General features: G+C 47.2%; 3 protein-coding genes and 4 long non-coding RNA genes across 9 annotated transcripts; all 7 read right to left on the reverse strand.

Annotated features, from left to right (window-relative positions):
- Positions 1–841: 841 nt before the first annotated feature.
- LOC148382111 (uncharacterized) lies at positions 842–7,294 on the reverse strand. 3 transcript variants are annotated; one of them, XR_015854137.1, is made up of 6 exons: positions 7,072–7,294; positions 6,848–6,894; positions 6,647–6,724; positions 2,976–3,146; positions 2,775–2,852; positions 842–930 (listed from the first exon to the last, which is right to left on the reverse strand). It is a non-coding gene; the product is annotated as an uncharacterized LOC148382111 (long non-coding RNA). The 3 variants fall into 3 exon arrangements; XR_015854139.1 differs by lacking the exons at positions 6,647–6,724; positions 6,848–6,894; positions 7,072–7,294 and adding an exon at positions 4,711–4,789; XR_015854138.1 differs by lacking the exons at positions 842–930; positions 2,775–2,852; positions 2,976–3,146 and adding an exon at positions 4,916–5,082.
- Positions 7,295–8,561: 1,267 nt separating this feature from the next.
- LOC148382112 (janus kinase and microtubule-interacting protein 3-like) lies at positions 8,562–10,027 on the reverse strand. The gene is made up of 5 exons (XM_088360440.1): positions 9,706–10,027; positions 9,520–9,585; positions 9,390–9,458; positions 8,946–9,313; positions 8,562–8,866 (listed from the first exon to the last, which is right to left on the reverse strand). Exons 1-4 carry the CDS (start codon positions 9,958–9,960, stop codon positions 9,086–9,088), a joined length of 618 nt encoding a protein of 205 aa, XP_088216566.1. The 5' UTR covers positions 9,961–10,027; the 3' UTR covers positions 8,562–8,866; positions 8,946–9,085.
- LOC148382113 (uncharacterized) lies at positions 10,024–11,231 on the reverse strand. The gene is made up of 4 exons (XR_015854102.1): positions 11,186–11,231; positions 10,489–11,049; positions 10,214–10,276; positions 10,024–10,127 (listed from the first exon to the last, which is right to left on the reverse strand). It is a non-coding gene; the product is annotated as an uncharacterized LOC148382113 (long non-coding RNA).
- Positions 11,232–26,539: 15,308 nt separating this feature from the next.
- On the reverse strand, positions 26,540–30,486 carry LOC148382114 (uncharacterized). The gene is made up of 4 exons (XR_015854247.1): positions 30,408–30,486; positions 28,673–28,843; positions 28,472–28,549; positions 26,540–26,628 (listed from the first exon to the last, which is right to left on the reverse strand). It is a non-coding gene; the product is annotated as an uncharacterized LOC148382114 (long non-coding RNA).
- A 2,036-nt stretch (positions 30,487–32,522) lies between these two features.
- On the reverse strand, positions 32,523–33,921 carry LOC148382115 (janus kinase and microtubule-interacting protein 3-like). Its single transcript, XM_088360858.1, has 5 exons — positions 33,667–33,921; positions 33,481–33,546; positions 33,351–33,419; positions 32,907–33,274; positions 32,523–32,827 (listed from the first exon to the last, which is right to left on the reverse strand). Exons 1-4 carry the CDS (start codon positions 33,919–33,921, stop codon positions 33,047–33,049), a joined length of 618 nt encoding a protein of 205 aa, XP_088216984.1. The 3' UTR covers positions 32,523–32,827; positions 32,907–33,046.
- A 14,755-nt stretch (positions 33,922–48,676) lies between these two features.
- On the reverse strand, positions 48,677–54,560 carry LOC148382116 (uncharacterized). The gene is made up of 6 exons (XR_015854135.1): positions 54,482–54,560; positions 52,747–52,917; positions 52,546–52,623; positions 50,811–50,981; positions 50,610–50,687; positions 48,677–48,767 (listed from the first exon to the last, which is right to left on the reverse strand). It is a non-coding gene; the product is annotated as an uncharacterized LOC148382116 (long non-coding RNA).
- A 2,142-nt stretch (positions 54,561–56,702) lies between these two features.
- Positions 56,703–57,699, reverse strand: LOC148382117 (janus kinase and microtubule-interacting protein 3-like). The gene is made up of 4 exons (XM_088360964.1): positions 57,562–57,699; positions 57,432–57,500; positions 56,988–57,355; positions 56,703–56,908 (listed from the first exon to the last, which is right to left on the reverse strand). Exons 3-4 carry the CDS (start codon positions 57,198–57,200, stop codon positions 56,792–56,794), a joined length of 330 nt encoding a protein of 109 aa, XP_088217090.1. The 5' UTR covers positions 57,201–57,355; positions 57,432–57,500; positions 57,562–57,699; the 3' UTR covers positions 56,703–56,791.
- Positions 57,700–69,213: the final 11,514 nt, after the last annotated feature.

Raw genomic sequence — 69,213 nt, forward strand, 5'->3', positions numbered from 1 at the left:
TGCGGCATGGTGTTGTTCAGTGCGGCATGGTGTTGTTCAGTGCGGCATAATGTTGTTCAGTGCGGCATAATGTTGTTCAGTGCGGCATGGTGTTGTTCAGTGCGGGATGGTGTTGTTCAGTGCGGGATGGTGTTGTTCAGTGCGGCATGGTGTTCAATGCGGAATGGTGTTGTTCAGTGCAGGATGGTGTTGTTCAGTGCGGCATGGTGTTGTTCAGTGCGGCATAATGTTGTTCAGTGCGGCATGGTGTTGTTCAGTGCGGCATGGTGTTGTTCAGTGCGGCATGGTGTTGTTCAGTGCGGCATAATGTTGTTCAGTGCGGCATGGTGTTGTTCAGTGCGGCATGGTGTTGTTCAGTGCGGCATAATGTTCAGTGCGGCATAATGTTGTTCAGTGCGGCATGGTGTTGTTCAGTGCGGGATGGTGTTGTTCAGTGCAGGATGGTGTTGTTCAGTGCGGCATGGTGTTCAGTGCGGGATGGTGTCTTTCAGTGCGGCATGGTGTCGTTCAGTGCGGCATGGTGTCTTTCAGTGCGGCATGGTGTCGTTCAGTGAGGCATGGTGTTGTTCAGTGCGGCATGGTGTTGTTTAGTGTGGCATGGTGTTGTTCACTGCGGGATGGTGTTGTTCAGTGTGGCATGGTGTTCAGTGCGGCATGGTGTTGTTCAGTGCGGTATCGTGTTGTTCAGTGCGGTATCGTGTTTCTCAGTGCGGTATCGTGTTGTTCAGTGCAGTATCGTTGTGTTGTTCGTATTGTGTTTAACACTTAGCCTCTAACACTTAGCCTCTAACACTTAGCCTCTAGCATCTAGAAGGTAAATAAATAGGAAGGAAGGACTCACCGGTGACGTCTTCGCCCACGTCCAAGCGTTGTACTTTGTATTTTCATCCTTCTGACAGTGGAAAACATAGCCAACAAACACCGTGGAACCTAAACGAATGAAAGAAAACTATCATTTGGCCACAACCAACATTCACAGATACAACACAATGTGACGTGCGGGGTTGAGGTTAAAGGTTGAGTGAAGGGCCCTCGTTTTAAACTACTTTTTTGAAAAGGATTGGGAACAAGTAAGACGTATTTAATTTATTTAATGGGAAGTAGTAAGAGCTATTGAATTTAATCTATGTATTATATTCTATTGTATTGTATTCTGTTGTATTCTTTTGGATTGTATTCACACTAACCCCACTAAAACTTCAGCCCACAAAAACTCGCCTCTGGCGCCTAGCCTCTGGCACTTAGCCTCTAACACTTAGCCTTTAACACTTAGCCTTTAACACTTAGCCTTTAACACTTAGCCTAGAAGGTGAATAAATAGGGTTAAAGGTTGAGTGAAGGGACCTCGTTTTAAACTACTTTTTTGTAAAGGAGTGGGAACAAGTAAGACGTATTTAATTTATTTAATGGGAAGTAGTAAGACTTATTAAATTTATTTAATCTACTTTTCTTCCCAGGCAAAATTTGATGTGCTGCAATTCCAAATTTCCAAAGTGAATGAAGGAATGAAGTCCTTTAAATTATGATTTTGTATAAATACTAGGCATTAACACAAAATCGACGGCACAAAATGGGCAGACTTTACTTGTTTGAAAAGGACTGGTTACAAGACAGACTTTTTTAATTTATTTAATGGGAAGAAGACTTATTTAGTTTAATTGATCTATTTTTGTTCCCTGGCAAAATTCGATTTGCTGCAATTCCAAATTTCCAAAGTGAATGAAGGAAAGAAGTCGTTTAAATTATGATTTTGTTTAAATACTAGGCATAGACACAAAATCTACGGCACAAAATGGGCAGACTTTACTTGTTTGAAGAGGACTGGTTACAAGACAGACTTTTCTGATTTATTTAATGGGAAGAAGACTTATTTAGTTTATTTAATCTATTTTTGTTCCCTGGCAAAATTGGATTTGCTGAAATTGTATTTTGCCAAATCTTGCCTTGAGACCTGATAGGAAGTATTAAACGCTTAGTTAAATCAATACAAGTTGGTAATAAGAGCGAGTAATGTTGGTTGAACCGATGAATGAAGGTTGAAAGCAATTTAAATTATGACTTTGTATAAATACTAGATATTAACAGAACATCTACTGCGCGAAATGGGCAGAGTTTACTTGTTTGAGAAGGAGTGGCTTATTCAAAACTAAGATTTATTTAATCTGTTTGTTCCCAGGCAAAATTGGATGTGATGCAATTCCAAATTTCACCACATGATGGTGCCCAATTTTGACTTCATAGGACATATTAAACACTTAGCTTGTTATTATGTTCAAGGTAATCAGATTTGTTTATTATTCTAATGGCCTCTTCAAAACTATTCTGGATTACTACTTTGGATCTATTCTACATTACTTGGCAACAACATACTCTGTAACAGATTAGGCAGTATAATCATATCTGTTAACTTGAGAGTGCCCACACTCAATCTACTTATCGTGATGTGTTAAATCAATTACTGTTAGACATTATTTGTCTGATAATCTACCAAATCTTTGAATTGAAGAATTTGTGATTTAATTAATAGCTTGTTGTTATGTTAAGGGTAATCAGACTTGTATATAATTCTAATGGCCTTCTTTTGAAAACTATTCTGAATTACAACTTTGGATCTTATATTACTTTGCAACAATCTACTCCGTGACAGATTAGGCAGTATAATCACATATGTTAACTTCAGTGCCCACACTGTATTTATTTATGGTTATTTGTTAAATCAAGTACTGTTAGACATGAAATAGGAAGTGTTTAACATAAATGTTATGGCTACTCACCATTGTAGCTCGCTCCTGGTCAATGATACGAGCCTCTTCTTGCAGTGGAAAACTTGCAGCCAACAAACACCGTGGAACCTAAAGGAATGAAATTAAACATTAACATTTCGCCTCGACCAATTTTCACACGTACAACGCAACGCGGCTACACTTCTGCTATTACAAACGTAAATCTCCTTAAACACAATGAGTGTTACTTACCGTGTACGCTCTAGACGGTCCAGTTGCAAGCAGAAAATAAAGATATTTCTGTTGATAATCGTCGCTGCTCAGTGGCTCACGGCCATCGCGCCAACAGATTTGAATTTTGGCGGAGGTTCGGGCAATTACGTCATATCCACGGCACATGACTGCGACGTAATACCCGCTTATCTGAAACGGCAGTTAAAAGTAGAGTTACATCAAGTTTTCTTGGAACCTAAACGAATGAAAGAAAACTATCATTTGGCCACAACCAACATTCACAGATACAACACAACGTGCGGGGTTGGGGTTAAAGATTGAGTGAAGGGCCCTCGTTTTAAACTACTGTTTTGAAAAGGAGTGGGAACAAGTAAGACGTATTTAATTTATTTAATGGGAAGTAGTAAGACTTATTAAATTTATTTAATCTACTTTTCTTCCCAGGCAAAATTTGATGTGCTGCAATTCCAAATTTCCAAAGTGAATGAAGGAATGAAGTCCTTTAAATTATGATTTTGTATAAATACTAGGCATTAACACAAAATCGACGGCACAAAATGGGCAGACTTTACTTGTTTGAAAAGGACTGGTTACAAGACAGACTTTTTTAATTTATTTAATGGGAAGAAGACTTATTTAGTTTAATTGATCTATTTTTGTTCCCTGCCAAAATTCGATTTGCTGCAATTCCAAATTTCCAAAGTGAATGAAGGAAAGAAGTCGTTTAAATTATGATTTTGTTTAAATACTAGGCATAGACACAAAATCTACGGCACAAAATGGGCAGACTTTACTTGTTTGAAGAGGACTGGTTACAAGACAGACTTTTCTGATTTATTTAATGGGAAGAGGACTTATTTAGTTTATTTAATCTATTTTTGTTCCCTGGCAAAATTGGATTTGCTGAAATTGTATTTTGCCAAATCTCGATTTGAGACCTGATAGGAAGTATTAAACGCTTAGTTAAATCAATACAAGTTGGTAATAAGAGCGAGTAATGTTGGTTGAACCGATGAATGAAGGTTGAAAGCAATTTAAATTATGACTTTGTATAAATACTAGATATTAACAGAACATCTACTGCGCAAAATGGGCAGAGTTTACTTGTTTGAGAAGGAGTGGCTTATTCAAAACTAAGATTTATGTAATCTGTTTGTTCCCAGGCAAAATTGGATGTGATGCAATTCCAAATTTCACCACATGATGGTGCCCAATTTTGACTTCATAGGACATATTAAACACTTAGCTTGTTATTATGTTCAAGGTAATCAGATTTGTTTATCATTCTAATGGCCTCTTCAAAACTATTCTGGATTACTACTTTGGATCTATTCTACATTACTTGGCAACAACATACTCTGTAACAGATTAGGCAGTATAATCACATATGTTAACTTGAGAGTGCCCACACTCAATCTACTTATCGTGATGTGTTAAATCAATTACTGTTAGACATTATTTGTCTGATAATCTACCAAATCTTTGAATTGAAGAATTTGTGATTTAATTAATAGCTTGTTCAGGGTAATCAGACTTGTATATAATTCTAATGGCCTTCTTTTGAAAACTATTCTGAATTACAACTTTGGATCTTATATTACTTTGCAACAATCTACTCCGTGACAGATTAGGCAGTATAATCACATATGTTAACTTCAGTGCCCACACTGTATTTATTTATGGTTATTTGTTAAATCAAGTACTGTTAGACATGAAATAGGAAGTGTTTAACATAAATGTTATGGCTACTCACCATTGTAGCTCGCTCCTGGTCAATGATACGAGCCTCTTCTTGCAGTGGAAAACTTGCAGCCAACAAACACCGTGGAACCTAAAGGAATGAAATTAAACATTAACATTTCGCCTCGACCAATTTTCACACGTACAACGCAACGCGGCTACACTTCTGCTATTACAAACGTAAATCTCCTTAAACACAATGAGTGTTACTTACCGTGTACGCTCTAGACGGTCCAGTTGCAAGCAGAAAATAAAGATATTTCTGTTGATAATCGTCGCTGCTCAGTGGCTCACGGCCATCGCGCCAACAGATTTGAATTTTGGCGGAGGTTCGGGCAATTACGTCATATCCGCGGCATTTGACTGCGACGTAATACCCGCTTATCTGAAACGGCAGTTAAAAGTAGAGTTACATCAAGTTTTCTTGGAACCTAAACGAATGAAAGAAAACTATCATTTGGCCACAACCAACATTCACAGATACAACACAACGTGCGGGGTTGAGGTTAAAGATTGAGTGAAGGGCCCTCGTTTTAAACTACTGTTTTGAAAAGGAGTGGGAACAAGTAAGACGTATTTAATTTATTTAATGGGAAGTAGTAAGACTTATTAAATTTATTTAATCTACTTTTCTTCCCAGGCAAAATTTGATGTGCTGCAATTCCAAATTTCCAAAGTGAATGAAGGAATGAAGTCCTTTAAATTATGATTTTGTATAAATACTAGGCATTAACACAAAATCGACGGCACAAAATGGGCAGACTTTACTTGTTTGAAAAGGACTGGTTACAAGACAGACTTTTTTAATTTATTTAATGGGAAGAAGACTTATTTAGTTTAATTGATCTATTTTTGTTCCCTGCCAAAATTCGATTTGCTGCAATTCCAAATTTCCAAAGTGAATGAAGGAAAGAAGTCGTTTAAATTATGATTTTGTTTAAATACTAGGCATAGACACAAAATCTACGGCACAAAATGGGCAGACTTTACTTGTTTGAAGAGGACTGGTTACAAGACAGACTTTTCTGATTTATTTAATGGGAAGAGGACTTATTTAGTTTATTTAATCTATTTTTGTTCCCTGGCAAAATTGGATTTGCTGAAATTGTATTTTGCCAAATCTCGATTTGAGACCTGATAGGAAGTATTAAACGCTTAGTTAAATCAATACAAGTTGGTAATAAGAGCGAGTAATGTTGGTTGAACCGATGAATGAAGGTTGAAAGCAATTTAAATTATGACTTTGTATAAATACTAGATATTAACAGAACATCTACTGCGCAAAATGGGCAGAGTTTACTTGTTTGAGAAGGAGTGGCTTATTCAAAACTAAGATTTATGTAATCTGTTTGTTCCCAGGCAAAATTGGATGTGATGCAATTCCAAATTTCACCACATGATAGTGCCCAATTTTGACTTCATAGGACATATTAAACACTTAGCTTGTTATTATGTTCAAGGTAATCAGATTTGTTTATCATTCTAATGGCCTCTTCAAAACTATTCTGGATTACTACTTTGGATCTATTCTACATTACTTGGCAACAACATACTCTGTAACAGATTAGGCAGTATAATCACATATGTTAACTTGAGAGTGCCCACACTCAATTTACTTATCGTGATGTGTTAAATCAATTACTGTTAGACATTATTTGTCTGATAATCTACCAAATCTTTGAATTGAAGAATTTGTGATTTAATTAATAGCTTGTTCAGGGTAATCAGACTTGTATATAATTCTAATGGCCTTCTTTTGAAAACTATTCTGAATTACAACTTTGGATCTTATATTACTTTGCAACAATCTACTCGGTGACAGATTAGGCAGTATAATCACATATGTTAACTTCAGTGCCCACACTGTATTTATTTATGGTTATTTGTTAAATCAAGTACTGTTAGACATGAAATAGGAAGTGTTTAACATAAATGTTATGGCTACTCACCATTGTAGCTCGCTCCTGGTCAATGATATGAGCCTCTTCTTGCAGTGGAAAACTTGCAGCCAACAAACACCGTGGAACCTAAAGGAATGAAATTAAACATTAACATTTCGCCCGGACCAACATTCACACGTACAACGCAACGCGGCTACACTTCTGCTATTACAAACGTAAATCTCCTTAAACACAACGAGTGTTACTTACCGTGTACACTCTAGGCAAAATTGGATGTGATGCAATTCCAAATCTATCTGAAACGGCAGTTAAAAGTAGAGTTACATCAAGTTTTCTTTTTTAATCAACACAATCATTTACAACCGTTGACCAGAAAGAATCGTCGAAATTCGACGTCCCCCACAAACGCCACGCTCACTCGCTTTTCAGGGCAACAAAAGTACTTCTTTTTAAAAACGATGAGTTGTACTTACCGTGTACGCTCTGGACGGTCCAGTTGCAAGCAGAAAATAAAAATATTTCTCTTGTTAGTCGTATGTTACCATCCGCTGTGTCTTTGTCAACATCGCCGCCATTTTCCTACTTCCTGCTGCGAGCCACGCCCACGGATTTAAATTTGGGCGGAAGCTCTTTCCATTGGCGTCGTTTTCGCGTATAGCAAATCCGATTGGTTGGGAAGGGGGCACGGTTATGCAGCCGAGGAGTCCTGTGATCGGTGGGATGTAAAGTAGGCGTCGACGTCACGTCCGCGTCACGTGACCACGACGTGGCAGACGTCAAATAGCAACCGCTGTTTTGTTTAGTAGACTTACAGTTGTTATGCATTGACATAATGGCGCACACACCAAATAGATTTAAATAAATTAAATAATTCTTCTGCCCACTCCCTTTTAAACAAGTTAACTCTGCCCACGTCCATTGACGTCTTGTCTGCGTCACGTGACCACGACGTAGCGACGTCATATAGTAACCGCTGTTTTGACCAGTAGACTTAGTTATTATGCGTTGACATAATGGCGCACTGGTTAGCATGGCCACCTCTTAAGCATGATGATGCGGGTTCGACGCCTGATCAATGTTAGCATGGAGTGAGCTGAAGTGCATGGCGCTGAAGATTTGAATCTTTGAAATGCGCTGAGGTCTGACATATCAGGCAGAATGGTTTGCCATCACGTTCAACAAAAAATAGAAACTTTCCCACTCTGATTAAAACGTCCTGTGTTCATCTACGTATTTTCGTTTTGCTGTGCATCTTTTCCCTGCCATTTCGAGAGCCCAATTGACACTCATAGTTTAAAGAAATGTGTTTGCCCATCCTACTTTGTGGAATTTCACCACATGCGCTTTTGACCAAAATACCAAATTGAACTCAAGTGAAGCCAACACGCACAACCCCCCCCCCCCCCCCCCCACACACACACACACACACACACACAAATGGTGATATGAACATAAAAGAGCCGCATGCGGTTCGGGAGTTGCGGCTTGGCCAAACCTGTACTATACAACTTTATTTGTATAAAATTTTCACAACAGCTGTCACACAAACAAAGCGGGAAAAACCGAAGACGTGCGTGTTCCGCCCACGCTGGATTTATTTGCACCTTTGAAAAGACACCGTATTGCCGCAGATGTGGCAAAGAGTACTTTTGGGCATCTGAGACGGAAGGATGTCCAAAGCATCACGTCACCTGCTCTGGTAGGCATGGTGGTGGGACGTTGAGGTCAACCGCTTTGGGGTTGGCTGACTCTTTGATCGCAGGATGCCACACACTTGAAGACAGAAGCAGAAAAGCAGAGCTAAATGCAAAATGTACTCACCGGTGACTCCAATTTTTTTCCCCCCTGAAGAAACAGCTGGACGGGTGGCCCCGGCTGGCCAGTGGGACTCTTGTTATTCTGACCCTTTTTAGTGCGCGTTTGGGGCAACAACCGTTTTTTGTGGCGCTCTCTTCTGGTTCAAAAGTGCCCTGCATGTGAATTTGCTTTTCCTGCCTTCTGATTGGATGAGCGCCGGTGTGACGCGGTGCCTCTGTCACCGTGGCGGGGGGTATACGTTGGCATCGGAGCGTCTGCCAACGTCTGAGACCGGCTGGCAGTGTATCGGAGGTGTCGAGTGCGGTGCCGCTGGAGCTCACTCACCAGCTGGTGTTAGGGCCACAGAATGAAGGCCAAGGAGAAGAATAGAAAGAGAAACAGAAACTTCTCCTCCAATTGTTTGATTTGTCTCTTCTGAGCTTCGATGAATTCTTTCAGCTCTTTGTTCCTCTAGGACGGACAAATGGAAAGTGGCATTCAAAAGCCAGTAAGCGTGCAAGTAAGTGCCGGGCTGGCTTTGGGCCCTTACCTGTTGCGCGCTGTGCAGCAGATCCATTCTCTCTTGGAGGATGCAAGCGTCGCGCTCCCTCAACTCGCACATCAGGGCTCGCTTCCATTGGTCCACGGCGCTCCTAAGCTCTTCTCTCTGATCCGCCGTCAGCACGTCATTCACGCCAGCGTGGCTGGCTTTTTCGCCGTCCGTGGCGGGGCAGTCCCGCTGCGGTAGCGCCTCGTACAACATGGCCTCCAGCTCCAGGATCCTCTGGGCCGCAATCCTCGTCCATCAGTGGTCCGGCGGGAGATTTGAGGACGGCTTACCTTATGAGCCTGGTCCATGGAACACTTCCTGAAGTCCAACTCTTCATCCAGGTAGCCCTTCTGCTTGCAGAACATATCCTAGCACAGCTCAAGGTCAGAATTGTTGGGGCACATTGCCGGAGTTCCCCTTGGCTGATGTCGCGTGTCTGTCTACCTTCTCACTTTCAATGTCCAACATCTTCTGTTGAAGTGCTGACTTGGTCACTTTGATGTATTCTAACCACTGAGGAAAGGCTGCTGTCACATAAGCAGAATGCGAGAGCGTGCGTGGACGTGCGCGTTACCTTCTCGGCTAGGGTGAGAAGGGTCCTGGCGTGAATCACGACCACCTGCTCCTCGTTGGTGAGATTCTGCAAGAGCCCAAAGGCACAGCGTCAACAAGCTTCTTTCAGCGCAAAGCCTTCCAAAAGTCACATTTGAGCCGCCGAGTCTCGTGGAGTGCGAACATAAGGAGTTCGACATACACTTACGGCGTTATAGCCCAGGATGTCCAGCTTCTTCATCAGATCACTGATGACGATGTCCGGGGGAAAGGCGCAAGGAGCAATGTAAGGTGTTCTGGGACCTCGGGTTAAGGTTAGGGTTGCGAGGGACGCCTTACGTACGCTCACGCCCTCGGCCTCGCAGTAGATCTGCAAAGGGCTGAGGCCGTCTGGGAAACGGACTTGCAGAAACTTCAAGACGGGGGAGCGCCACTCCCTCTCCTGAAAGGCAGAGGCATGCATCCGTCCGTCCGTCCGTCCGTCCGTCCGTCACATCTCTGGCCTCAACACGCTTGTGCGAGTCTTCCCACCTCCAGCTCCAGGATGCGGAACTCAAGCAGTTCGTTTTGGTCTCGGATATCCTGGATGTGCTCTTTCAGACGCGCTTCTTCCGCCTCCATCCGCCTGACCTGAAAAGACAGTCAGACCTCATCTGCGGGGCTTCCCGACAGGTGTGACGCCAAGCGACTCCGCCCAGCGCCTTTCTTTCCGTCACCTTTTCGGCCAACTGCTGATTGCTCTGACGCAGCAGCTGCTTCTCCTCCACCCACTTGACATTCTAGAAGAGACAAACGCGTGGACAGCTTTGGAATGTTGTGTCATTTTCATCCACAAATTCTTTGGTTGACTGGAAAATGACATTTGCTTTTCTCCGCATTTTCCCAGCCACGTTCGGGGGGGGGGGGTTGGTCCAGTAATGCCAGACGGATGAGTGACTGAAGAATGTAGCTATTTTGTCTGAGAAAAAGGTGTGCTCATTGATGAGCTTACCTGTCCTTGTTGCTTCAGCGCTGACTCCAGATCTGCTACTCTGCTTTGATAGTGACACATTTCTACCATCAGCTTTTCTCTGGTCTGAAAGGAGGAGGAGGGAGGCTCCTCCTCCTCCTTTCAGACCAGAGAACACCCGAGGCTGGGTGAGAACGGGGAGGCTGCGACCCGGCCGGGGGTTGCGGGAAGGGGCGCCACCTTGATCTCCTTCTCGGCGTCGTAGTCCCCTTTCGCTGGTCTGGGCTAGCAGAGCGTAGGCTCGTTGCAGCGCTTGATATTCTTGCGTCAGCTGGCGGTAGCGAAGCTCCGCCTCTTCATGCACACACCAATGCAACACAGCACTAGTACCAGAATCAGTCAGACCGGCGACAAAGCACCCGCGACGCAAAGACGAGTCCGATTCCAGGCTGAAGAGGAATGTTTGGTGCCAATACGCTGGCAGAAATGGCTGGCTACCTCTTCGGGTTCCGTGTCGGGGGTTCTGTCGGTGTGAAAAGACAAGGACGATCCGTCCGAGTCCACCAACACGTCTTCGTCGTAGCCGTAAAATGTTTCGATGACCTGCGGGCGCGGAAGCAAACATCTCTCTGAACAAACTGAAGCGACACCTCACGATGAATCGACGAGAGGAACGATAGCGAGAAAAAGGCCATTTCATCTTGCGCAACACCAAGCAGCCGCAAACAAACAGACTCACCTTGCAGGACCTCACGCTTTGTTCCTCCTCAGAGATTCTCGACGTCGGTATCGTAGCAGCAAATCTCTCTCCTGTCGACACAAATAATCCGCCTTTGAGATTCTTTGGATGCAAAGGGAACGAACGGCTCCGGCGCAGAAACAAACGCGACTCACAATGACATTTCTGACATGAGCTCCTGTCTCCAGAGCCTGAAAAACACGTCACCGGCGATGATTGGAGGGACGCTCGTCTTTTCCAAAAGTGACAACTACAGGGTGTGTCAGGGTTTTCCAGATTATCTTTATCGTATCATTGTGTTGCTTTGACTTTGACTGCGACCTGTAATAAATAATATTATTTATCCCTTATTTATCCCTATCGCTTATCCCTTCCTACACAAAGTCGTAAAACACCCCTTGCTATGTTTTGACTAGAGGTCAAGGGCTTCCTCTATTCAATCCACTCTTACACCCACCCTGTTTCTCTTAATTAAAATGCTCGTGCAGGAGCCGAGAGTCAGACTTCATTCGTACAACGGATGGACTCTCCACCTGCAGGTGTCCAAAAGAACTTACTTGTCTCCCGTGTGGTTCTTGCAAAATAAGTTGGAGCGAGCGCAACTCTAACAGGGTGCATTTTGCCACTAGCTGCCTACGGACAATGACGTCGCGCTCGCGGCTCATGGTTGACGGGCTGAGCAGCCGGGCAAGTCCGTCGTTTTCAGCGCACAGCGAGTGGCAAAGGCGCTGACAAAACGGGAGCTTTGAGCTGCTGAAAACGGCAAAACAAGTCTAAAGCGTGTTCAAACGCGTGCGCACAATGCTCCTGCTTGAAAGGTCGGAATTTAAGGGGCCAATTTTTTGGATGGCGGCCGCCGGCCAAGCTTTGGACGGAAAAGGTTTCCTGGCGACAGCGAGCGAGCGCGGCGCTGCCGTACGTGCACCGAGTCGCCTGCCTGAAGACCTTGGACAAGTCGTCGATGATGTGCCGCTGCTCCACAACTTGAAGGAACTCCATTTCACCGTCCTGCTGGCCGCAACCGCGGTCCAGGTCATTGAGCGAACTAGGCCTTCTCTGTGGAACACAAATGCAGTGGACTCTGTTGGCACGCCGCCGTTGTCCGCGTCGACTTACCAAGCTTGCCATCTCCTCGTTCTCCTGGGTGACAAAGCGCACTTTGTTTTCAAGGCGACACAGCACCAGCGAGAGTTCTTCATTCTTCCTGCTCAGGCATTTGTTTTTGTACAGGAGTGGCAGAAACTGGCTTTCTGTTTCTCTCAGTCGCTTTAGCTGCAAGCATGAAGTGCGGGATGTGAAAGACGCACAACACGCGGGCCAGAACGTATCCATTCCTTTTGCATCGGTTTGAACGGAATCGTGGCTTTGGCTCCCAATAAAAGACATCTACCAGGCAACCGACTCGCCGCGCCGCTCAACTAATAAGCAAGCGCAATGGGTGCCTCGCTGGATGGCGCGCATCAAACGTAGCGCAAACCTTCAAGCGTGCCGTCAATAAATTACCAGTTCATTGCGCTCTTCAGAAAGCAGGGCGTTTCGATCCTCCAGTTTCCTGATGACTGCGCTGAGCTCAGCGATTTTCAGATGAAACCGTCGCGTGTCCCGATCCTCCTGAGACTGAAAACGCCCCGCAACACACACACACAAGCACTCGTTCAAAGTTCAAAACTGTTTTTGTGCTACCTTCCTCCAGCAACGAACTAAGTCATGCGTACTGCAAGTGTGTGATGAGGTGGCTTACGCAATGAAGAGGATTGCTAGTAGCGGCGTTGACCCCACTTCCAGGGTAGTTTAGGCCCGCCCTTTGGGAATCCCTCAGGGCAGCGATCTGCTGCTCGGCAGCCTGAGTCTGCAGCTGAAGGCGGTGGACGTGGCCGGCCCCAGGGCTTCATCCAAAACACTAACCGCTCTGTCTTTCAGCTTGATCTCATCCGTCTGGATGTACAAACGGGGAGCGCTCAGGCAGGCGGGCAAACTCATTTGCCAGAATTGTGACAAAAACAAAGAGAGCAACCGGCCAATTTTTTTCTGGAATCGACTAGAACACCTTTGCTGTGACAAAAGCGAAGCGAGCAACCGGACATTTTCTTCTTGTGAAATAGAATAGAATAGAATGCCTTAGGTGTCATTGCACTGCAGGTATACAACGAAATTGGGAACATAGCCACGCACCGCGCATCTGATCAGTCCTACCAGTCGGCGGATCTCCCTCTCGCAGTCTCTCTTGGTTCGGCTCAGCTCCTCCCGATGCTGGTGATGAGCCGATCGGAGCTCGGCCGCTCGGGACTGCCAGGCCTGCTGGGCCGCTGCCAGGGCTTCTTCCGCGCTCCTGGTGGAGGCGACACCGCTCGGTCTCCCGACACCGCCGCGTCTCCTCCACCTCCGCCAGCAAAGCGCCCCCCCTCCTCACCTGAGCAGACATTGCGCCACACCGGGCCGTTGAGACCGCAACGGAGCGCCGCGACGCTTACTGGGGACAAGCTACACAATACGGTAGCGGCCACATCGAAGCCCGACGTGGCGTGCGGATAGTCAGACACGGATAGAGCGGATCACCTTGTCCATGGAGCCGTCCCTCAGGCTGAGGACCAAGGCATTCAGTCGCTGGATCTCTCCATCTTTGATTTTGATCACTCTCATCAGCTCCATTTCATGCTGCCGCAGTAATGTCTCCCTGGTAATGGCTAACTCTTTCTGCTTCTCCTCATGGAGTTTGCTTTTGAGTTCCGTCATGGCGGCGGTGGCACGGTGGTGCTCCGCCCGCAGGTCCTGACTTCTTTCTCTCTCCAGACAGCTGACCTGACATGACTTAGACTTAGACAAACTTTATTGTCATCTTGTCTGCACATGGTGCATACAAAACGAAATTCCGTTGCATACGTCTTACAACAAAGTAGTGATATTGCAGTTGAATAGAAGTAACATATCCTATGAAAATATATATATATACATATATACTATATATATATATATATATATATATATTAAAAATAAGTATAAAGTGCAGCAGTGATAATTATGCAATAGTGCAAGTAGGCAAAACAGTATTCAAGAGTGTGCAGAGGAATGCTAAACCATGTATTAAACTTCTATTTAAAGGGTTTATACAAGTTCAGTAAAGTTGGTAGTGCGAGATAGTGCAAGATAGAGGTCCGTAGTGTCATAAAGTACAGTTCTGTGAATGTGTGATGCAGAGTTCAGTTTAGAGCTCAACAGTTCTAGTGTTCAACAGTCTGATGACAGCAGGGAAAAAGCTGTTGCAGAACCTGGTGGACCTGCAGCGGATGCTGCAAACCTCTTCCCAGAGGGCAGCAGGGAGAACAGTCCATGGTGGGGGTGTGATGGGTCATTGATGATGTTACGGGCACGGGACATGCAGCGCTGAGATGAAATGTCCTGAATGGAGGGAAGAGGAGCCCCTATGATCCTCTCTGCTGTCCTCACCACTCTCCTCACGTTCTTCCAATCGGAGGCGGTGCAGCCTCCACACCACACAGAGAGACAGCTTGTCAGAATGCTCTCTATGGTGCTCCTGTAGAACGTCCTCATGATGGGTGGGGGCAGGTGGGCTCTCCTCATCCTCCGCAGGAAGTACAAGCGCTTCTGTGCCCTCTTGACCAGTGCCGTAGTGTTCATAGTCCAGGTGAGGTCTTCTGTGATGTGGACCCCCAGGAATTTGGTGGTGCTGACCACCTCCACAGCTGAGCTGTTGATGATCAGTGGAGCGTGGTGAGGCTGTTTTTTCCTGAAGTCGACGATGATCTCCTTCATCTTCTCCTCATTCAGGATCAGGCTGTTTTCTCTGCACCAGCCCACCAGCTGCTCCACCTCCTCTCTGTAGTCCAGGTCGTTGTTGTCTCTGATGAGCCCCACCACCGTTGTGTCGTCTGCTGACTTCACGATGTGATTGGTGGTGAACCTGAGGACGCAGTCGTGTGTCATCAGGGTGCACAGCAGGGGGCTCAGGACGCAGCCCTGAAGGGAGCCTGTGCTGAGGGTGATGACATCAGAGGTGTTCTGTCCGACCCGGACTGACTGAGGTCTGTTGGTGAGGAAGTCTAGCAGCCAGTTGCGAAGGGGGGTGTTGAAGCCCAGGTGTTCCAATTTTCCTACCAGATGCTGTGGGATGATGGTGTTAAACGCTGAGCTGAAGTCCAGGAACAGCCTCCGCACATGGGTGTTCTTCTCCTCCAGGTGAGCCAGGCTCAGGTGAAGAACGGAGGAGATGGCGTCCTGAGTGGAGCGGTTTTGCCGGTCGGCAAACTGGAACGGGTCAAATAATAGGGGGAGTCTGGAAACGATGTGACCTTTAAGCAGCCTTTCGAAGCACTTCATCATAACCGGAGTCAGTGCAACAGGCCGGTAATCATTAAATGAGGTGATTTGAGGTTTCTTCGGCACCGGAATGATGGAGGCAGTCTTAAAGCACGCCGGCACTGTGGCTTGGCCCAGCGAGGTGTTAAAAATGTCTGTGATGACCCCAGCCAGATGACTTGCACATTCCCTGAACACACGCCCAGGAATGTTGTCGGGGCCAGGGGCCTTACAGGGGTTGACTCTCCTCAGGGTCTTCAACACATCGGCGGAGTCAAGGCAGAGTACCTCCTCTTCCTGATGGGGGACAGTTTTAACTGCTGGAGTGCCGTTTAGTGCCTCGAACCTCCCAAAGAAGTTATTTAGTCCATTTAGAAAGTCAGCATCAACTACACCCACCGGGGGGGGGGAGGGTGAGTTGTAGTCTGTAATCGCCCGTATGCCTTGCCACATACTCCTGATGTTTTTGACGTCGTGGAAACGATCCTGAAATTTTCGACTGCGGTCTCGCTTCGCTATCCTGATGGCACGGTTCAAGTTGGCTCTCGCTGTCCTCAGTGTCTCCTTGTCGCCAGACTTGAAGGCAGAGTTCCGCGCTCGTAGCGTTTGACGTACCTCCTCAGTCATCCAGGGTTGTTGGTTGCCCCGGGTGATGATATTCTTAGTGGTGCTGACGTCCTCGGTGCATTTGTTGATGTAGGCTGACACAGTCATGGCACACGCATGTCTAATCTACATCGGGAAAACTGGGAGGGAGGGAGGCAGGCAGGGAGGCAGGCAGGGAGGCAGGCAGGGAGGCAGGCAGTGTCTGTCTGTTGAGGTTTTCACCTTGTTCTTCTCCTGCTGAAGTTCTAACTGGACGTCCATCAGTTTGGTTCTCAGCTCGTCATTGGCGGCCTGAAGGGCGTCCGTTCGCTCCGCCTTGGCCCGCCCTGCCGGAGCTCGTTTGGACATCTCTTACTCGAGTCTCGCCCGGTCGTCAGTCAGAGATCACAACATTTGTACCTGGAGAGCACAAACGCAGCGCTGTTTTCCACTGGCTTCGAACTCAACTTCAATCGGTACCGTAACTTACAACATCATAAACATAGAACTAGCTTGACTTATTCATTGAATAAATGCATTTGGTTCTTCAAAACTGCATCACGCAACATAGCGTGACCGAGACGGCCGTTATCCACCTGCGTGAAGTTATTTGGTGAAATGAATGAGATGTTTAAGACACCATCGTTCTGTCTCTATGTAGATGAAGGTAAATAATCGATTGCTGAAGGTCCAAAGGTGTTGTGATAAACAAATAAACATATTAGTGATTAGTGACATATTTGTGATAAACATATTAGGCAGGATAATCACATATGTTAACGTGACTGCCCACACTGTATTTATTTATGGTTATTTGTTAAATCGAGTACTGTTAGACATGAAATAGGAAGTGTTTAACATAAATGGAAGACGAAAGGGGTACTCACCATTGTAGCTCCTGCTGGTCAATGATACGAGCCTCTTCTTGCAGTGGAAAACATACAGCCAACAAACACCGTGGAACCTAAAGGAATGAAATTAAACATTAACATTTAGCCTCAACCAACATTCACAGATACAACGCAACGCAAACTACACAAACGTAAATCTTTTTAAACACAATGAGTTGTACTTACCGTGTACGCTCTAGACGGTCCACTTGCAAGCGGAAAATAAAGATATTTCTGTTGATAATCGTCGTGTTTGTATCCGGTGTCTCGCTCAAGGCCATTGCGCCCACAGATTTGAATTTTGGCGAGAGTTCAGCCTATTGACGTCATTTCCGCGGTGTAATACCCGCATATCTGAAACGGCAAAGTTAAGAGTAGAGTTAAATAAAGTTTTTAGTCAACGCAATAATTTACAACCGTTGACCAGTCGAAATAATCGTCGAAATTTGGCGTCTGTGGCTGGAAGCAGACGCCGAGTTCGACATTCCTCCCAAACGCCACACTCCCTTGCTTTTCAGGGCTAAAAAAAAACAGTTGTAATTACCTTGTACGCTCTAGACGGTCAAGTTGCAAGCTGAAAACAAAAATATTTGCCTTGTTAGTCATCGTGTTACTAACAGCTGTGTCTTGTTTGCCAGAACTGCCGCTTTCCTACTTCCTGTTGCAAGCCACGCCCACGGATTATAATTTTGCCGTGAGTTCCGCCTATTGACGTCATGTCCGCGTCACATGACTGCGACGTAATATTATCTAATACTGTTTGTGCGGTATTGTGTTGTTCTGTGCGGTATTGTGTTATTCTGTGCGGCGTCGTGTTGTTCTGTGCGGCGTCGTGTTGTTCAGTGCGACGTCGTGTTGTTCAGTGCGGCATGGTGTTGTTCAGTGCGGCATGGTGTTGTTCAGTGCGGCATGGTGTTGTTCAGTGCGGCATAATGTTGTTCAGTGCGGCATAATGTTGTTCAGTGCGGCATGGTGTTGTTCAGTGCGGCATGGTGTTGTTCAGTGCGGCATGGTGTTGTTCAGTGCGGCATAATGTTGTTCAGTGCGCCATAATGTTGTTCAGTGCGGCATGGTGTTGTTCAGTGCGGGATGGTGTTGTTCAGTGCAGGATGGTGTTGTTCAGTGCGGCATGGTGTTGTTCAATGCGGCATGGTGTTGTTCAGTGCGGGATGGTGTTGTTCAGTGCGGCATGGTGTTGTTCAGTGCGGCATAATGTTGTTCAGTGCGGCATGGTGTTGTTCAGTGCGGCATGGTGTTGTTCAGTGCGGCATGGTGTTGTTCAGTGCGGCATGGTGTTGTTCAGTGCGGAATGGTGTTGTTCAGTGCGGCATGGTATTGTTCAGTCCGGGATGGTGTTGTTCAATGCGGGATCGTGTTGTTCAGTGCGGGGTGGTGTTGTTCAGTGCGGGATGGTGTTGTTCAGTGCGGCATGGTGTTGTTCAATGCGGCATGGTGTTGTTCAGTGCGGGATGGTGTTGTTCATTGCGGCATGGTGTTGTTCAGTGCGGCATGGTGTTGTTCAGTGCGGCATGGTGTTGTTCAGTGCGGCATAATGTTGTTCAGTGCGGCATGGTGTTGTTCAGTGTGGAAAGGTGTTGTTCAGTGCAGGATGGTGTTGTTCAGTGCGGCATGGTGTTGTTCAATGCAGGATCGTGTTGTTCAGTGCAGCATAATGTTGTTCAGTGCAGCATGGTGTTGTTCAGTGCGGCATGGTGTTGTTCAATGCGGCATGGTGTTGTTCACTGCGGGATGGTGTTGTTCAATGCGGGATCGTGTTGTTCAGTGCGGCATAATGTTGTTCAGTGCAGCATGGTGTTGTTCAGTGCGGCATGGTGTTGTTCAGTGCGACATAATGTTGTTTAGTGCGGCATAATGTTGTTCAGTGCGGCATAATGTTGTTCAGTGCGGCATGGTGTTGTTCAGTGCGGCATGGTGTTGTTCAGTGCGGCATGGTGTTGTTCAGTGCAGGATGGTGTTGTTCAGTGCGGCATGGTGTTGTTCAATGCGGCATGGTGTTGTTCAGTGCGGAATGGTGTTGTTCAGTGCAGGATGGTGTTGTTCAGTGCGGCATGGTGTTGTTCAGTGCGGAATGGTGTTGTTCAGTGCGGCATGGTGTTGTTCAGTGCGGCATGGTGTTGTTCAGTGCAGGATGGTGTTGTTCAATGCGGGATCGTGTTGTTCAGTGCGGCATGGTGTTGTTCAGTGCGGCATGGTGTTGTTCAGTGCGGCATAATGTTGTTCAGTGCGGCATGGTGTTGTTCAGTGCGGCATGGTGTTGTTCAGTGCGGCATGGTGTTGTTCAGTGCGGCATGGTGTTGTTCAGTGCGGCATAATGTTGTCCAGTGCGCCATAATGTTGTTCAGTGCGGCATGGTGTTGTTTAGTGCGGGATGGTGTTGTTCAGTGCAGGATGGTGTTGTTCAGTGCGGCATGGTGTTGTTCAATGCGGCATGGTGTTGTTCAGTGCGGGATGGTGTTGTTCAGTGCGGCATGGTGTTGTTCAGTGCGGCATAATGTTGTTCAGTGCGGCATGGTGTTGTTCAGTGCGGCATGGTGTTGTTCAGTGCGGCATGGTGTTGTTCAGTGCGGCATGGTGTTGTTCAGTGCGGAATGGTGTTGTTCAGTGCGGCATGGTGTTGTTCAGTGCGGGATGGTGTTGTTCAATGCGGGATCGTGTTGTTCAGTGCGGGGTGGTGTTGTTCAGTGCAGGATGGTGTTGTTCAGTGCAGGATGGTGTTGTTCAGTGCGGCATGGTGTTGTTCAATGCAGGATCGTGTTGTTCAGTGCAGCATAATGTTGTTCAGTGCAGCGTGGTGTTGTTCAGTGCGGCATGGTGTTGTTCAATGCGGCATGGTGTTGTTCAGTGCGGGATGGTGTTGTTCAGTGCGGCATGGTGTTTTTCAGTGCGGCATAATGTTGTTCAGTGCGGCATGGTGTTGTTCAGTGCGGCATGGTGTTGTTCAGTGCAGGATGGTGTTGTTCAGTGCGGCATGGTGTTGTTCAATGCAGGATCGTGTTGTTCAGTGCAGCATAATGTTGTTCAGTGCAGCATGGTGTTGTTCAGTGCGGCATGGTGTTGTTCAATGCGGCATGGTGTTGTTCACTGCGGGATGGTGTTGTTCAATGCGGGATCGTGTTGTTCAGTGCGGCATAATGTTGTTCAGTGCAGCATGGTGTTGTTCAGTGCGGCATGGTGTTGTTCAGTGCGACATAATGTTGTTTAGTGCGGCATAATGTTGTTCAGTGCGGCATAATGTTGTTCAGTGCGGCATGGTGTTGTTCAGTGCGGCATGGTGTTGTTCAGTGCGGCATGGTGTTGTTCAGCGCAGGATGGTGTTGTTCAGTGCGGCATGGTGTTGTTTAATGCGGCATGGTGTTGTTCAGTGCGGGATGGTGTTGTTCAGTGCAGGATGGTGTCGTTCAGTGCGGCATGGTGTTGTTCAGTGCGGAATGGTGTTGTTCAGTGCGGCACGGTGTTGTTCAGTGCGGCACGGTGTTGTTCAGTGCAGGATGGTGTTGTTCAATGCGGGATCGTGTTGTTCAGTGCGGCATGGTGTTGTTCAGTGCGGCATGGTGTTGTTCAGTGCGGCATAATGTTGTTCAGTGCGGCATGGTGTTGTTCAGTGCGGAAAAAGAACGAATCTGATGGCGCCGCGGATGGCTGCCACGGTGAGTCGCTCTCTGTTTCTTTGTCTTATTTTGTGTGTTTTCTGCGTCTTCTGCTGTCCATCCCGGATCACTTTTACTAGAGAAGCACTGTTAAACATCGGTCAGTCTTCTTCTGGTATTTTCTCTCCTGTTTTCTCTGATTCAGACTGTTTGTCGGAGATTTTAGCCGGAGCGGCGGTGCTATACAAGCTAGCGCGACGGCGGCGACGCGGAAAACGAGCCGGAGCCCTCGTAAAGCTGAGGCAGAGAGGGTTCCGTTCTGCCCTACCGTCAATTCATCTGGCGAATGTCCGCTCCCTGGCGAACAAGATGGACGAACTGCTGCTCCTCACTTCAAGGAACACGGACTTCAGCAGATCCGCCGCGCTGTGTTTTGTTGAAACGTGGCTTAGCGAACGAACCCCCCACCACGCCATGGAGTTAGCTGGGTTTCGGCTAACGCGTGCAGATCGCAGCGCGGAGCTCTCCGGAAAATCAAAGGGAGGTGGTCTCTGTTTCTACATTAATGAACGTTGGTGTACCGATGTCATGGTGTTGAAAGAGTTTTGCAGCCCTCTCCTAGAAACACTTTTCATAAACTGCCGGCCGTTCTATTCACCACGGGAGTTCTCCTCGATCGTCATGGCGGCTGTTTACATCCCACCACACGCACGTGCGAGTGAAGCCACGCAGATGCTGGCTGACCAGGTGACAGACATGGAGAAACTTCTACCAAATTCACTAATCATTGTTCTGGGTGATCTTAACAGGGCGAACCTCGCACACGAACTCCCCAGATACAGACAGCACATAACGTGTCCCACCAGAGGGGCACAGACACTGGACCACTGCTACACCGTAATTAAGGATGCATACCACTCTGTGGCTCGTGCAGCTTTAGGACTCTCGGACCACTGTCTAGTTCATCTGATCCCTGCCTACAGACAGAAACTAAAAACTTCTAAGCCTGTGGTAAGGACTGTCAGGAAGTGGACAGTGGAGTCAAGGCAGAACCTCCAAGCCTGCTTTGACTGCACCGATTGGAGAGTTTTCGAAGCTGCAGATTCAGACTTGCATGAACTCACTGACACTGTCACATCATACATCAGTTTTTGTGAGGATCTGTGTGTGCAGACTAAGACCTTCTGCACGTACAACAACGACAAACCTTGGTTTACACCGAACCTTAGGAGGCTGCGCAAAGTCAAGGAGGAGGCCTACAGGAGCGGCGACCGGGACCTGTTCAAGCAGACCAGAAACACACTGAACCGAGAGGTCAGGAAAGCCAGGAGGTGTTACGGGGAGAGCCTGGAGAGACACCTCTCTGCCAATCCTGATCCCTCAACAGTGTGGAAAGGCCTGCAGAGCATCACGGGCTTCAAGAAACGAACCCCCCGTCCTGTGGAGAGCCCAAGGCTCGCTAACCAGCTAAACAGGTTCTACTGCAGGTTTGATCGGTCCTCCCACACAACGGGACTTCCTGCAGCACAATCCACATACTCACCTCCCCCCACAACTGCTCTGTCCACACCTCCATCACCGTGGTCACCGACTCTCTCTCTTGCAGAGGCCGCGCCCGCACTCCAGATTCGCGAGGAGGAAGTGCGCCAGATGTTCCGAAGACAAAAGATCAGGAAGGCACCGGGCCCAGACGGCGTGTCACCTTCCTGCTTGAAAGTTTGCGCTGAGCAGCTGGCGCCCACCTTTGCACGGATCTTCAATCGTTCCCTGGATCTGTGTGTGGTGCCCGCGTGCTTCAAGAGCTCCACCATCGTTCCAGTGGCCAAGAAGCCCGCCATCACAGGTCTGAATGACTATAGACCTGTTGCACTGACATCTGTGGTCATGAAATCTTTCGAGAGGTTAGTGCTGAACCACCTGAAGGATGTCACGGGCCCCCTGCTGGACCCCCTCCAGTTTGCCTACCGGGCAAACAGGTCGGTGGATGATGCGGTCAACATGGGTCTGCACTACATCCTGCAACACCTGGACACCCCAGGAAAGTACGCCAGGATCCTGTTTGTGGACTTCAGCTCGGCGTTCAACACCATCGCTCCTGACATCCTCCAACAGAAGCTCATCCAGCTCGCGGTGCCTGCCTCCACCTGTCAGTGGATCACCAGCTTCCTGACCAACAGGAGACAGCGTGTGAGGCTGGGGAGCATCACATCTGACACTCTGACTACCAACACTGGAGCCCCTCAGGGGTGCGTCCTCTCCCCACTGCTCTTCTCCCTCTACACCAACGATTTCTCCGCAAGTGACTCTTCTGTGAAGCTCCTGAAGTATGCAGACGACACCACTCTCATCGGACTGATCCAGAACGGTGATGAGACTGCATACAGACAGGAGGTGGAGCGGCTGGTCCACTGGTGCAGCCAAAACCACCTGGACCTGAACCCGCTCAAAACCGTGGAGATGACAGTGGACTTCAGGCGAGGCCCTTCACCACTTTCACCCCTCACTATCCGCAGTAATACTATTCTCTCATCAGACACCTTCAAGTTCCTGGGAACCACAATCTCTCGGGACCTGAAATGGACCGGCCACATAGACTCTGTCCGGAAGAAGGCCCAGCAGAGGCTGTACTTCCTGAGACAGCTCAAGAAGTTCAACCTGCCGCGGGAGCTGCTGAAGACCTTCTACACTGCCATCATCCAGTCTGTCCTCTGCACCTCCATCACTGTCTGGTTTGGATCGGCCTCCAAACAAGACAAGCACAGACTGCAACGGACAATAAGGACTGCAGAAAAGATAATTGGAATCAACCTCCCATCTATTCAAGACTTGTACCTGACCAGGACCAGGAAACGTGCAAGTAACATCTCAACAGACCCTTCGCACCCAGGTTGCAGCCTGTTTGAACTACTCCCCTCCGGACGCCGTTATAGAGCTCTGTACACTAAAACCAGCAGACACAGAGACAGCTTCTTCCCCCAGGCTGTCGCTCTGATGAACTCACACCACTCTTAGAGTCTCAGAGTCATTACTGTGCAATAACATCCTGCTTTCCACACCTTTTTTGTTTACACTGTTTGTACTATGTGTCCTCTCTGCATCCATTGCAGCCTGGTCATCCTAGAAGAGGGACCCTCCCATCTGTGGACTTTTCTCAAGGTTTCTCATTTCCCATAGCTGGAGTTTTGAGTTTTTCCTTGCCCTCTTGGGAGTTTAAGATCTGGGGATGTTTGAGAATATCTTTCGTTCTTCACATGTGCTGAGTGTTGTTGTTAGTCACCTAAATGTTGAACAGAGGCTGTGATTTACCGAAGTCAAATTCCTTGTTTGGCACGCTCAAACATGGCGAATAAAAAACTCTTGAATCTTGAATCTTGAATCTTGAATGGTGTTGTTCAGTGCGGCATGGTGTTGTTCAGTGCGGCATGGTGTTGTTCAGTGCGGCATAATGTTGTCCAGTGCGCCATAATGTTGTTCAGTGCGGCATGGTGTTGTTTAGTGCGGGATGGTGTTGTTCAGTGCAGGATGGTGTTGTTCAGTGCGGCATGGTGTTGTTCAATGCGGCATGGTGTTGTTCAGTGCGGGATGGTGTTGTTCAGTGCGGCATGGTGTTGTTCAGTGCGGCATAATGTTGTTCAGTGCGGCATGGTGTTGTTCAGTGCGGCATGGTGTTGTTCAGTGCGGCATGGTGTTGTTCAGTGCGGCATGGTGTTGTTCAGTGCGGAATGGTGTTGTTCAGTGCGGCATGGTGTTGTTCAGTGCGGGATGGTGTTCAATGCGGGATCGTGTTGTTCAGTGCGGGGTGGTGTTGTTCAGTGCAGGATGGTGTTGTTCAGTGCAGGATGGTGTTGTTCAGTGCGGCATGGTGTTGTTCAATGCAGGATCGTGTTGTTCAGTGCAGCATAATGTTGTTCAGTGCAGCATGGTGTTGTTCAGTGCGGCATGGTGTTGTTCAATGCGGCATGGTGTTGTTCAGTGCGGGATGGTGTTGTTCAGTGCGGCATGGTGTTTTTCAGTGCGGCATAATGTTGTTCAGTGCGGCATGGTGTTGTTCAGTGCGGCATGGTGTTGTTCAGTGCGACATAATGTTGTTCAGTGCGGCATAATGTTGTTCAGTGCGGCATGGTGTTGTTCAGTGCGGCATGGTGTTGTTCAGTGCGGCATGGTGTTGTTCAGTGCGGCATGGTGTTGTTCAGTGCAGGATGGTGTTGTTCAGTGCAGGATGGTGTTGTTCAATGCGGCATGGTGTTGTTCAGTGCGGGATGGTGTTGTTCAGTGCAGGATGGTGTTGTTCAGTGCGGCATGGTGTTGTTCAGTGCGGAATGGTGTTGTTCAGTGCGGCATGGTGTTGTTCAGTGCGGCATGGTGTTGTTCAGTGCAGGATGGTGTTGTTCAATGCGGGATGGTGTTGTTCAGTGCGGGATGGTGTTGTTCAGTGCAGGATGGTGTTGTTCAGTGCGGCATGGTGTTGTTCAATGCGGCATGGTGTTGTTCAGTGCAGGATGGTGTTGTTCAGTGCGGCATGGTGTTGTTCAATGCGGCATGGTGTTGTTCAATGCGGCATGGTGTTGTTCAGTGCGGCATGGTGTTGTTCAGTGCGGCATGGTGTTGTTCAGTGCAGCGTAATGTTGTTCAGTGCGGCATGGTGTTGTTCAGTGCGGAATGGTGTTGTTCAGTGCGGCATGGTGTTGTTCAGTGCAGGATGGTGTTGTTCAGTGCGGCATGGTGTTGCTCAGTGCGGCATGGTGTTGTTCAGTGCGGGATGGTGTTGTTCATTGCGGCATGGTGTTGTTCAGTGCGGCATGGTGTTGTTCAGTGCGGCATGGTGTTGTTCAGTGCGGCATAATGTTGTTCAGTGCGCCATAATGTTGTTCAGTGCGGCATGGTGTTGTTCAGTGCGGGATGGTGTTGTTCAGTGCAGGATGGTGTTGTTCAGTGCGGCATGGTGTTGTTCAGTGCGGCATGGTGTTGTTCAGTGCGGCATAATGTTGTTCAGTGCGGCATAATGTTGTTCAGTGCGGGATGGTGTTGTTCATTGCGGCATGGTGTTGTTCAGTGCGGCATGGTGTTGTTCAGTGCGGCATGGTGTTGTTCAGTGCGGGATGGTGTTGTTCAGTGCAGGATGGTGTTGTTCAGTGCGCTATGGTGTTGTTCAGTGCGGCATGGTGTTGTTCATTTCGGCATAATGTTGTTCAGTGCGGCATAATGTTGTTTAGTGCGGCATGGTGTTGTTCAGTGCGGGATGGTGTTGTTCAGTGCGTTATAATGTTGTTCAGTGCGGCATGGTGTTGTTCAGTGCGGCATGGTGTTGTTCAGTGCGGCATGGTGTTGTTCAGTGCGGCATAATGTTGTTCAGTGCGGCATAATGTTGTTCAGTGCGGCATGGTGTTGTTCAGTGCGGGATGGTGTTGTTCAGTGCGGGATGGTGTTGTTCAGTGCGGCATGGTGTTCAATGCGGAATAGTGTTGTTCAGTGCAGGATGGTGTTGTTCAGTGCGGCATGGTGTTGTTCAGTGCGGCATAATGTTGTTCAGTGCGGCATGGTGTTGTTCAGTGCGGCATGGTGTTGTTCAGTGCGGCATGGTGTTGTTCAGTGCGGCATAATGTTGTTCAGTGCGGCATGGTGTTGTTCAGTGCGGCATGGTGTTGTTCAGTGCGGCATAATGTTCAGTGCGGCATAATGTTGTTCAGTGCGGCATGGTGTTGTTCAGTGCGGGATGGTGTTGTTCAGTGCAGGATGGTGTTGTTCAGTGCGGCATGGTGTTCAGTGCGGCATGGTGTTGTTCAGTGCGGTATCGTGTTGTTCAGTGCGGTATCGTGTTTCTCAGTGCGGTATCGTGTTGTTCAGTGCAGTATCGTTGTGTTGTTCGTATTGTGTTTAACACTTAGCCTCTAACACTTAGCCTCTAACACTTAGCCTCTAGCATCTAGAAGGTAAATAAATAGGAAGGAAGGACTCACCGGTGACGTCTTCGCCCACGTCCAAGCGTTGTACTTTGTATTTTCATCCTTCTGACAGTGGAAAACATAGCCAACAAACACCGTGGAACCTAAACGAATGAAAGAAAACTATCATTTGGCCACAACCAACATTCACAGATACAACACAATGTGACGTGCGGGGTTGAGGTTAAAGGTTGAGTGAAGGGCCCTCGTTTTAAACTACTTTTTTGAAAAGGATTGGGAACAAGTAAGACGTATTTAATTTATTTAATGGGAAGTAGTAAGAGCTATTGAATTTAATCTATGTATTATATTCTATTGTATTGTATTCTGTTGTATTCTTTTGGATTGTATTCACACTAACCCCACTAAAACTTCAGCCCACAAAAACTCGCCTCTGGCGCCTAGCCTCTGGCACTTAGCCTCTAACACTTAGCCTTTAACACTTAGCCTTTAACACTTAGCCTTTAACACTTAGCCTAGAAGGTGAATAAATAGGGTTAAAGGTTGAGTGAAGGGACCTCGTTTTAAACTACTTTTTTGTAAAGGAGTGGGAACAAGTAAGACGTATTTAATTTATTTAATGGGAAGTAGTAAGACTTATTAAATTTATTTAATCTACTTTTCTTCCCAGGCAAAATTTGATGTGCTGCAATTCCAAATTTCCAAAGTGAATGAAGGAATGAAGTCCTTTAAATTATGATTTTGTATAAATACTAGGCATTAACACAAAATCGACGGCACAAAATGGGCAGACTTTACTTGTTTGAAAAGGACTGGTTACAAGACAGACTTTTTTAATTTATTTAATGGGAAGAAGACTTATTTAGTTTAATTGATCTATTTTTGTTCCCTGGCAAAATTCGATTTGCTGCAATTCCAAATTTCCAAAGTGAATGAAGGAAAGAAGTCGTTTAAATTATGATTTTGTTAAATACTAGGCATAGACACAAAATCTACGGCACAAAATGGGCAGACTTTACTTGTTTGAAGAGGACTGGTTACAAGACAGACTTTTCTGATTTATTTAATGGGAAGAAGACTTATTTAGTTTATTTAATCTATTTTTGTTCCCTGGCAAAATTGGATTTGCTGAAATTGTATTTTGCCAAATCTTGCCTTGAGACCTGATAGGAAGTATTAAACGCTTAGTTAAATCAATACAAGTTGGTAATAAGAGCGAGTAATGTTGGTTGAACCGATGAATGAAGGTTGAAAGCAATTTAAATTATGACTTTGTATAAATACTAGATATTAACAGAACATCTACTGCGCGAAATGGGCAGAGTTTACTTGTTTGAGAAGGAGTGGCTTATTCAAAACTAAGATTTATTTAATCTGTTTGTTCCCAGGCAAAATTGGATGTGATGCAATTCCAAATTTCACCACATGATGGTGCCCAATTTTGACTTCATAGGACATATTAAACACTTAGCTTGTTATTATGTTCAAGGTAATCAGATTTGTTTATTATTCTAATGGCCTCTTCAAAACTCTTCTAGATTACTACTTTGGATCTATTCTACATTACTTGGCAACAACATACTCTGTAACAGATTAGGCAGTATAATCATATCTGTTAACTTGAGAGTGCCCACACTCAATCTACTTATCGTGATGTGTTAAATCAATTACTGTTAGACATTATTTGTCTGATAATCTACCAAATCTTTGAATTGAAGAATTTGTGATTTAATTAATAGCTTGTTGTTATGTTAAGGGTAATCAGACTTGTATATAATTCTAATGGCCTTCTTTTGAAAACTATTCTGAATTACAACTTTGGATCTTATATTACTTTGCAACAATCTACTCCGTGACAGATTAGGCAGTATAATCACATATGTTAACTTCAGTGCCCACACTGTATTTATTTATGGTTATTTGTTAAATCAAGTACTGTTAGACATGAAATAGGAAGTGTTTAACATAAATGTTATGGCTACTCACCATTGTAGCTCGCTCCTGGTCAATGATACGAGCCTCTTCTTGCAGTGGAAAACTTGCAGCCAACAAACACCGTGGAACCTAAAGGAATGAAATTAAACATTAACATTTCGCCTCGACCAATTTTCACACGTACAACGCAACGCGGCTACACTTCTGCTATTACAAACGTAAATCTCCTTAAACACAATGAGTGTTACTTACCGTGTACGCTCTAGACGGTCCAGTTGCAAGCAGAAAATAAAGATATTTCTGTTGATAATCGTCGCTGCTCAGTGGCTCACGGCCATCGCGCCAACAGATTTGAATTTTGGCGGAGGTTCGGGCAATTACGTCATATCCGCGGCATTTGACTGCGACGTAATACCCGCTTATCTGAAACGGCAGTTAAAAGTAGAGTTACATCAAGTTTTCTTGGAACCTAAACGAATGAAAGAAAACTATCATTTGGCCACAACCAACATTCACAGATACAACACAACGTGCGGGGTTGAGGTTAAAGATTGAGTGAAGGGCCCTCGTTTTAAACTACTGTTTTGAAAAGGAGTGGGAACAAGTAAGACGTATTTAATTTATTTAATGGGAAGTAGTAAGACTTATTAAATTTATTTAATCTACTTTTCTTCCCAGGCAAAATTTGATGTGCTGCAATTCCAAATTTCCAAAGTGAATGAAGGAATGAAGTCCTTTAAATTATGATTTTGTATAAATACTAGGCATTAACACAAAATCGACGGCACAAAATGGGCAGACTTTACTTGTTTGAAAAGGACTGGTTACAAGACAGACTTTTTAAATTTATTTAATGGGAAGAAGACTTATTTAGTTTAATTGATCTATTTTTGTTCCCTGCCAAAATTCGATTTGCTGCAATTCCAAATTTCCAAAGTGAATGAAGGAAAGAAGTCGTTTAAATTATGATTTTGTTTAAATACTAGGCATAGACACAAAATCTACGGCACAAAATGGGCAGACTTTACTTGTTTGAAGAGGACTGGTTACAAGACAGACTTTTCTGATTTATTTAATGGGAAGAGGACTTATTTAGTTTATTTAATCTATTTTTGTTCCCTGGCAAAATTGGATTTGCTGAAATTGTATTTTGCCAAATCTCGATTTGAGACCTGATAGGAAGTATTAAACGCTTAGTTAAATCAATACAAGTTGGTAATAAGAGCGAGTAATGTTGGTTGAACCGATGAATGAAGGTTGAAAGCAATTTAAATTATGACTTTGTATAAATACTAGATATTAACAGAACATCTACTGCGCAAAATGGGCAGAGTTTACTTGTTTGAGAAGGAGTGGCTTATTCAAAACTAAGATTTATGTAATCTGTTTGTTCCCAGGCAAAATTGGATGTGATGCAATTCCAAATTTCACCACATGATGGTGCCCAATTTTGACTTCATAGGACATATTAAACACTTAGCTTGTTATTATGTTCAAGGTAATCAGATTTGTTTATCATTCTAATGGCCTCTTCAAAACTATTCTGGATTACTACTTTGGATCTATTCTACATTACTTGGCAACAACATACTCTGTAACAGATTAGGCAGTATAATCACATATGTTAACTTGAGAGTGCCCACACTCAATCTACTTATCGTGATGTGTTAAATCAATTACTGTTAGACATTATTTGTCTGATAATCTACCAAATCTTTGAATTGAAGAATTTGTGATTTAATTAATAGCTTGTTCAGGGTAATCAGACTTGTATATAATTCTAATGGCCTTCTTTTGAAAACTATTCTGAATTACAACTTTGGATCTTATATTACTTTGCAACAATCTACTCGGTGACAGATTAGGCAGTATAATCACATATGTTAACTTCAGTGCCCACACTGTATTTATTTATGGTTATTTGTTAAATCAAGTACTGTTAGACATGAAATAGGAAGTGTTTAACATAAATGTTATGGCTACTCACCATTGTAGCTCGCTCCTGGTCAATGATATGAGCCTCTTCTTGCAGTGGAAAACTTGCAGCCAACAAACACCGTGGAACCTAAAGGAATGAAATTAAACATTAACATTTCGCCCGGACCAACATTCACACGTACAACGCAACGCGGCTACACTTCTGCTATTACAAACGTAAATCTCCTTAAACACAACGAGTGTTACTTACCGTGTACGCTCTAGGCAAAATTGGATGTGATGCAATTCCAAATCTATCTGAAACGGCAGTTAAAAGTAGAGTTACATCAAGTTTTCTTTTTTAATCAACACAATCATTTACAACCGTTGACCAGAAAGAATCGTCGAAATTCGACGTCCCCCACAAACGCCACGCTCACTCGCTTTTCAGGGCAACAAAAGTACTTCTTTTTAAAAACGATGAGTTGTACTTACCGTGTACGCTCTGGACGGTCCAGTTGCAAGCAGAAAATAAAAATATTTCTCTTGTTAGTCGTATGTTACCATCCGCTGTGTCTTTGTCAACATCGCCGCCATTTTCCTACTTCCTGCTGCGAGCCACGCCCACGGATTTAAATTTGGGCGGAAGCTCTTTCCATTGGCGTCGTTTTCGCGTATAGCAAATCCGATTGGTTGGGAAGGGGGCACGGTTATGCAGCCGAGGAGTCCTGTGATCGGTGGGATGTAAAGTAGGCGTCGACGTCACGTCCGCGTCACGTGACCACGACGTGGCAGACGTCAAATAGCAACCGCTGTTTTGTTTAGTAGACTTACAGTTGTTATGCATTGACATAATGGCGCACACACCAAATAGATTTAAATAAATTAAATAATTCTTCTGCCCACTCTCTTTTAAACAAGTTAACTCTCCCCGCGGATTTGAATTCCGGCGAAAGTTACGCCCATCGACGTCACGTATGTCACGTGACCACGACGTGGCAGATGTCATATAGCAACCGCTGTTTTGTTTAGTAGATTTACAGTTGTTATGCATTGGCATAATGGTGTGCACTCAAAATAGATTTAAATAAATTAAATATTTCTTCTGCCTACTCCCTTTTAAACAAGTTAACTCTGCCCACGTCCATTGACGTCTTGTCTGCGTCACGTGACCACGACGTAGCGACGTCATATAGTAACCGCTGTTTTGACCAGTAGACTTAGTTATTATGCGTTGACATAATGGCGCACTGGTTAGCATGGCCACCTCTTAAGCATGATGATGCGGGTTCGACGCCTGATCAATGTTAGCATGGAGTGAGCTGAAGTGCATGGCGCTGAAGATTTGAATCTTTGAAATGCGCTGAGGTCTGACATATCAGGCAGAATGGTTTGCCATCACGTTCAACAAAAAATAGAAACTTTCCCACTCTGATTAAAACGTCCTGTGTTCATCTACGTATTTTCGTTTTGCTGTGCATCTTTTCCCTGCCATTTCGAGAGCCCAATTGACACTCATAGTTTAAAGAAATGTGTTTGCCCATCCTACTTTGTGGAATTTCACCACATGCGCTTTTGACCAAAATACCAAATTGAACTCAAGTGAAGCCAACACGCACAACCCCCCCCCCCCCCCCCCACACACACACACACACACAAATGTTGATATGAACATAAAAGAGCCGCATGCGGTTCGGGAGTTGCGGCTTGGCCAAACCTGTACTATACAACTTTATTTGTATAAAATTTTCACAACAGCTGTCACACAAACAAAGCGGGAAAAACCGAAGACGTGCGTGTTCCGCCCACGCTGGATTTATTTGCACCTTTGAAAAGACACCGTATTGCCGCAGATGTGGCAAAGAGTACTTTTGGGCATCTGAGACGGAAGGATGTCCAAAGCATCACGTCACCTGCTCTGGTAGGCATGGTGGTGGGACGTTGAGGTCAACCGCTTTGGGGTTGGCTGACTCTTTGATCGCAGGATGCCACACACTTGAAGACAGAAGCAGAAAAGCAGAGCTAAATGCAAAATGTACTCACCGGTGACTCCAATTTTTTTCCCCCCTGAAGAAACAGCTGGACGGGTGGCCCCGGCTGGCCAGTGGGACTCTTGTTATTCTGACCCTTTTTAGTGCGCGTTTGGGGCAACAACCGTTTTTTGTGGCGCTCTCTTCTGGTTCAAAAGTGCCCTGCATGTGAATTTGCTTTTCCTGCCTTCTGATTGGATGAGCGCCGGTGTGACGCGGTGCCTCTGTCACCGTGGCGGGGGGTATACGTTGGCATCGGAGCGTCTGCCAACGTCTGAGACCGGCTGGCAGTGTATCGGAGGTGTCGAGTGCGGTGCCGCTGGAGCTCACTCACCAGCTGGTGTTAGGGCCACAGAATGAAGGCCAAGGAGAAGAATAGAAAGAGAAACAGAAACTTCTCCTCCAATTGTTTGATTTGTCTCTTCTGAGCTTCGATGAATTCTTTCAGCTCTTTGTTCCTCTAGGACGGACAAATGGAAAGTGGCATTCAAAAGCCAGTAAGCGTGCAAGTAAGTGCCGGGCTGGCTTTGGGCCCTTACCTGTTGCGCGCTGTGCAGCAGATCCATTCTCTCTTGGAGGATGCAAGCGTCGCGCTCCCTCAACTCGCACATCAGGGCTCGCTTCCATTGGTCCACGGCGCTCCTAAGCTCTTCTCTCTGATCCGCCGTCAGCACGTCATTCACGCCAGCGTGGCTGGCTTTTTCGCCGTCCGTGGCGGGGCAGTCCCGCTGCGGTAGCGCCTCGTACAACATGGCCTCCAGCTCCAGGATCCTCTGGGCCGCAATCCTCGTCCATCAGTGGTCCGGCGGGAGATTTGAGGACGGCTTACCTTATGAGCCTGGTCCATGGAACACTTCCTGAAGTCCAACTCTTCATCCAGGTAGCCCTTCTGCTTGCAGAACATATCCTAGCACAGCTCAAGGTCAGAATTGTTGGGGCACATTGCCGGAGTTCCCCTTGGCTGATGTCGCGTGTCTGTCTACCTTCTCACTTTCAATGTCCAACATCTTCTGTTGAAGTGCTGACTTGGTCACTTTGATGTATTCTAACCACTGAGGAAAGGCTGCTGTCACATAAGCAGAATGCGAGAGCGTGCGTGGACGTGCGCGTTACCTTCTCGGCTAGGGTGAGAAGGGTCCTGGCGTGAATCACGACCACCTGCTCCTCGTTGGTGAGATTCTGCAAGAGCCCAAAGGCACAGCGTCAACAAGCTTCTTTCAGCGCAAAGCCTTCCAAAAGTCACATTTGAGCCGCCGAGTCTCGTGGAGTGCGAACATAAGGAGTTCGACATACACTTACGGCGTTATAGCCCAGGATGTCCAGCTTCTTCATCAGATCACTGATGACGATGTCCGGGGGAAAGGCGCAAGGAGCAATGTAAGGTGTTCTGGGACCTCGGGTTAAGGTTAGGGTTGCGAGGGACGCCTTACGTACGCTCACGCCCTCGGCCTCGCAGTAGATCTGCAAAGGGCTGAGGCCGTCTGGGAAACGGACTTGCAGAAACTTCAAGACGGGGGAGCGCCACTCCCTCTCCTGAAAGGCAGAGGCATGCATCCGTCCGTCCGTCCGTCCGTCCGTCCGTCACATCTCTGGCCTCAACACGCTTGTGCGAGTCTTCCCACCTCCAGCTCCAGGATGCGGAACTCAAGCAGTTCGTTTTGGTCTCGGATATCCTGGATGTGCTCTTTCAGACGCGCTTCTTCCGCCTCCATCCGCCTGACCTGAAAAGACAGTCAGACCTCATCTGCGGGGCTTCCCGACAGGTGTGACGCCAAGCGACTCCGCCCAGCGCCTTTCTTTCCGTCACCTTTTCGGCCAACTGCTGATTGCTCTGACGCAGCAGCTGCTTCTCCTCCACCCACTTGACATTCTAGAAGAGACAAACGCGTGGACAGCTTTGGAATGTTGTGTCATTTTCATCCACAAATTCTTTGGTTGACTGGAAAATGACATTTGCTTTTCTCCGCATTTTCCCAGCCACGTTCGGGGGGGGGGGGGGGGGGGGGTTGGTCCAGTAATGCCAGACGGATGAGTGACTGAAGAATGTAGCTATTTTGTCTGAGAAAAAGGTGTGCTCATTGATGAGCTTACCTGTCCTTGTTGCTTCAGCGCTGACTCCAGATCTGCTACTCTGCTTTGATAGTGACCCATTTCTACCATCAGCTTTTCTCTGGTCTGAAAGGAGGAGGAGGGAGGCTCCTCCTCCTCCTTTCAGACCAGAGAACACCCGAGGCTGGGTGAGAACGGGGAGGCTGCGACCCGGCCGGGGGTTGCGGGAAGGGGCGCCACCTTGATCTCCTTCTCGGCGTCGTAGTCCCCTTTCGCTGGTCTGGGCTAGCAGAGCGTAGGCTCGTTGCAGCGCTTGATATTCTTGCGTCAGCTGGCGGTAGCGAAGCTCCGCCTCTTCATGCACACACCAATGCAACACAGCACTAGTACCAGAATCAGTCAGACCGGCGACAAAGCACCCGCGACGCAAAGACGAGTCCGATTCCAGGCTGAAGAGGAATGTTTGGTGCCAATACGCTGGCAGAAATGGCGGGCTACCTCTTCGGGTTCCGTGTCGGGGGTTCTGTCGGTGTGAAAAGACAAGGACGATCCGTCCGAGTCCACCAACACGTCTTCGTCGTAGCCGTAAAATGTTTCGATGACCTGCGGGCGCGGAAGCAAACATCTCTCTGAACAAACTGAAGCGACACCTCACGATGAATCGACGAGAGGAACGATAGCGAGAAAAAGGCCATTTCATCTTGCGCAACACCAAGCAGCCGCAAACAAACAGACTCACCTTGCAGGACCTCACGCTTTGTTCCTCCTCAGAGATTCTCGACGTCGGTATCGTAGCAGCAAATCTCTCTCCTGTCGACACAAATAATCCGCCTTTGAGATTCTTTGGATGCAAAGGGAACGAACGGCTCCGGCGCAGAAACAAACGCGACTCACAATGACATTTCTGACATGAGCTCCTGTCTCCAGAGCCTGAAAAACACGTCACCGGCGATGATTGGAGGGACGCTCGTCTTTTCCAAAAGTGACAACTACAGGGTGTGTCAGGGTTTTCCAGATTATCTTTATCGTATCATTGTGTTGCTTTGACTTTGACTGCGACCTGTAATAAATAATATTATTTATCCCTTATTTATCCCTATCGCTTATCCCTTCCTACACAAAGTCGTAAAACACCCCTTGCTATGTTTTGACTAGAGGTCAAGGGCTTCCTCTATTCAATCCACTCTTACACCCACCCTGTTTCTCTTAATTAAAATGCTCGTGCAGGAGCCGAGAGTCAGACTTCATTCGTACAACGGATGGACTCTCCACCTGCAGGTGTCCAAAAGAACTTACTTGTCTCCCGTGTGGTTCTTGCAAAATAAGTTGGAGCGAGCGCAACTCTAACAGGGTGCATTTTGCCACTAGCTGCCTACGGACAATGACGTCGCGCTCGCGGCTCATGGTTGACGGGCTGAGCAGCCGGGCAAGTCCGTCGTTTTCAGCGCACAGCGAGTGGCAAAGGCGCTGACAAAACGGGAGCTTTGAGCTGCTGAAAACGGCAAAACAAGTCTAAAGCGTGTTCAAACGCGTGCGCACAATGCTCCTGCTTGAAAGGTCGGAATTTAAGGGGCCAATTTTTTGGATGGCGGCCGCCGGCCAAGCTTTGGACGGAAAAGGTTTCCTGGCGACAGCGAGCGAGCGCGGCGCTGCCGTACGTGCACCGAGTCGCCTGCCTGAAGACCTTGGACAAGTCGTCGATGATGTGCCGCTGCTCCACAACTTGAAGGAACTCCATTTCACCGTCCTGCTGGCCGCAACCGCGGTCCAGGTCATTGAGCGAACTAGGCCTTCTCTGTGGAACACAAATGCAGTGGACTCTGTTGGCACGCCGCCGTTGTCCGCGTCGACTTACCAAGCTTGCCATCTCCTCGTTCTCCTGGGTGACAAAGCGCACTTTGTTTTCAAGGCGACACAGCACCAGCGAGAGTTCTTCATTCTTCCTGCTCAGGCGTTTGTTTTTGTACAGGAGTGGCAGAAACTGGCTTTCTGTTTCTCTCAGTCGCTTTAGCTGCAAGCATGAAGTGCGGGATGTGAAAGACGCACAACACGCGGGCCAGAACGTATCCATTCCTTTTGCATCGGTTTGAACGGAATCGTGGCTTTGGCTCCCAATAAAAGACATCTACCAGGCAACCGACTCACCGCGCCGCTCAACTAATAAGCAAGCGCAATGGGTGCCTCGCTGGATGGCGCGCATCAAACGTAGCGCAAACCTTCAAGCGTGCCGTCAATAAATTACCAGTTCATTGCGCTCTTCAGAAAGCAGGGCGTTTCGATCCTCCAGTTTCCTGATGACTGCGCTGAGCTCAGCGATTTTCAGATGAAACCGTCGCGTGTCCCGATCCTCCTGAGACTGAAAACGCCCCGCAACACACACACACAAGCACTCGTTCAAAGTTCAAAACTGTTTTTGTGCTACCTTCCTCCAGCAACGAACTAAGTCATGCGTACTGCAAGTGTGTGATGAGGTGGCTTACGCAATGAAGAGGATTGCTAGTAGCGGCGTTGACCCCACTTCCAGGGTAGTTTAGGCCCGCCCTTTGGGAATCCCTCAGGGCAGCGATCTGCTGCTCGGCAGCCTGAGTCTGCAGCTGAAGGCGGTGGACGTGGCCGGCCCCAGGGCTTCATCCAAAACACTAACCGCTCTGTCTTTCAGCTTGATCTCATCCGTCTGGATGTACAAACGGGGAGCGCTCAGGCAGGCGGGCAAACTCATTTGCCAGAATTGTGACAAAAACAAAGAGAGCAACCGGCCAATTTTTTTCTGGAATCGACTAGAACACCTTTGCTGTGACAAAAGCGAAGCGAGCAACCGGACATTTTCTTCTTGTGAAATAGAATAGAATAGAATGCCTTAGGTGTCATTGCACTGCAGGTATACAACGAAATTGGGAACATAGCCACGCACCGCGCATCTGATCAGTCCTACCAGTCGGCGGATCTCCCTCTCGCAGTCTCTCTTGGTTCGGCTCAGCTCCTCCCGATGCTGGTGATGAGCCGATCGGAGCTCGGCCGCTCGGGACTGCCAGGCCTGCTGGGCCGCTGCCAGGGCTTCTTCCGCGCTCCTGGTGGAGGCGACACCGCTCGGTCTCCCGACACCGCCGCGTCTCCTCCACCTCCGCCAGCAAAGCGCCCCCCCTCCTCACCTGAGCAGACATTGCGCCACACCGGGCCGTTGAGACCGCAACGGAGCGCCGCGACGCTTACTGGGGACAAGCTACACAATACGGTAGCGGCCGCATCGAAGCCCGACGTGGCGTGCGGATAGTCAGACACGGATAGAGCGGATCACCTTGTCCATGGAGCCGTCCCTCAGGCTGAGGACCAAGGCATTCAGTCGCTGGATCTCTCCATCTTTGATTTTGATCACTCTCATCAGCTCCATTTCATGCTGCCGCAGTAATGTCTCCCTGGTAATGGCTAACTCTTTCTGCTTCTCCTCATGGAGTTTGCTTTTGAGTTCCGTCATGGCGGCGGTGGCACGGTGGTGCTCCGCCCGCAGGTCCTGACTTCTCTCTCTCTCCAGACAGCTGACCTGACATGACTTAGACTTAGACAAACTTTATTGTCATCTTGTCTGCACATGGTGCATACAAAACGAAATTCCGTTGCATACGTCTTACAACAAAGTAGTGATATTGCAGTTGAATAGAAGTAACATATCCTATGAAAATATATATATATACATATATACTATATATATATATATATATATATTAAAAATAAGTATAAAGTGCAGCAGTGATAATTATGCAATAGTGCAAGTAGGCAAAACAGTATTCAAGAGTGTGCAGAGGAATGCTAAACCATGTATTAAACTTCTATTTAAAGGGTTTATACAAGTTCAGTAAAGTTGGTAGTGCGAGATAGTGCAAGATAGAGGTCCGTAGTGTCATAAAGTACAGTTCTGTGAATGTGTGATGCAGAGTTCAGTTTAGAGCTCAACAGTTCTAGTGTTCAACAGTCTGATGACAGCAGGGAAAAAGCTGTTGCAGAACCTGGTGGACCTGCAGCGGATGCTGCAAACCTCTTCCCAGAGGGCAGCAGGGAGAACAGTCCATGGTGGGGGTGTGATGGGTCATTGATGATGTTACGGGCACGGGACATGCAGCGCTGAGATGAAATGTCCTGAATGGAGGGAAGAGGAGCCCCTATGATCCTCTCTGCTGTCCTCACCACTCTCCTCACGTTCTTCCAATCGGAGGCGGTGCAGCCTCCACACCACACAGAGAGACAGCTTGTCAGAATGCTCTCTATGGTGCTCCTGTAGAACGTCCTCATGATGGGTGGGGGCAGGTGGGCTCTCCTCATCCTCCGCAGGAAGTACAAGCGCTTCTGTGCCCTCTTGACCAGTGCCGTAGTGTTCATAGTCCAGGTGAGGTCTTCTGTGATGTGGACCCCCAGGAATTTGGTGGTGCTGACCACCTCCACAGCTGAGCTGTTGATGATCAGTGGAGCGTGGTGAGGCTGTTTTTTCCTGAAGTCGACGATGATCTCCTTCATCTTCTCCTCATTCAGGATCAGGCTGTTTTCTCTGCACCAGCCCACCAGCTGCTCCACCTCCTCTCTGTAGTCCAGGTCGTTGTTGTCTCTGATGAGCCCCACCACCGTTGTGTCGTCTGCTGACTTCACGATGTGATTGGTGGTGAACCTGAGGACGCAGTCGTGTGTCATCAGGGTGCACAGCAGGGGGCTCAGGACGCAGCCCTGAAGGGAGCCTGTGCTGAGGGTGATGACATCAGAGGTGTTCTGTCCGACCCGGACTGACTGAGGTCTGTTGGTGAGGAAGTCTAGCAGCCAGTTGCGAAGGGGGGTGTTGAAGCCCAGGTGTTCCAATTTTCCTACCAGATGCTGTGGGATGATGGTGTTAAACGCTGAGCTGAAGTCCAGGAACAGCCTCCGCACATGGGTGTTCTTCTCCTCCAGGTGAGCCAGGCTCAGGTGAAGAACGGAGGAGATGGCGTCCTGAGTGGAGCGGTTTTGCCGGTCGGCAAACTGGAACGGGTCAAATAATAGGGGGAGTCTGGAAACGATGTGACCTTTAAGCAGCCTTTCGAAGCACTTCATCATAACCGGAGTCAGTGCAACAGGCCGGTAATCATTAAATGAGGTGATTTGAGGTTTCTTCGGCACCGGAATGATGGAGGCAGTCTTAAAGCACGCCGGCACTGTGGCTTGGCCCAGCGAGGTGTTAAAAATGTCTGTGATGACCCCAGCCAGATGACTTGCACATTCCCTGAACACACGCCCAGGAATGTTGTCGGGGCCAGGGGCCTTACAGGGGTTGACTCTCCTCAGGGTCTTCAACACATCGGCGGAGTCAAGGCAGAGTACCTCCTCTTCCTGATGGGGGACAGTTTTAACTGCTGGAGTGCCGTTTAGTGCCTCGAACCTCCCAAAGAAGTTATTTAGACCATTTAGAAAGTCAGCATCAACTACACCCACCGGGGGGGGGGAGGGTGAGTTGTAGTCTGTAATCGCCCGTATGCCTTGCCACATACTCCTGATGTTTTTGACGTCGTGGAAACGATCCTGAAATTTTCGACTGCGGTCTCGCTTCGCTATCCTGATGGCACGGTTCAAGTTGGCTCTCGCTGTCCTCAGTGTCTCCTTGTCGCCAGACTTGAAGGCAGAGTTCCGCGCTCGTAGCGTTTGACGTACCTCCTCAGTCATCCAGGGTCGTTGGTTGCCCCGGGTGATGATATTCTTAGTGGTGCTGACGTCCTCGGTGCATTTGTTGATGTAGGCTGACACAGTCATGGCACACGCATGTCTAATCTACATCGGGAAAACTGGGAGGGAGGGAGGCAGGCAGGGAGGCAGGCAGGGAGGCAGGCAGGGAGGCAGGCAGTGTCTGTCTGTTGAGGTTTTCACCTTGTTCTTCTCCTGCTGAAGTTCTAACTGGACGTCCATCAGTTTGGTTCTCAGCTCGTCATTGGCGGCCTGAAGGGCGTCCGTTCGCTCCGCCTTGGCCCGCCCTGCCGGAGCTCGTTTGGACATCTCTTACTCGAGTCTCGCCCGGTCGTCAGTCAGAGATCACAACATTTGTACCTGGAGAGCACAAACGCAGCGCTGTTTTCCACTGGCTTCGAACTCAACTTCAATCGGTACCGTAACTTACAACATCATAAACATAGAACTAGCTTGACTTATTCATTGAATAAATGCATTTGGTTCTTCAAAACTGCATCACGCAACATAGCGTGACCGAGACGGCCGTTATCCACCTGCGTGAAGTTATTTGGTGAAATGAATGAGATGTTTAAGACACCATCGTTCTGTCTCTATGTAGATGAAGGGAAATAATCGATTGCTGAAGGTCCAAAGGTGTTGTGATAAACAAATAAACATATTAGTGATTAGTGACATATTTGTGATAAACATATTAGGCAGGATAATCACATATGTTAACGTGACTGCCCACACTGTATTTATTTATGGTTATTTGTTAAATCGAGTACTGTTAGACATGAAATAGGAAGTGTTTAACATAAATGGAAGACGAAAGGGGTACTCACCATTGTAGCTCCTGCTGGTCAATGATACGAGCCTCTTCTTGCAGTGGAAAACATACAGCCAACAAACACCGTGGAACCTAAAGGAATGAAATTAAACATTAACATTTAGCCTCAACCAACATTCACAGATACAACGCAACGCAAACTACACAAACGTAAATCTTTTTAAACACAATGAGTTGTACTTACCGTGTACGCTCTAGACGGTCCACTTGCAAGCGGAAAATAAAGATATTTCTGTTGATAATCGTCGTGTTTGTATCCGGTGTCTCGCTCAAGGCCATTGCGCCCACAGATTTGAATTTTGGCGAGAGTTCAGCCTATTGACGTCATTTCCGCGGTGTAATACCCGCATATCTGAAACGGCAAAGTTAAGAGTAGAGTTAAATAAAGTTTTTAGTCAACGCAATAATTTACAACCGTTGACCAGTCGAAATAATCGTCGAAATTTGGCGTCTGTGGCTGGAAGCAGACGCCGAGTTCGACATTCCTCCCAAACGCCACACTCCCTTGCTTTTCAGGGCTAAAAAAAAACAGTTGTAATTACCTTGTACGCTCTAGACGGTCAAGTTGCAAGCTGAAAACAAAAATATTTGCCTTGTTAGTCATCGTGTTACTAACAGCTGTGTCTTGTTTGCCAGAACTGCCGCTTTCCTACTTCCTGTTGCAAGCCACGCCCACGGATTATAATTTTGCCGTGAGTTCCGCCTATTGACGTCATGTCCGCGTCACATGACTGCGACGTAATATTATCTAATACTGTTTGTGCGGTATTGTGTTGTTCTGTGCGGTATTGTGTTATTCTGTGCGGCGTCGTGTTGTTCTGTGCGGCGTCGTGTTGTTCAGTGCGACGTCGTGTTGTTCAGTGCGGCATGGTGTTGTTCAGTGCGGCATGGTGTTGTTCAGTGCGGCATGGTGTTGTTCAGTGCGGCATAATGTTGTTCAGTGCGGCATAATGTTGTTCAGTGCGGCATGGTGTTGTTCAGTGCGGCATGGTGTTGTTCAGTGCGGCATGGTGTTGTTCAGTGCGGGATGGTGTTGTTCAATGCGGGATCGTGTTGTTCAGTGCGGGGTGGTGTTGTTCAGTGCAGGATGGTGTTGTTCAGTGCAGCGTAATGTTGTTCAGTGCGGCATGGTGTTGTTCAGTGCGGAATGGTGTTGTTCAGTGCGGCATGGTGTTGTTCAGTGCAGGATGGTGTTGTTCAGTGCGGCATGGTGTTGCTCAGTGCGGCATGGTGTTGTTCAGTGCGGGATGGTGTTGTTCATTGCGGCATGGTGTTGTTCAGTGCGGCATGGTGTTGTTCAGTGCGGCATGGTGTTGTTCAGTGCGGCATAATGTTGTTCAGTGCGCCATAATGTTGTTCAGTGCGGCATGGTGTTGTTCAGTGCGGGATGGTGTTGTTCAGTGCAGGATGGTGTTGTTCAGTGCGGCATGGTGTTGTTCAGTGCGGCATGGTGTTGTTCAGTGCGGCATAATGTTCAGTGCGGCATAATGTTGTTCAGTGTGGGATGGTGTTGTTCATTGCGGCATGGTGTTGTTCAGTGCGGCATGGTGTTGTTCAGTGCGGCATGGTGTTGTTCAGTGCGGGATGGTGTTGTTCAGTGCAGGATGGTGTTGTTCAGTGCGGCATGGTGTTGTTCAGTGCGGCATGGTGTTGTTCATTTCGGCATAATGTTGTTCAGTGCGGCATAATGTTGTTTAGTGCGGCATGGTGTTGTTCAGTGCGGGATGGTGTTGTTCAGTGCGTTATAATGTTGCTCAGTGCGGCATGGTGTTGTTCAGTGCGGCATGGTGTTGTTCAGTGCGGCATGGTGTTGTTCAGTGCGGCATAATGTTGTTCAGTGCGGCATAATGTTGTTCAGTGCGGCATGGTGTTGTTCAGTGCGGGATGGTGTTGTTCAGTGCGGGATGGTGTTGTTCAGTGCGGCATGGTGTTCAATGCGGAATGGTGTTGTTCAGTGCAGGATGGTGTTGTTCAGTGCAGCATGGTGTTGTTCAGTGCGGCATAATGTTGTTCAGTGCGGCATGGTGTTGTTCAGTGCGGCATGGTGTTGTTCAGTGCGGCATGGTGTTGTTCAGTGCGGCATGGTGTTGTTCAGTGCGGCATAATGTTGTTCAGTGCGGCATGGTGTTGTTCAGTGCGGCATAATGTTCAGTGCGGCATAATGTTGTTCAGTGCGGCATGGTGTTGTTCAGTGCGGGATGGTGTTGTTCAGTGCAGGATGGTGTTGTTCAGTGCGGCATGGTGTTCAGTGCGGGATGGTGTCTTTCAGTGCGGCATGGTGTCGTTCAGTGCGGCATAGTGTCTTTCAGTGCGGCATGGTGTCGTTCAGTGAGGCATGGTGTTGTTCAGTGCGGCATGGTGTTGTTTAGTGCGGCATGGTGTTGTTCAGTGCGGGATGGTGTTGTTCAGTGTGGCATGGTGTTCAGTGCGGCATGGTGTTGTTCAGTGCGGTATCGTGTTGTTCAGTGCGGTATCGTGTTTCTCAGTGCGGTATCGTGTTGTTCAGTGCAGTATCGTTGTGTTGTTCGTATTGTGTTTAACACTTAGCCTCTAACACTTAGCCTCTAACACTTAGCCTCTAGCATCTAGAAGGTAAATAAATAGGAAGGAAGGACTCACCGGTGACGTCTTCGCCCACGTCCAAGCGTTGTACTTTGTATTTTCATCCTTCTGACAGTGGAAAACATAGCCAACAAACACCGTGGAACCTAAACGAATGAAAGAAAACTATCATTTGGCCACAACCAACATTCACAGATACAACACAATGTGACGTGCGGGGTTGAGGTTAAAGGTTGAGTGAAGGGCCCTCGTTTTAAACTACTTTTTTGAAAAGGATTGGGAACAAGTAAGACGTATTTAATTTATTTAATGGGAAGTAGTAAGAGCTATTGAATTTAATCTATGTATTATATTCTATTGTATTGTATTCTGTTGTATTCTTTTGGATTGTATTCACACTAACCCCACTAAAACTTCAGCCCACAAAAACTGAACAACATTATGCCGCACTGAACTGAGTGTGGAAAGGTGTTGTTCAGTGCAGGATGGTGTTGTTCAGTGCGGCATGGTGTTGTTCAATGCAGGATCGTGTTGTTCAGTGCAGCATAATGTTGTTCAGTGCAGCATGGTGTTGTTCAGTGCGGCATGTTGTTGTTCAATGCGGCATGGTGTTGTTCACTGCGGGATGGTGTTGTTCAATGCGGGATCGTGTTGTTCAGTGCGGCATAATGTTGTTCAGTGCAGCATGGTGTTGTTCAGTGCGGCATGGTGTTGTTCAGTGCGACATAATGTTGTTTAGTGCGGCATAATGTTGTTCAGTGCGGCATAATGTTGTTCAGTGCGGCATGGTGTTGTTCAGTGCGGCATGGTGTTGTTCAGTGCGGCATGGTGTTGTTCAGTGCAGGATGGTGTTGTTCAGTGCGGCATGGTGTTGTTCAATGCGGCATGGTGTTGTTCAGTGCGGAATGGTGTTGTTCAGTGCAGGATGGTGTTGTTCAGTGCTGCATGGTGTTGTTCAGTGCGGAATGGTGTTGTTCAGTGCGGCATGGTGTTGTTCAGTGCGGCATGGTGTTGTTCAGTGCAGGATGGTGTTGTTCAATGCGGGATCGTGTTGTTCAGTGCGGCATGGTGTTGTTCAGTGCGGCATGGTGTTGTTCAGTGCGGCATAATGTTGTTCAGTGCGGCATGGTGTTGTTCAGTGCGGCAAGGTGTTGTTCAGTGCGGCATGGTGTTGTTCAGTGCGGCATGGTGTTGTTCAGTGCGGCATAATGTTGTCCAGTGCGCCATAATGTTGTTCAGTGCGGCATGGTGTTGTTTAGTGCGGGATGGTGTTGTTCAGTGCAGGATGGTGTTGTTCAGTGCGGCATGGTGTTGTTCAATGCGGCATGGTGTTGTTCAGTGCGGGATGGTGTTGTTCAGTGCGGCATGGTGTTGTTCAGTGCGGCATAATGTTGTTCAGTGCGGCATGGTGTTGTTCAGTGCGGCATGGTGTTGTTCAGTGCGGCATGGTGTTGTTCAGTGCGGCATGGTGTTGTTCAGTGCGGCATGGTGTTGTTCAGTGCGGAATGGTGTTGTTCAGTGCGGCATGGTGTTGTTCAGTGCGGGATGGTGTTGTTCAATGCGGGATCGTGTTGTTCAGTGCGGGGTGGTGTTGTTCAGTGCAGGATGGTGTTGTTCAGTGCAGGATGGTGTTGTTCAGTGCGGCATGGTGTTGTTCAATGCAGGATCGTGTTGTTCAGTGCAGCATAATGTTGTTCAGTGCAGCATGGTGTTGTTCAGTGCGGCATGGTGTTGTTCAATGCGGCATGGTGTTGTTCAGTGCGGGATGGTGTTGTTCAGTGCGGCATGGTGTTTTTCAGTGCGGCATAATGTTGTTCAGTGCGGCATGGTGTTGTTCAGTGCGGCATGGTGTTGTTCAGTGCAGGATGGTGTTGTTCAGTGCGGCATGGTGTTGTTCAATGCAGGATCGTGTTGTTCAGTGCAGCATAATGTTGTTCAGTGCAGCATGGTGTTGTTCAGTGCGGCATGGTGTTGTTCAATGCGGCATGGTGTTGTTCACTGCGGGATGGTGTTGTTCAATGCGGGATCGTGTTGTTCAGTGCGGCATAATGTTGTTCAGTGCAGCATGGTGTTGTTCAGTGCGGCATGGTGTTGTTCAGTGCGACATAATGTTGTTTAGTGCGGCATAATGTTGTTCAGTGCGGCATAATGTTGTTCAGTGCGGCATGGTGTTGTTCAGTGCGGCATGGTGTTGTTCAGTGCGGCATGGTGTTGTTCAGTGCAGGATGGTGTTGTTCAGTGCGGCATGGTGTTGTTTAATGCGGCATGGTGTTGTTCAGTGCGGGATGGTGTTGTTCAGTGCAGGATGGTGTTGTTCAATGTGGGATCGTGTTGTTCAGTGCGGCATGGTGTTGTTCAGTGCGGCATGGTGTTGTTCAGTGCGGCATAATGTTGTTCAGTGCGGCATGGTGTTGTTCAGTGCGGCATGGTGTTGTTCAGTGCGGCATGGTGTTGTTCAGTGCGGCATGGTGTTGTTCAGTGCGGCATAATGTTGTCCAGTGCGCCATAATGTTGTTCAGTGCGGCATGGTGTTGTTTAGTGCGGGATGGTGTTGTTCAGTGCAGGATGGTGTTGTTCAGTGCGGCATGGTGTTGTTCAATGCGGCATGGTGTTGTTCAGTGCGGGATGGTGTTGTTCAGTGCGGCATGGTGTTGTTCAGTGCGGCATAATGTTGTTCAGTGCGGCATGGTGTTGTTCAGTGCGGCATGGTGTTGTTCAGTGCGGCATGGTGTTGTTCAGTGCGGCATGGTGTTGTTCAGTGCGGAATGGTGTTGTTCAGTGCGGCATGGTGTTGTTCAGTGCGGGATGGTGTTCAATGCGGGATCGTGTTGTTCAGTGCGGGGTGGTGTTGTTCAGTGCAGGATGGTGTTGTTCAGTGCAGGATGGTGTTGTTCAGTGCGGCATGGTGTTGTTCAATGCAGGATCGTGTTGTTCAGTGCAGCATAATGTTGTTCAGTGCAGCATGGTGTTGTTCAGTGCGGCATGGTGTTGTTCAATGCGGCATGGTGTTGTTCAGTGCGGGATGGTGTTGTTCAGTGCGGCATGGTGTTTTTCAGTGCGGCATAATGTTGTTCAGTGCGGCATGGTGTTGTTCAGTGCGGCATGGTGTTGTTCAGTGCGACATAATGTTGTTCAGTGCGGCATAATGTTGTTCAGTGCGGCATGGTGTTGTTCAGTGCGGCATGGTGTTGTTCAGTGCGGCATGGTGTTGTTCAGTGCGGCATGGTGTTGTTCAGTGCAGGATGGTGTTGTTCAGTGCAGGATGGTGTTGTTCAATGCGGCATGGTGTTGTTCAGTGCGGGATGGTGTTGTTCAGTGCAGGATGGTGTTGTTCAGTGCGGCATGGTGTTGTTCAGTGCGGAATGGTGTTGTTCAGTGCGGCATGGTGTTGTTCAGTGCGGCATGGTGTTGTTCAGTGCAGGATGGTGTTGTTCAATGCGGGATGGTGTTGTTCAGTGCGGGATGGTGTTGTTCAGTGCGGCATGGTGTTGTTCAGTGCGGCATGGTGTTGTTCAATGCGGCATGGTGTTGTTCAGTGCAGGATGGTGTTGTTCAGTGCGGCATGGTGTTGTTCAATGCGGCATGGTGTTGTTCAATGCGGCATGGTGTTGTTCAGTGCGGCATGGTGTTGTTCAGTGCGGCATGGTGTTGTTCAGTGCAGCGTAATGTTGTTCAGTGCGGCATGGTGTTGTTCAGTGCGGAATGGTGTTGTTCAGTGCGGCATGGTGTTGTTCAGTGCAGGATGGTGTTGTTCAGTGCGGCATGGTGTTGCTCAGTGCAGCGTAATGTTGTTCAGTGCGGCATGGTGTTGTTCATTGCGGCATGGTGTTGTTCAGTGCGGCATGGTGTTGTTCAGTGCGGCATGGTGTTGTTCAGTGCGGCATAATGTTGTTCAGTGCGCCATAATGTTGTTCAGTGCGGCATGGTGTTGTTCAGTGCGGGATGGTGTTGTTCAGTGCAGGATGGTGTTGTTCAGTGCGGCATGGTGTTGTTCAGTGCGGCATGGTGTTGTTCAGTGCGGCATAATGTTCAGTGCGGCATAATGTTGTTCAGTGTGGGATGGTGTTGTTCATTGCGGCATGGTGTTGTTCAGTGCGGCATGGTGTTGTTCAGTGCGGCATGGTGTTGTTCAGTGCGGGATGGTGTTGTTCAGTGCAGGATGGTGTTGTTCAGTGCGGCATGGTGTTGTTCAGTGCGGCATGGTGTTGTTCATTTCGGCATAATGTTGTTCAGTGCGGCATAATGTTGTTTAGTGCGGCATGGTGTTGTTCAGTGCGGGATGGTGTTGTTCAGTGCGTTATAATGTTGCTCAGTGCGGCATGGTGTTGTTCAGTGCGGCATGGTGTTGTTCAGTGCGGCATGGTGTTGTTCAGTGCGGCATAATGTTGTTCAGTGCGGCATAATGTTGTTCAGTGCGGCATGGTGTTGTTCAGTGCGGGATGGTGTTGTTCAGTGCGGGATGGTGTTGTTCAGTGCGGCATGGTGTTCAATGCGGAATGGTGTTGTTCAGTGCAGGATGGTGTTGTTCAGTGCGGCATGGTGTTGTTCAGTGCGGCATAATGTTGTTCAGTGCGGCATGGTGTTGTTCAGTGCGGCATGGTGTTGTTCAGTGCGGCATGGTGTTGTTCAGTGCGGCATGGTGTTGTTCAGTGCGGCATAATGTTGTTCAGTGCGGCATGGTGTTGTTCAGTGCGGCATAATGTTCAGTGCGGCATAATGTTGTTCAGTGCGGCATGGTGTTGTTCAGTGCGGGATGGTGTTGTTCAGTGCAGGATGGTGTTGTTCAGTGCGGCATGGTGTTCAGTGCGGGATGGTGTCTTTCAGTGCGGCATGGTGTCGTTCAGTGCGGCATGGTGTCTTTCAGTGCGGCATGGTGTCGTTCAGTGAGGCATGGTGTTGTTCAGTGCGGCATGGTGTTGTTTAGTGCGGCATGGTGTTGTTCAGTGCGGGATGGTGTTGTTCAGTGTGGCATGGTGTTCAGTGCGGCATGGTGTTGTTCAGTGCGGTATCGTGTTGTTCAGTGCGGTATCGTGTTTCTCAGTGCGGTATCGTGTTGTTCAGTGCAGTATCGTTGTGTTGTTCGTATTGTGTTTAACACTTAGCCTCTAACACTTAGCCTCTAACACTTAGCCTCTAGCATCTAGAAGGTAAATAAATAGGAAGGAAGGACTCACCGGTGACGTCTTCGCCCACGTCCAAGCGTTGTACTTTGTATTTTCATCCTTCTGACAGTGGAAAACATAGCCAACAAACACCGTGGAACCTAAACGAATGAAAGAAAACTATCATTTGGCCACAACCAACATTCACAGATACAACACAATGTGACGTGCGGGGTTGAGGTTAAAGGTTGAGTGAAGGGCCCTCGTTTTAAACTACTTTTTTGAAAAGGATTGGGAACAAGTAAGACGTATTTAATTTATTTAATGGGAAGTAGTAAGAGCTATTGAATTTAATCTATGTATTATATTCTATTGTATTGTATTCTGTTGTATTCTTTTGGATTGTATTCACACTAACCCCACTAAAACTTCAGCCCACAAAAACTCGCCTCTGGCGCCTAGCCTCTGGCACTTAGCCTCTAACACTTAGCCTTTAACACTTAGCCTTTAACACTTAGCCTTTAACACTTAGCCTAGAAGGTGAATAAATAGGGTTAAAGGTTGAGTGAAGGGACCTCGTTTTAAACTACTTTTTTGTAAAGGAGTGGGAACAAGTAAGACGTATTTAATTTATTTAATGGGAAGTAGTAAGACTTATTAAATGTATTTAATCTACTTTTCTTCCCAGGCAAAATTTGATGTGCTGCAATTCCAAATTTCCAAAGTGAATGAAGGAATGAAGTCCTTTAAATTATGATTTTGTATAAATACTAGGCATTAACACAAAATCGACGGCACAAAATGGGCAGACTTCACTTGTTTGAAAAGGACTGGTTACAAGACAGACTTTTTTAATTTATTTAATGGGAAGAAGACTTATTTAGTTTAATTGATCTATTTTTGTTCCCTGGCAAAATTCGATTTGCTGCAATTCCAAATTTCCAAAGTGAATGAAGGAAAGAAGTCGTTTAAATTATGATTTTGTTTAAATACTAGGCATAGACAAAATCTACGGCACAAAATGGGCAGACTTTACTTGTTTGAAGAGGACTGGTTACAAGACAGACTTTTCTGATTTATTTAATGGGAAGAAGACTTATTTAGTTTATTTAATCTATTTTTGTTCCCTGGCAAAATTGGATTTGCTGAAATTGTATTTTGCCAAATCTTGCCTTGAGACCTGATAGGAAGTATTAAACGCTTAGTTAAATCAATACAAGTTGGTAATAAGAGCGAGTAATGTTGGTTGAACCGATGAATGAAGGTTGAAAGCAATTTAAATTATGACTTTGTATAAATACTAGATATTAACAGAACATCTACTGCGCGAAATGGGCAGAGTTTACTTGTTTGAGAAGGAGTGGCTTATTCAAAACTAAGATTTATTTAATCTGTTTGTTCCCAGGCAAAATTGGATGTGATGCAATTCCAAATTTCACCACATGATGGTGCCCAATTTTGACTTCATAGGACATATTAAACACTTAGCTTGTTATTATGTTCAAGGTAATCAGATTTGTTTATTATTCTAATGGCCTCTTCAAAACTATTCTGGATTACTACTTTGGATCTATTCTACATTACTTGGCAACAACATACTCTGTAACAGATTAGGCAGTATAATCATATCTGTTAACTTGAGAGTGCCCACACTCAATCTACTTATCGTGATGTGTTAAATCAATTACTGTTAGACATTATTTGTCTGATAATCTACCAAATCTTTGAATTGAAGAATTTGTGATTTAATTAATAGCTTGTTGTTATGTTAAGGGTAATCAGACTTGTATATAATTCTAATGGCCTTCTTTTGAAAACTATTCTGAATTACAACTTTGGATCTTATATTACTTTGCAACAATCTACTCCGTGACAGATTAGGCAGTATAATCACATATGTTAACTTCAGTGCCCACACTGTATTTATTTATGGTTATTTGTTAAATCAAGTACTGTTAGACATGAAATAGGAAGTGTTTAACATAAATGTTATGGCTACTCACCACTGTAGCTCGCTCCTGGTCAATGATACGAGCCTCTTCTTGCAGTGGAAAACTTGCAGCCAACAAACACCGTGGAACCTAAAGGAATGAAATTAAACATTAACATTTCGCCTCGACCAATTTTCACACGTACAACGCAACGCGGCTACACTTCTGCTATTACAAACGTAAATCTCCTTAAACACAATGAGTGTTACTTACCGTGTACGCTCTAGACGGTCCAGTTGCAAGCAGAAAATAAAGATATTTCTGTTGATAATCGTCGCTGCTCAGTGGCTCACGGCCATCGCGCCAACAGATTTGAATTTTGGCGGAGGTTCGGGCAATTACGTCATATCCACGGCACATGACTGCGACGTAATACCCGCTTATCTGAAACGGCAGTTAAAAGTAGAGTTACATCAAGTTTTCTTGGAACCTAAACGAATGAAAGAAAACTATCATTTGGCCACAACCAACATTCACAGATACAACACAACGTGCGGGGTTGGGGTTAAAGATTGAGTGAAGGGCCCTCGTTTTAAACTACTGTTTTGAAAAGGAGTGGGAACAAGTAAGACGTATTTAATTTATTTAATGGGAAGTAGTAAGACTTATTAAATTTATTTAATCTACTTTTCTTCCCAGGCAAAATTTGATGTGCTGCAATTCCAAATTTCCAAAGTGAATGAAGGAATGAAGTCCTTTAAATTATGATTTTGTATAAATACTAGGCATTAACACAAAATCGACGGCACAAAATGGGCAGACTTTACTTGTTTGAAAAGGACTGGTTACAAGACAGACTTTTTTAATTTATTTAATGGGAAGAAGACTTATTTAGTTTAATTGATCTATTTTTGTTCCCTGCCAAAATTCGATTTGCTGCAATTCCAAATTTCCAAAGTGAATGAAGGAAAGAAGTCGTTTAAATTATGATTTTGTTTAAATACTAGGCATAGACACAAAATCTACGGCACAAAATGGGCAGACTTTACTTGTTTGAAGAGGACTGGTTACAAGACAGACTTTTCTGATTTATTTAATGGGAAGAGGACTTATTTAGTTTATTTAATCTATTTTTGTTCCCTGGCAAAATTGGATTTGCTGAAATTGTATTTTGCCAAATCTCGATTTGAGACCTGATAGGAAGTATTAAACGCTTAGTTAAATCAATACAAGTTGGTAATAAGAGCGAGTAATGTTGGTTGAACCGATGAATGAAGGTTGAAAGCAATTTAAATTATGACTTTGTATAAATACTAGATATTAACAGAACATCTACTGCGCAAAATGGGCAGAGTTTACTTGTTTGAGAAGGAGTGGCTTATTCAAAACTAAGATTTATGTAATCTGTTTGTTCCCAGGCAAAATTGGATGTGATGCAATTCCAAATTTCACCACATGATGGTGCCCAATTTTGACTTCATAGGACATATTAAACACTTAGCTTGTTATTATGTTCAAGGTAATCAGATTTGTTTATCATTCTAATGGCCTCTTCAAAACTATTCTGGATTACTACTTTGGATCTATTCTACATTACTTGGCAACAACATACTCTGTAACAGATTAGGCAGTATAATCACATATGTTAACTTGAGAGTGCCCACACTCAATCTACTTATCGTGATGTGTTAAATCAATTACTGTTAGACATTATTTGTCTGATAATCTACCAAATCTTTGAATTGAAGAATTTGTGATTTAATTAATAGCTTGTTCAGGGTAATCAGACTTGTATATAATTCTAATGGCCTTCTTTTGAAAACTATTCTGAATTACAACTTTGGATCTTATATTACTTTGCAACAATCTACTCCGTGACAGATTAGGCAGTATAATCACATATGTTAACTTCAGTGCCCACACTGTATTTATTTATGGTTATTTGTTAAATCAAGTACTGTTAGACATGAAATAGGAAGTGTTTAACATAAATGTTATGGCTACTCACCATTGTAGCTCGCTCCTGGTCAATGATACGAGCCTCTTCTTGCAGTGGAAAACTTGCAGCCAACAAACACCGTGGAACCTAAAGGAATGAAATTAAACATTAACATTTCGCCTCGACCAATTTTCACACGTACAACGCAACGCGGCTACACTTCTGCTATTACAAACGTAAATCTCCTTAAACACAATGAGTGTTACTTACCGTGTACGCTCTAGACGGTCCAGTTGCAAGCAGAAAATAAAGATATTTCTGTTGATAATCGTCGCTGCTCAGTGGCTCACGGCCATCGCGCCAACAGATTTGAATTTTGGCGGAGGTTCGGGCAATTACGTCATATCCGCGGCATTTGACTGCGACGTAATACCCGCTTATCTGAAACGGCAGTTAAAAGTAGAGTTACATCAAGTTTTCTTGGAACCTAAACGAATGAAAGAAAACTATCATTTGGCCACAACCAACATTCACAGATACAACACAACGTGCGGGGTTGAGGTTAAAGATTGAGTGAAGGGCCCTCGTTTTAAACTACTGTTTTGAAAAGGAGTGGGAACAAGTAAGACGTATTTAATTTATTTAATGGGAAGTAGTAAGACTTATTAAATTTATTTAATCTACTTTTCTTCCCAGGCAAAATTTGATGTGCTGCAATTCCAAATTTCCAAAGTGAATGAAGGAATGAAGTCCTTTAAATTATGATTTTGTATAAATACTAGGCATTAACACAAAATCGACGGCACAAAATGGGCAGACTTTACTTGTTTGAAAAGGACTGGTTACAAGACAGACTTTTTTAATTTATTTAATGGGAAGAAGACTTATTTAGTTTAATTGATCTATTTTTGTTCCCTGCCAAAATTCGATTTGCTGCAATTCCAAATTTCCAAAGTGAATGAAGGAAAGAAGTCGTTTAAATTATGATTTTGTTTAAATACTAGGCATAGACACAAAATCTACGGCACAAAATGGGCAGACTTTACTTGTTTGAAGAGGACTGGTTACAAGACAGACTTTTCTGATTTATTTAATGGGAAGAGGACTTATTTAGTTTATTTAATCTATTTTTGTTCCCTGGCAAAATTGGATTTGCTGAAATTGTATTTTGCCAAATCTCGATTTGAGACCTGATAGGAAGTATTAAACGCTTAGTTAAATCAATACAAGTTGGTAATAAGAGCGAGTAATGTTGGTTGAACCGATGAATGAAGGTTGAAAGCAATTTAAATTATGACTTTGTATAAATACTAGATATTAACAGAACATCTACTGCGCAAAATGGGCAGAGTTTACTTGTTTGAGAAGGAGTGGCTTATTCAAAACTAAGATTTATGTAATCTGTTTGTTCCCAGGCAAAATTGGATGTGATGCAATTCCAAATTTCACCACATGATGGTGCCCAATTTTGACTTCATAGGACATATTAAACACTTAGCTTGTTATTATGTTCAAGGTAATCAGATTTGTTTATCATTCTAATGGCCTCTTCAAAACTATTCTGGATTACTACTTTGGATCTATTCTACATTACTTGGCAACAACATACTCTGTAACAGATTAGGCAGTATAATCACATATGTTAACTTGAGAGTGCCCACACTCAATCTACTTATCGTGATGTGTTAAATCAATTACTGTTAGACATTATTTGTCTGATAATCTACCAAATCTTTGAATTGAAGAATTTGTGATTTAATTAATAGCTTGTTCAGGGTAATCAGACTTGTATATAATTCTAATGGCCTTCTTTTGAAAACTATTCTGAATTACAACTTTGGATCTTATATTACTTTGCAACAATCTACTCGGTGACAGATTAGGCAGTATAATCACATATGTTAACTTCAGTGCCCACACTGTATTTATTTATGGTTATTTGTTAAATCAAGTACTGTTAGACATGAAATAGGAAGTGTTTAACATAAATGTTATGGCTACTCACCATTGTAGCTCGCTCCTGGTCAATGATATGAGCCTCTTCTTGCAGTGGAAAACTTGCAGCCAACAAACACCGTGGAACCTAAAGGAATGAAATTAAACATTAACATTTCGCCCGGACCAACATTCACACGTACAACGCATCGCGGCTACACTTCTGCTATTACAAACGTAAATCTCCTTAAACACAACGAGTGTTACTTACCGTGTACGCTCTAGGCAAAATTGGATGTGATGCAATTCCAAATCTATCTGAAACGGCAGTTAAAAGTAGAGTTACATCAAGTTTTCTTTTTTAATCAACACAATCATTTACAACCGTTGACCAGAAAGAATCGTCGAAATTCGACGTCCCCCACAAACGCCACGCTCACGCGCTTTTCAGGGCAACAAAAGTACTTCTTTTTAAAAACGATGAGTTGTACTTACCGTGTACGCTCTGGACGGTCCAGTTGCAAGCAGAAAATAAAAATATTTCTCTTGTTAGTCGTATGTTACCATCCGCTGTGTCTTTGTCAACATCGCCGCCATTTTCCTACTTCCTGCTGCGAGCCACGCCCACGGATTTAAATTTGGGCGGAAGCTCTTTCCATTGGCGTCGTTTTCGCGTATAGCAAATCCGATTGGTTGGGAAGGGGGCACGGTTATGCAGCCGAGGAGTCCTGTGATCGGTGGGATGTAAAGTAGGCGTCGACGTCACGTCCGCGTCACGTGACCACGACGTGGCAGACGTCAAATAGCAACCGCTGTTTTGTTTAGTAGACTTACAGTTGTTATGCATTGACATAATGGCGCACACACCAAATAGATTTAAATAAATTAAATAATTCTTCTGCCCACTCTCTTTTAAACAAGTTAACTCTCCCCGCGGATTTGAATTCCGGCGAAAGTTACGCCCATCGACGTCACGTATGTCACGTGACCACGACGTGGCAGATGTCATATAGCAACCGCTGTTTTGTTTAGTAGATTTACAGTTGTTATGCATTGGCATAATGGTGTGCACTCAAAATAGATTTAAATAAATTAAATATTTCTTCTGCCTACTCCCTTTTAAACAAGTTAACTCTGCCCACGTCCATTGACGTCTTGTCTGCGTCACGTGACCACGACGTAGCGACGTCATATAGTAACCGCTGTTTTGACCAGTAGACTTAGTTATTATGCGTTGACATAATGGCGCACTGGTTAGCATGGCCACCTCTTAAGCATGATGATGCGGGTTCGACGCCTGATCAATGTTAGCATGGAGTGAGCTGAAGTGCATGGCGCTGAAGATTTGAATCTTTGAAATGCGCTGAGGTCTGACATATCAGGCAGAATGGTTTGCCATCACGTTCAACAAAAAATAGAAACTTTCCCACTCTGATTAAAACGTCCTGTGTTCATCTACGTATTTTCGTTTTGCTGTGCATCTTTTCCCTGCCATTTCGAGAGCCCAATTGACACTCATAGTTTAAAGAAATGTGTTTGCCCATCCTACTTTGTGGAATTTCACCACATGCGCTTTTGACCAAAATACCAAATTGAACTCAAGTGAAGCCAACACGCACAACCCCCCCCCCCCCCCCCCCCCACACACACACACACACACACACAAATGTTGATATGAACATAAAAGAGCCGCATGCGGTTCGGGAGTTGCGGCTTGGCCAAACCTGTACTATACAACTTTATTTGTATAAAATTTTCACAACAGCTGTCACACAAACAAAGCGGGAAAAACCGAAGACGTGCGTGTTCCGCCCACGCTGGATTTATTTGCACCTTTGAAAAGACACCGTATTGCCGCAGATGTGGCAAAGAGTACTTTTGGGCATCTGAGACGGAAGGATGTCCAAAGCATCACGTCACCTGCTCTGGTAGGCATGGTGGTGGGACGTTGAGGTCAACCGCTTTGGGGTTGGCTGACTCTTTGATCGCAGGATGCCACACACTTGAAGACAGAAGCAGAAAAGCAGAGCTAAATGCAAAATGTACTCACCGGTGACTCCAATTTTTTTCCCCCCTGAAGAAACAGCTGGACGGGTGGCCCCGGCTGGCCAGTGGGACTCTTGTTATTCTGACCCTTTTTAGTGCGCGTTTGGGGCAACAACCGTTTTTTGTGGCGCTCTCTTCTGGTTCAAAAGTGCCCTGCATGTGAATTTGCTTTTCCTGCCTTCTGATTGGATGAGCGCCGGTGTGACGCGGTGCCTCTGTCACCGTGGCGGGGGGTATACGTTGGCATCGGAGCGTCTGCCAACGTCTGAGACCGGCTGGCAGTGTATCGGAGGTGTCGAGTGCGGTGCCGCTGGAGCTCACTCACCAGCTGGTGTTAGGGCCACAGAATGAAGGCCAAGGAGAAGAATAGAAAGAGAAACAGAAACTTCTCCTCCAATTGTTTGATTTGTCTCTTCTGAGCTTCGATGAATTCTTTCAGCTCTTTGTTCCTCTAGGACGGACAAATGGAAAGTGGCATTCAAAAGCCAGTAAGCGTGCAAGTAAGTGCCGGGCTGGCTTTGGGCCCTTACCTGTTGCGCGCTGTGCAGCAGATCCATTCTCTCTTGGAGGATGCAAGCGTCGCGCTCCCTCAACTCGCACATCAGGGCTCGCTTCCATTGGTCCACGGCGCTCCTAAGCTCTTCTCTCTGATCCGCCGTCAGCACGTCATTCACGCCAGCGTGGCTGGCTTTTTCGCCGTCCGTGGCGGGGCAGTCCCGCTGCGGTAGCGCCTCGTACAACATGGCCTCCAGCTCCAGGATCCTCTGGGCCGCAATCCTCGTCCATCAGTGGTCCGGCGGGAGATTTGAGGGCGGCTTACCTTATGAGCCTGGTCCATGGAACACTTCCTGAAGTCCAACTCTTCATCCAGGTAGCCCTTCTGCTTGCAGAACATATCCTAGCACAGCTCAAGGTCAGAATTGTTGGGGCACATTGCCGGAGTTCCCCTTGGCTGATGTCGCGTGTCTGTCTACCTTCTCACTTTCAATGTCCAACATCTTCTGTTGAAGTGCTGACTTGGTCACTTTGATGTATTCTAACCACTGAGGAAAGGCTGCTGTCACATAAGCAGAATGCGAGAGCGTGCGTGGACGTGCGCGTTACCTTCTCGGCTAGGGTGAGAAGGGTCCTGGCGTGAATCACGACCACCTGCTCCTCGTTGGTGAGATTCTGCAAGAGCCCAAAGGCACAGCGTCAACAAGCTTCTTTCAGCGCAAAGCCTTCCAAAAGTCACATTTGAGCCGCCGAGTCTCGTGGAGTGCGAACATAAGGAGTTCGACATACACTTACGGCGTTATAGCCCAGGATGTCCAGCTTCTTCATCAGATCACTGATGACGATGTCCGGGGGAAAGGCGCAAGGAGCAATGTAAGGTGTTCTGGGACCTCGGGTTAAGGTTAGGGTTGCGAGGGACGCCTTACGTACGCTCACGCCCTCGGCCTCGCAGTAGATCTGCAAAGGGCTGAGGCCGTCTGGGAAACGGACTTGCAGAAACTTCAAGACGGGGGAGCGCCACTCCCTCTCCTGAAAGGCAGAGGCATGCATCCGTCCGTCCGTCCGTCCGTCCGTCCGTCACATCTCTGGCCTCAACACGCTTGTGCGAGTCTTCCCACCTCCAGCTCCAGGATGCGGAACTCAAGCAGTTCGTTTTGGTCTCGGATATCCTGGATGTGCTCTTTCAGACGCGCTTCTTCCGCCTCCATCCGCCTGACCTGAAAAGACAGTCAGACCTCATCTGCGGGGCTTCCCGACAGGTGTGACGCCAAGCGACTCCGCCCAGCGCCTTTCTTTCCGTCACCTTTTCGGCCAACTGCTGATTGCTCTGACGCAGCAGCTGCTTCTCCTCCACCCACTTGACATTCTAGAAGAGACAAACGCGTGGACAGCTTTGGAATGTTGTGTCATTTTCATCCACAAATTCTTTGGTTGACTGGAAAATGACATTTGCTTTTCTCCGCATTTTCCCAGCCACGTTCGGGGGGGGGGGGGGGGGGGGGGGGTTGGTCCAGTAATGCCAGACGGATGAGTGACTGAAGAATGTAGCTATTTTGTCTGAGAAAAAGGTGTGCTCATTGATGAGCTTACCTGTCCTTGTTGCTTCAGCGCTGACTCCAGATCTGCTACTCTGCTTTGATAGTGACCCATTTCTACCATCAGCTTTTCTCTGGTCTGAAAGGAGGAGGAGGGAGGCTCCTCCTCCTCCTTTCAGACCAGAGAACACCCGAGGCTGGGTGAGAACGGGGAGGCTGCGACCCGGCCGGGGGTTGCGGGAAGGGGCGCCACCTTGATCTCCTTCTCGGCGTCGTAGTCCCCTTTCGCTGGTCTGGGCTAGCAGAGCGTAGGCTCGTTGCAGCGCTTGATATTCTTGCGTCAGCTGGCGGTAGCGAAGCTCCGCCTCTTCATGCACACACCAATGCAACACAGCACTAGTACCAGAATCAGTCAGACCGGCGACAAAGCACCCGCGACGCAAAGACGAGTCCGATTCCAGGCTGAAGAGGAATGTTTGGTGCCAATACGCTGGCAGAAATGGCGGGCTACCTCTTCGGGTTCCGTGTCGGGGGTTCTGTCGGTGTGAAAAGACAAGGACGATCCGTCCGAGTCCACCAACACGTCTTCGTCGTAGCCGTAAAATGTTTCGATGACCTGCGGGCGCGGAAGCAAACATCTCTCTGAACAAACTGAAGCGACACCTCACGATGAATCGACGAGAGGAACGATAGCGAGAAAAAGGCCATTTCATCTTGCGCAACACCAAGCAGCCGCAAACAAACAGACTCACCTTGCAGGACCTCACGCTTTGTTCCTCCTCAGAGATTCTCGACGTCGGTATCGTAGCAGCAAATCTCTCTCCTGTCGACACAAATAATCCGCCTTTGAGATTCTTTGGATGCAAAGGGAACGAACGGCTCCGGCGCAGAAACAAACGCGACTCACAATGACATTTCTGACATGAGCTCCTGTCTCCAGAGCCTGAAAAACACGTCACCGGCGATGATTGGAGGGACGCTCGTCTTTTCCAAAAGTGACAACTACAGGGTGTGTCAGGGTTTTCCAGATTATCTTTATCGTATCATTGTGTTGCTTTGACTTTGACTGCGACCTGTAATAAATAATATTATTTATCCCTTATTTATCCCTATCGCTTATCCCTTCCTACACAAAGTCGTAAAACACCCCTTGCTATGTTTTGACTAGAGGTCAAGGGCTTCCTCTATTCAATCCACTCTTACACCCACCCTGTTTCTCTTAATTAAAATGCTCGTGCAGGAGCCGAGAGTCAGACTTCATTCGTACAACGGATGGACTCTCCACCTGCAGGTGTCCAAAAGAACTTACTTGTCTCCCGTGTGGTTCTTGCAAAATAAGTTGGAGCGAGCGCAACTCTAACAGGGTGCATTTTGCCACTAGCTGCCTACGGACAATGACGTCGCGCTCGCGGCTCATGGTTGACGGGCTGAGCAGCCGGGCAAGTCCGTCGTTTTCAGCGCACAGCGAGTGGCAAAGGCGCTGACAAAACGGGAGCTTTGAGCTGCTGAAAACGGCAAAACAAGTCTAAAGCGTGTTCAAACGCGTGCGCACAATGCTCCTGCTTGAAAGGTCGGAATTTAAGGGGCCAATTTTTTGGATGGCGGCCGCCGGCCAAGCTTTGGACGGAAAAGGTTTCCTGGCGACAGCGAGCGAGCGCGGCGCTGCCGTACGTGCACCGAGTCGCCTGCCTGAAGACCTTGGACAAGTCGTCGATGATGTGCCGCTGCTCCACAACTTGAAGGAACTCCATTTCACCGTCCTGCTGGCCGCAACCGCGGTCCAGGTCATTGAGCGAACTAGGCCTTCTCTGTGGAACACAAATGCAGTGGACTCTGTTGGCACGCCGCCGTTGTCCGCGTCGACTTACCAAGCTTGCCATCTCCTCGTTCTCCTGGGTGACAAAGCGCACTTTGTTTTCAAGGCGACACAGCACCAGCGAGAGTTCTTCATTCTTCCTGCTCAGGCGTTTGTTTTTGTACAGGAGTGGCAGAAACTGGCTTTCTGTTTCTCTCAGTCGCTTTAGCTGCAAGCATGAAGTGCGGGATGTGAAAGACGCACAACACGCGGGCCAGAACGTATCCATTCCTTTTGCATCGGTTTGAACGGAATCGTGGCTTTGGCTCCCAATAAAAGACATCTACCAGGCAACCGACTCGCCGCGCCGCTCAACTAATAAGCAAGCGCAATGGGTGCCTCGCTGGATGGCGCGCATCAAACGTAGCGCAAACCTTCAAGCGTGCCGTCAATAAATTACCAGTTCATTGCGCTCTTCAGAAAGCAGGGCGTTTCAATCCTCCAGTTTCCTGATGACTGCGCTGAGCTCAGCGATTTTCAGATGAAACCGTCGCGTGTCCCGATCCTCCTGAGACTGAAAACGCCCCGCAACACACACACACAAGCACTCGTTCAAAGTTCAAAACTGTTTTTGTGCTACCTTCCTCCAGCAACGAACTAAGTCATGCGTACTGCAAGTGTGTGATGAGGTGGCTTACGCAATGAAGAGGATTGCTAGTAGCGGCGTTGACCCCACTTCCAGGGTAGTTTAGGCCCGCCCTTTGGGAATCCCTCAGGGCAGCGATCTGCTGCTCGGCAGCCTGAGTCTGCAGCTGAAGGCGGTGGACGTGGCCGGCCCCAGGGCTTCATCCAAAACACTAACCGCTCTGTCTTTCAGCTTGATCTCATCCGTCTGGATGTACAAACGGGGAGCGCTCAGGCAGGCGGGCAAACTCATTTGCCAGAATTGTGACAAAAACAAAGAGAGCAACCGGCCACTTTTGTTCTTGAATCGACTAGAACACCTTTGCTGTGACAAAAGCGAAGCGAGCAACCGGACATTTTCTTCTTGTGAAATAGAATAGAATAGAATGCCTTAGGTGTCATTGCACTGCAGGTATACAACGAAATTGGGAACATAGTCACGCACCGCGCATCTGATCAGTCCTACCAGTCGGCGGATCTCCCTCTCGCAGTCTCTCTTGGTTCGGCTCAGCTCCTCCCGATGCTGGTGATGAGCCGATCGGAGCTCGGCCGCTCGGGACTGCCAGGCCTGCTGGGCCGCTGCCAGGGCTTCTTCCGCGCTCCTGGTGGAGGCGACACCGCTCGGTCTCCCGACACCGCCGCGTCTCCTCCACCTCCGCCAGCAAAGCGCCCCCCCTCCTCACCTGAGCAGACATTGCGCCACACCGGGCCGTTGAGACCGCAACGGAGCGCCGCGACGCTTACTGGGGACAAGCTACACAATACGGTAGCGGCCGCATCGAAGCCCGACGTGGCGTGCGGATAGTCAGACACGGATAGAGCGGATCACCTTGTCCATGGAGCCGTCCCTCAGGCTGAGGACCAAGGCATTCAGTCGCTGGATCTCTCCATCTTTGATTTTGATCACTCTCATCAGCTCCATTTCATGCTGCCGCAGTAATGTCTCCCTGGTAATGGCTAACTCTTTCTGCTTCTCCTCATGGAGTTTGCTTTTGAGTTCCGTCATGGCGGCGGTGGCACGGTGGTGCTCCGCCCGCAGGTCCTGACTTCTCTCTCTCTCCAGACAGCTGACCTGACATGACTTAGACTTAGACAAACTTTATTGTCATCTTGTCTGCACATGGTGCATACAAAACGAAATTCCGTTGCATACGTCTTACAACAAAGTAGTGATATTGCAGTTGAATAGAAGTAACATATCCTATGAAAATATATATATATACATATATACTATATATATATATATATATATTAAAAATAAGTATAAAGTGCAGCAGTGATAATTATGCAATAGTGCAAGTAGGCAAAACAGTATTCAAGAGTGTGCAGAGGAATGCTAAACCATGTATTAAACTTCTATTTAAAGGGTTTATACAAGTTCAGTAAAGTTGGTAGTGCGAGATAGTGCAAGATAGAGGTCCGTAGTGTCATAAAGTACAGTTCTGTGAATGTGTGATGCAGAGTTCAGTTTAGAGCTCAACAGTTCTAGTGTTCAACAGTCTGATGACAGCAGGGAAAAAGCTGTTGCAGAACCTGGTGGACCTGCAGCGGATGCTGCAAACCTCTTCCCAGAGGGCAGCAGGGAGAACAGTCCATGGTGGGGGTGTGATGGGTCATTGATGATGTTACGGGCACGGGACATGCAGCGCTGAGATGAAATGTCCTGAATGGAGGGAAGAGGAGCCCCTATGATCCTCTCTGCTGTCCTCACCACTCTCCTCACGTTCTTCCAATCGGAGGCGGTGCAGCCTCCACACCACACAGAGAGACAGCTTGTCAGAATGCTCTCTATGGTGCTCCTGTAGAACGTCCTCATGATGGGTGGGGGCAGGTGGGCTCTCCTCATCCTCCGCAGGAAGTACAAGCGCTTCTGTGCCCTCTTGACCAGTGCCGTAGTGTTCATAGTCCAGGTGAGGTCTTCTGTGATGTGGACCCCCAGGAATTTGGTGGTGCTGACCACCTCCACAGCTGAGCTGTTGATGATCAGTGGAGCGTGGTGAGGCTGTTTTTTCCTGAAGTCGACGATGATCTCCTTCATCTTCTCCTCATTCAGGATCAGGCTGTTTTCTCTGCACCAGCCCACCAGCTGCTCCACCTCCTCTCTGTAGTCCAGGTCGTTGTTGTCTCTGATGAGCCCCACCACCGTTGTGTCGTCTGCTGACTTCACGATGTGATTGGTGGTGAACCTGAGGACGCAGTCGTGTGTCATCAGGGTGCACAGCAGGGGGCTCAGGACGCAGCCCTGAAGGGAGCCTGTGCTGAGGGTGATGACATCAGAGGTGTTCTGTCCGACCCGGACTGACTGAGGTCTGTTGGTGAGGAAGTCTAGCAGCCAGTTGCGAAGGGGGGTGTTGAAGCCCAGGTGTTCCAATTTTCCTACCAGATGCTGTGGGATGATGGTGTTAAACGCTGAGCTGAAGTCCAGGAACAGCCTCCGCACATGGGTGTTCTTCTCCTCCAGGTGAGCCAGGCTCAGGTGAAGAACGGAGGAGATGGCGTCCTGAGTGGAGCGGTTTTGCCGGTCGGCAAACTGGAACGGGTCAAATAATAGGGGGAGTCTGGAAACGATGTGACCTTTAAGCAGCCTTTCGAAGCACTTCATCATAACCGGAGTCAGTGCAACAGGCCGGTAATCATTAAATGAGGTGATTTGAGGTTTCTTCGGCACCGGAATGATGGAGGCAGTCTTAAAGCACGCCGGCACTGTGGCTTGGCCCAGCGAGGTGTTAAAAATGTCTGTGATGACCCCAGCCAGATGACTTGCACATTCCCTGAACACACGCCCAGGAATGTTGTCGGGGCCAGGGGCCTTACAGGGGTTGACTCTCCTCAGGGTCTTCAACACATCGGCGGAGTCAAGGCAGAGTACCTCCTCTTCCTGATGGGGGACAGTTTTAACTGCTGGAGTGCCGTTTAGTGCCTCGAACCTCCCAAAGAAGTTATTTAGACCATTTAGAAAGTCAGCATCAACTACACCCACCGGGGGGGGGGGAGGGGGAGTTGTAGTCTGTAATCGCCCGTATGCCTTGCCACATACTCCTGATGTTTTTGACGTCGTGGAAACGATCCTGAAATTTTCGACTGCGGTCTCGCTTCGCTATCCTGATGGCACGGTTCAAGTTGGCTCTCGCTGTCCTCAGTGTCTCCTTGTCGCCAGACTTGAAGGCAGAGTTCCGCGCTCGTAGCGTTTGACGTACCTCCTCAGTCATCCAGGGTCGTTGGTTGCCCCGGGTGATGATATTCTTAGTGGTGCTGACGTCCTCGGTGCATTTGTTGATGTAGGCTGACACAGTCATGGCACACGCATGTCTAATCTACATCGGGAAAACTGGGAGGGAGGGAGGCAGGCAGGGAGGCAGGCAGGGAGGCAGGCAGGGAGGCAGGCAGTGTCTGTCTGTTGAGGTTTTCACCTTGTTCTTCTCCTGCTGAAGTTCTAACTGGACGTCCATCAGTTTGGTTCTCAGCTCGTCATTGGCGGCCTGAAGGGCGTCCGTTCGCTCCGCCTTGGCCCGCCCTGCCGGAGCTCGTTTGGACATCTCTTACTCGAGTCTCGCCCGGTCGTCAGTCAGAGATCACAACATTTGTACCTGGAGAGCACAAACGCAGCGCTGTTTTCCACTGGCTTCGAACTCAACTTCAATCGGTACCGTAACTTACAACATCATAAACATAGAACTAGCTTGACTTATTCATTGAATAAATGCATTTGGTTCTTCAAAACTGCATCACGCAACATAGCGTGACCGAGACGGCCGTTATCCACCTGCGTGAAGTTATTTGGTGAAATGAATGAGATGTTTAAGACACCATCGTTCTGTCTCTATGTAGATGAAGGTAAATAATCGATTGCTGAAGGTCCAAAGGTGTTGTGATAAACAAATAAACATATTAGTGATTAGTGACATATTTGTGATAAACATATTAGGCAGGATAATCACATATGTTAACGTGACTGCCCACACTGTATTTATTTATGGTTATTTGTTAAATCGAGTACTGTTAGACATGAAATAGGAAGTGTTTAACATAAATGGAAGACGAAAGGGGTACTCACCATTGTAGCTCCTGCTGGTCAATGATACGAGCCTCTTCTTGCAGTGGAAAACATACAGCCAACAAACACCGTGGAACCTAAAGGAATGAAATTAAACATTAACATTTAGCCTCAACCAACATTCACAGATACAACGCAACGCAAACTACACAAACGTAAATCTTTTTAAACACAATGAGTTGTACTTACCGTGTACGCTCTAGACGGTCCACTTGCAAGCGGAAAATAAAGATATTTCTGTTGATAATCGTCGTGTTTGTATCCGGTGTCTCGCTCAAGGCCATTGCGCCCACAGATTTGAATTTTGGCGAGAGTTCAGCCTATTGACGTCATTTCCGCGGTGTAATACCCGCATATCTGAAACGGCAAAGTTAAGAGTAGAGTTAAATAAAGTTTTTAGTCAACGCAATAATTTACAACCGTTGACCAGTCGAAATAATCGTCGAAATTTGGCGTCTGTGGCTGGAAGCAGACGCCGAGTTCGACATTCCTCCCAAACGCCACACTCCCTTGCTTTTCAGGGCTAAAAAAAAACAGTTGTAATTACCTTGTACGCTCTAGACGGTCAAGTTGCAAGCTGAAAACAAAAATATTTGCCTTGTTAGTCATCGTGTTACTAACAGCTGTGTCTTGTTTGCCAGAACTGCCGCTTTCCTACTTCCTGTTGCAAGCCACGCCCACGGATTATAATTTTGCCGTGAGTTCCGCCTATTGACGTCATGTCCGCGTCACATGACTGCGACGTAATATTATCTAAAACTGTTTGTGCGGTATTGTGTTGTTCTGTGCGGTATTGTGTTATTCTGTGCGGCGTCGTGTTGTTCTGTGCGGCGTCGTGTTGTTCAGTGCGACGTCGTGTTGTTCAGTGCGGCATGGTGTTGTTCAGTGCGGCATGGTGTTGTTCAGTGCGGCATGGTGTTGTTCAGTGCGGCATAATGTTGTTCAGTGCGGCATAATGTTGTTCAGTGCGGCATGGTGTTGTTCAGTGCGGCATGGTGTTGTTCAGTGCGGCATGGTGTTGTTCAGTGCGGCATAATGTTGTTCAGTGCGCCATAATGTTGTTCAGTGCGGCATGGTGTTGTTCAGTGCGGGATGGTGTTGTTCAGTGCAGGATGGTGTTGTTCAGTGCGGCATGGTGTTGTTCAGTGCGGCATGGTGTTGTTCAGTGCGGGATGGTGTTGTTCAGTGCGGCATGGTGTTGTTCAGTGCGGCATAATGTTGTTCAGTGCGGCATGGTGTTGTTCAGTGCGGCATGGTGTTGTTCAGTGCGGCATGGTGTTGTTCAGTGCGGCATGGTGTTGTTCAGTGCGGAATGGTGTTGTTCAGTGCGGCATGGTGTTGTTCAGTCCGGGATGGTGTTGTTCAATGCGGGATCGTGTTGTTCAGTGCGGGGTGGTGTTGTTCAGTGCGGGATGGTGTTGTTCAGTGCGGCATGGTGTTGTTCAATGCGGCATGGTGTTGTTCAGTGCGGGATGGTGTTGTTCATTGCGGCATGGTGTTGTTCAGTGCGGCATGGTGTTGTTCAGTGCGGCATGGTGTTGTTCAGTGCGGCATGGTGTTGTTCAGTGCGGCATAATGTTGTTCAGTGCGGCATGGTGTTGTTCAGTGTGGAAAGGTGTTGTTCAGTGCAGGATGGTGTTGTTCAGTGCGGCATGGTGTTGTTCAATGCAGGATCGTGTTGTTCAGTGCAGCATAATGTTGTTCAGTGCAGCATGGTGTTGTTCAGTGCGGCATGGTGTTGTTCAATGCGGCATGGTGTTGTTCACTGCGGGATGGTGTTGTTCAATGCGGGATCGTGTTGTTCAGTGCGGCATAATGTTGTTCAGTGCAGCATGGTGTTGTTCAGTGCGGCATGGTGTTGTTCAGTGCGACATAATGTTGTTTAGTTAGGCATAATGTTGTTCAGTGCGGCATAATGTTGTTCAGTGCGGCATGGTGTTGTTCAGTGCGGCATGGTGTTGTTCAGTGCGGCATGGTGTTGTTCAGTGCAGGATGGTGTTGTTCAGTGCGGCATGGTGTTGTTCAATGCGGCATGGTGTTGTTCAGTGCGGAATGGTGTTGTTCAGTGCAGGATGGTGTTGTTCAGTGCGGCATGGTGTTGTTCAGTGCGGAATGGTGTTGTTCAGTGCGGCATGGTGTTGTTCAGTGCGGCATGGTGTTGTTCAGTGCAGGATGGTGTTGTTCAATGCGGGATCGTGTTGTTCAGTGCGGCATGGTGTTGTTCAGTGCGGCATGGTGTTGTTCAGTGCGGCATAATGTTGTTCAGTGCGGCATGGTGTTGTTCAGTGCGGCATGGTGTTGTTCAGTGCGGCATGGTGTTGTTCAGTGCGGCATGGTGTTGTTCAGTGCGGCATAATGTTGTCCAGTGCGCCATAATGTTGTTCAGTGCGGCATGGTGTTGTTTAGTGCGGGATGGTGTTGTTCAGTGCAGGATGGTGTTGTTCAGTGCGGCATGGTGTTGTTCAATGCGGCATGGTGTTGTTCAGTGCGGGATGGTGTTGTTCAGTGCGGCATGGTGTTGTTCAGTGCGGCATAATGTTGTTCAGTGCGGCATGGTGTTGTTCAGTGCGGCATGGTGTTGTTCAGTGCGGCATGGTGTTGTTCAGTGCGGCATGGTGTTGTTCAGTGCGGAATGGTGTTGTTTAGTGCGGCATAATGTTGTTCAGTGCGGCATAATGTTGTTCAGTGCGGCATGGTGTTGTTCAGTGCGGCATGGTGTTGTTCAGTGCGGCATGGTGTTGTTCAGTGCAGGATGGTGTTGTTCAGTGCGGCATGGTGTTGTTTAATGCGGCATGGTGTTGTTCAGTGCGGGATGGTGTCGTTCAGTGCAGGATGGTGTCGTTCAGTGCGGCATGGTGTTGTTCAGTGCGGAATGGTGTTGTTCAGTGCGGCATGGTGTTGTTCAGTGCGGCATGGTGTTGTTCAGTGCAGGATGGTGTTGTTCAATGCGGGATCGTGTTGTTCAGTGCGGCATGGTGTTGTTCAGTGCGGCATGGTGTTGTTCAGTGCGGCATTATGTTGTTCAGTGCGGCATGGTGTTGTTCAGTGCGGCATGGTGTTGTTCAGTGCGGCATGGTGTTGTTCAGTGCGGCATGGTGTTGTTCAGTGCGGCATAATGTTGTCCAGTGCGCCATAATGTTGTTCAGTGCGGCATGGTGTTGTTCAGTGCGGGATGGTGTTGTTCAGTGCAGGATGGTGTTGTTCAGTGCGGCATGGTGTTGTTCAATGCGGCATGGTGTTGTTCAGTGCGGGATGGTGTTGTTCAGTGCGGCATGGTGTTGTTCAGTGCGGCATGGTGTTGTTCAATGCGGCATGGTGTTGTTCAGTGCGGGATGGTGTTGTTCAGTGCGGCATGGTGTTGTTCAGTGCGGAATGGTGTTGTTCAGTGCGGCATGGTGTTGTTCAGTGCGGGATGGTGTTCAATGCGGGATCGTGTTGTTCAGTGCGGGGTGGTGTTGTTCAGTGCAGGATGGTGTTGTTCAGTGCAGGATGGTGTTGTTCAGTGCGGCATGGTGTTGTTCAATGCAGGATCGTGTTGTTCAGTGCAGCATAATGTTGTTCAGTGCAGCATGGTGTTGTTCAGTGCGGCATGGTGTTGTTCAATGCGGCATGGTGTTGTTCAGTGCGGGATGGTGTTGTTCAGTGCGGCATGGTGTTTTTCAGTGCGGCATAATGTTGTTCAGTGCGGCATGGTGTTGTTCAGTGCGGCATGGTGTTGTTCAGTGCGACATAATGTTGTTCAGTGCGGCATAATGTTGTTCAGTGCGGCATGGTGTTGTTCAGTGCGGCATGGTGTTGTTCAGTGCGGCATGGTGTTCAGTGCGGCATGGTGTTGTTCAGTGCAGGATGGTGTTGTTCAGTGCAGGATGGTGTTGTTCAATGCGGCATGGTGTTGTTCAGTGCGGGATGGTGTTGTTCAGTGCAGGATGGTGTTGTTCAGTGCGGCATGGTGTTGTTCAGTGCGGAATGGTGTTGTTCAGTGCGGCATGGTGTTGTTCAGTGCGGCATGGTGTTGTTCAGTGCAGGATGGTGTTGTTCAATGCGGGATGGTGTTGTTCAGTGCGGGATGGTGTTGTTCAGTGCAGGATGGTGTTGTTCAGTGCGGCATGGTGTTGTTCAATGCGGCATGGTGTTGTTCAGTGCAGGATGGTGTTGTTCAGTGCGGCATGGTGTTGTTCAATGCGGCATGGTGT

This window comes from Syngnathus floridae, chromosome 18 (assembly GCF_059516105.1).
Source record: "Syngnathus floridae isolate MCC-2025c chromosome 18, RoL_Sflo_1.0, whole genome shotgun sequence".
Classification (NCBI taxonomy): domain Eukaryota; kingdom Metazoa; phylum Chordata; class Actinopteri; order Syngnathiformes; family Syngnathidae; genus Syngnathus; species Syngnathus floridae.

Excerpts from the sequence above, each read along its gene's own strand:
- LOC148382112 (XM_088360440.1), bottom strand. The coding sequence starts at position 9,960 with ATGCATGCCTCTGCCTTTCAGGAGAGGGAGTGGCGCTCCCCCGTCTTG. Across the intron at positions 9,586-9,705 it reads ACATCCTGGGCTATAACGCC|AATCTCACCAACGAGGAGCA; the intron begins GTAAGTGTATGT and ends GGGCTCTTGCAG. Across the intron at positions 9,459-9,519 it reads TTCTCACCCTAGCCGAGAAG|TGGTTAGAATACATCAAAGT; the intron begins GTAACGCGCACG and ends GCCTTTCCTCAG.
- LOC148382115 (XM_088360858.1), bottom strand. The coding sequence starts at position 33,921 with ATGCATGCCTCTGCCTTTCAGGAGAGGGAGTGGCGCTCCCCCGTCTTG. Across the intron at positions 33,420-33,480 it reads TTCTCACCCTAGCCGAGAAG|TGGTTAGAATACATCAAAGT; the intron begins GTAACGCGCACG and ends GCCTTTCCTCAG. Across the intron at positions 33,275-33,350 it reads TGGACATTGAAAGTGAGAAG|GATATGTTCTGCAAGCAGAA; the intron begins GTAGACAGACAC and ends GAGCTGTGCTAG.
- LOC148382117 (XM_088360964.1), bottom strand. The coding sequence starts at position 57,200 with ATGTTGTACGAGGCGCTACCGCAGCGGGACTGCCCCGCCACGGACGGC. Across the intron at positions 56,909-56,987 it reads TGCTGCACAGCGCGCAACAG|AGGAACAAAGAGCTGAAAGA; the intron begins GTAAGGGCCCAA and ends TGTCCGTCCTAG.